Source organism: Mirounga angustirostris, unplaced genomic scaffold, assembly GCF_029215605.1.
Source record: "Mirounga angustirostris isolate CCGP_5_RB_7025 unplaced genomic scaffold, mMirAng1.0.hap1 SCAF_10, whole genome shotgun sequence".
NCBI lineage: Eukaryota > Metazoa > Chordata > Mammalia > Carnivora > Phocidae > Mirounga > Mirounga angustirostris.
This window is the reverse complement of record NW_026991718.1, coordinates 130080683-130135161: the sequence shown is the minus strand read 5'-3', so window position 1 is coordinate 130135161 and position 54479 is coordinate 130080683. Positions and strand designations below refer to the sequence as shown.

The window sequence follows — 54479 nt, the reverse complement described above, 5'->3', positions numbered from 1 at the left end:
GCTTTTCTTTCTCTTATTAAAACTGCACTGCAATATGCATAGAGTGTCTGCTGCATTTAAAAATTGCAGGGAGGCGGTGCCTGGGTGGCTCAGTGGGTTCAGCGTCTGCCTTCAGTTCAGGTCATGATCCCAGGGTCCTGGCATCGAGCCCCCAACGGGCTGCCTGCTCAGTGGGGAGTCTGCTTCTCCGGCTCCCTCTGCCCCTCCCTCTGCTCATGCTCTCTAGCTCTCTCTCTCAAATAAATAAAAATGTGTGTGTGTCTTTAAAATTGAGTCCTTTTCTCACTTTCTCTTTAGAAGGAGGAAGAGATAGATCATGAGAACAGGACTGATATTAGGAATTTGGCCCAAGAAAAGAAGTTTCCAGGGACAGTCATGATGTCCATGTAGGTACAATTTGACTTAATATTCTTTTTATTTCATCGTGGATGGTTATTCATTACAGAATGAGGACCCCGAAAAATTGTGAATTATCCAAGAAAAATGATATATTTTTTTCTACTTGTGGTTTAGTTTATTGACATCCAAACCTGCTTTATAAAAGATGACATATTTACCACATTACACATTTAAAGATTAAAGAGTATTTCTGGGGCACCTGGCTGGCTCAGTCGGTGGAGCATATTACTCTTGATCTCGGGATTGTGGGTTCAAGGCCCACGTTGGGTGGAGAGATTACTTAAAAATAAAATCTTAAAAATCAAATAAACAAACAAACAAACAAATAAATAATATTTCTTGTATATTTCAAAATGTGCAAGAGATTCATGTATACATATAAATATATTTTAAAATACATAATTATAATATATAAAAGATGAAACAGAACTTTTATTTGTGGACATCTGAGTAACTAGAAAATATAATTAAGCAAAATATATATTCTCTTAAGCATTATGGCTAGATCTTATTTGTTGTTTGTTAGCCTGGTTGTGCAGTCCCCCCCCCTTTTTTTTGGTTTCTAGTTTGCTTATTGATTGTTGTTTTTTAAGATAGTAACTATGAGTCCTTCAGCTAGTGAATAAAATCCGCCAAGTTTTAACATTTTCCGATTTAAGTTTTACAAGTATTTAAAATGGATTGAAATCAATCTGCCTGTCCAGAGCTAAGCCATCAAGGACTTACTCTTAGACATAAGCCATGTTTACCTAACTGGGGAAGCACTAGGTGGTTGTGTTGCAACAACCGACTTGGCTCAGAGATTTAAAGGAAATATTAGTGGGTAGACATAAAGCTTTGTCCTAGATCAAGGTCACATGCCTTCTCGTCCTCAGTGGGTTCTGGCTCACCATTCAATACAAGTCTCTGAAGTGAGACACCCTGATTTTCACCCACACTTTGGTGAAAGTAGAAAAAAATTTGGCCTCTGGGACAGAGGTCAGCGAGCTAACTCACTTCATTGAAGGTTTGCAGGCTGCAGTAATCCCTGGAGGCAGCAAAGAGTAATGGATTGGAGCGCGGCGCTTAGCTGTGTGATCTTGGGTAGGTTGGTCAACATTTCTGTGCCTCGGTTTCTTCCTCTGTAAAACAGCATCTGCCCTGTACAGCTGGAGGAAGGATTCACTGAACTAATCCATAGAAAAAGCACACAACAGTGCCCGAGACGCGGTGAACAGCATGTAAAGAAGGCTTGCCGGGCGCCTGGGTGGCTCAGTTGGTTGAGCGACTGCCTTCGGCTCAGGTCATGATCCTGGAGTCCCGGGATCGAGTCCTGCATCGGGCTCCCTGCTCGGCGGGGGGTCTGCTTCTCCCTCTGACCCTCCCCTCTCGTGCTCTCTGTCTCTCATTCTCTCTCTCTCAAATAAATAAATAAAATCTTTAAAAAAAAAAGAAGGCTTGCCATCATTGCAAAGTGAGTTGGGGACAACTCCCTCTCACCCAAAGGCTACGGCTCACAAGTAAGAGGGAGGTGGTCTCTGCCCACTGTGGGGGAAGTCATTTACTGAAAGAACAGAGTTTTCTTTCACGTGTTTCGAAAATGGAATCGTTAGCAGGAAGGGAGAGAAAATGCTGACTTCTCCCAGCCTCCCAGCCTCCCAGCCTCCCTACCTCCCAGCCCACAGCGCCCGGGAGGAGGGGCTTTGAGAGCCCAAGGGACTTTTAGCTGAGTAATAAAGCAATATTCCTGGTGAACACCACCTTCCCGTCCTTCTCTCCGTGATTGTAAAACTGTAATAGAATGTTCAAGGTCTCCAAGGTGTTTTACAAAAATCACTTGAAAAGATTGCCCAGGAATCATCAATTTTTAACCCATGCTTACCGGGCATATTTGAAATAAGTGAGGCCTATCAAGTGTCTGATGTTTTGCCATGAAACTCTGCAATGTTTTTTCTCCGGGTGTTAGTAATAACCACCCATTGTATGAATTACACCATGTGAGTTATGTTAAAAGTGGTGATAGTTTTTAAAAATATTTTTTTCCTCCGAAATGACCAGAGAAAGAAAATCACTGTGGGGGAATTAAAAAAAACACAAAACGTGAAAAAGAAACACACACAGAGGAAATTTTAAAATCACTGGTGACTATTAGTAACATCTTAGTGGATGAGAAAGAGTTTTTTGAAAAGTCCCTCGTGTGTGGTGCGGAATCTGGATTTTTTTTTAGATGTTGGGATAAAATTGATACCACAATAAACACAAGGAGAAAAAGAGGAAGTCATTCGACACTGATACCAGAATCTAGACCACTTCCTTTTCAAATAGGTGCATCCCCCATTGGGAAAAAGGACCAGAATCTTCAAGGTAGGGAGTAGAAACAAGAATTGAATATCCCTTGGGCATCCTAAGAATTGAAAAGTATAGGCTGAATGTAAAATCAACAGGTCTAGGAGAGCATAGAGTCTGGATACAGAGGAGAACATTCAGACCCTGGGTATAAGGGACAGGCCGTGTAGGGGAAGGACCAGTACTCCCCCAGGAGTCCTAGACTGAAGTTTGGGCTCTGCCATAAGTCTGTGACCTTAAAAAGGTCACGGTCTCTCTGAGCCACGGTTTCCTAATCTGTACAATGGGCAAGTGTGCTTCCCTCTCCTCCTTGCAGAGCCATCTGAAAATAATGTATCGTAAAATCCTTTTTAACAGTACAGGGCAAACACAATGTGTTGTGTTAAAGAGACACAATTCCAAGCTTTTCCTGTATTGTTTGGACCAAAACATGTTTCCTTGTCTACATTATTTATCTACAAGGCCTTATAGTTGTTTGTAAAGATGAAATAGGCTGTTTCCACAGTGCCTGTTCAGAAAGTTTGGTGGTTTAACTCTTAGTTAAAGGGCTCTTATCTAACAGTCATGTTTTTAAAAACGAGGACCCGGAAACCCTCTTCCACAACCAGAAAGAGAGGGGATGACGCTGTCCTGGGGTTAGAACCACCTCACTCACAGTTTATTCCTGCACACGCCCCCGCGTGTGTTGACTGTCTCTGGACACAATTTAATGGCCTCAACATAAACACACTTGATAAACGGATCAAGACGGTGGTATTTCCTCGCCGAACGCATTCTCCTCTGGATCCCAGCTCTGGCCCCATTCTGTAGGTCTCGGGCCATAAATATGTAATGCCTCCTTGGAACATGGGCCTGCCTATCTGTGGGCCCACGCCCACTTGTTGTTGCACATGAAACTTGGAGGCGGGCCAGGGGTATGGGCAAATTGCTGGGCCAGAACTGGTTAATCACAGCCCCCCCCCACCCCCCACCCCCCACCCCCAGGGACAGAGGCCCCTCCGCTGCTCTGGACTTGGGCAGGCACTTTCTCAGAAGCCTGCCCTTCTGGTGAGGCAGTCACCCTTTGAGGCATCAGGAGTCTTTGTTAAATTACTCCCTTCTTCAGCTCATTTGGCAGGCTCCCTGGATTCAGGCCACGGTTACTGGCTGGCTTTTCTGAGCCTGCTTTTGGCACAGGTAGGAAAGGAGGAGAAAAAAAAAAAATGGTGTAAGCAAGTTTCGAAATCTTAGATCATTTCATGAATGACTCAGTGTTTCCTTTTGGAAAAGTGCAATAATTGGCTTTCATTAATAACTTAGCTTTGGGGGAAAAAAAAAGGTTCTAAATATTGAGAAGCTTTTTGTACTACCTGAACAGAGCTACGTTCCAATTTTCATTTTTATAGCTTCCAGAGGGATTTCATTCACTTGATAATGTGGGCTCGTTGAAAAATAAACTGTCACATACTTCCTCCTTCAGGCTTCCTGTTCTTTCTGAGAAAAGCATTGGGGTTGTCTCTCTCTGTCTTTCCTTTTTTTTTTTTTTCCATTTGAGAAGTATTTCAAAATATAATGTATCAAATCAACAGGTTGTACACCTTCCACTTACACAATGTTGTGTGTCAATTATGTCTCAGGAGAGCTGGGGTGGGGAGGGAATATTTAAAGTATAAAGCTATTCCTCTTTTTGGAGAGACTAGTTAGAGTCAGCTCGGGAGGAGCAGTCTGCCATTTCTCTCTTCATAGAATGAGATTCTCATTCCTACAGAGTAGTTCTGAATGTAAGAAGAATGTAACTAAATATATTTCTAAAATTATCTTTAATTCATTCGAGCACATTTCAATCTTTGAATTAAGCAAACGAAGGAGCAAAACAAAAACAAAACAAAACAAAACCTCTCTTCCTTTCTGTCTCTCTCCACACGTAAACAATCCTGAGGTTTTAATACAGAAGATATCCATTCTTCCGGCATTCATGCTGTTGAATCCAAGCTATAAACCCAGAAGATGTCTCAAATGACTCATTACTGGAATAAATGTTTCTAATGTTAAAGGTATGCAAATAGAGCATAATGGGTGAAGGAAGGCTCTGTGATATGATAAATAAAGCTGAGAATAGGACTGTGGTCACTGTGGACTCTATTTGCATACAGGCTTATCTTGTTTTTAAGGCAGGAGGGGGGACAAAGAGGAGGAAGAGAAAAATCCCGACTTTCACCACAAGGCTCTCAAAATACAACTTCATAATAAGGCACAACACTCCAAGCCATGTTAAGGAGCAAAAAAGTGCTTAGTGTGGAAGAATCCCAAACCAAAAACGTTTTCTAGAATACAGAAAGCAAACACGGGACTAGCCTCAGGTCATCTTACTGAGAAAATTGCACAATCAGACTTTTTGTCGCTCATGTCGGCTGTGTTAGGTCAGGACTGATTTTGTTACGACTCAGGTTTCTGGAGTCTGCCCTGCTTAGGTTGTTGGGCTCGTCGCTACCTGGGTCCCTGGCTAGTTCTCCAAGCCAGACGGACCGTCCGATTAGAAGAGAGAAAGACAAAAAAAGAGAGACGCCCCACAGTGGATTCTCTAGCTATATATCAAATTACAAATCTTGCAACGTTTACTACAAGCCAGAAGCACCTGTCGTCATTTGGGAAGGGAAGCTCCAGTTGTACTTTTTTTTTTTTTTTTTTTAACATCTCTGTAAACACATAGTATCAGCATCCATGGTGTGCTCTGGAGGAAACCATTGCTCACCCCTGTAAGGTGGAAATATTTCAAGGAAATAGGATGAGCAAAGTCCATACTGACTCAGGAGGAGAATGGGTTTAAATAAATACCTCAGAAAATGTCTACATTAATCCCATGAGGTGGAGGGGGGGAGGAGTGGAGGAAGTACATCAGGAGGCAGGTGCCCTGAAGAAGACCTCGTGCAGGTGCTCACCCGCGCATCGCCTCTCACTCTGGGTTGCAGCAAATAGGGACATCGGGTCCACTTCCAGTGGCCCATCCACCGTCTTCGGGGGCGGGCATGTCAGGCTGCAAATAGACCAGGTACAAATGCTGTGAAGATTCATCTCAGAAATAGCTTTAGATGTCTCCATTTTATATGGTTCGATAATCAACTTGGAGGGGCGCTGTCAAGGCCTCTCTGACAATTTACTTACTCAGGGGCAAAATGGAGAAGGTGTCCTATTTTGAGTGAAGTTGGATTCTGGAGTGGAAAACGAGAGGAGGCGGAGGAGGTCAGGAACCTCAGGTCCTGGGAGGCAGAGGGGGAATGTGTCTTATGTAACGAGCTTGGTCCCTGAAGACTGCAATTCGGACATATGTGCTCCTGGACTTATAACATCTACATGTGTGTTTTTTAAAGAAGGGAGTACCCTCTTCTGGTATTAAATTCAGGAAGCAGAAAGGATACAGAGAGAAACACCAGTCTCCCTCCCACTGTAGTTATCCAACCTCCCAGGGCCCTCCCTCAAAGTCACCATGACTCGACTCAGAGCTAAGATTTTTTTTAAAGGAGATAAGTGCCCTCTCAATTTGGTTTTCCTTTACAGTGTGAATATCCTTTCTATGGTCTTTATTCCTGGTTAATAGGCTCTGAAATATCTTAAGATACAGAGGGAGTAAGAGAGTTTCCTGGTATGAAAGTCTTTACCTGTTAGGGTTTGAATTCAACTGTCAGTGAAACTTTTTTTTTTCTCTGTTTCACTTTTCAGAGATATTCTGCACCATCCTGCCTGACCAGGAGTTGTGTGTGTGTGTTTGGGGGGGGGAGGGGTTGTGAGTAGGTGAGCAGGATGGGGGTACAGCATTCTTATTTTGTAGATGTTAAAAGAGAAAGAAAACAAGACATGATTTAAGAATCTGACATTATTTTTAATACCTCAGAAAAATCATTACTATGAATGATCAAATGAAGAAAAGCAGGATACTACCAAGTACTGGGCCATTTTTAAAAAACTGCAGGGAAACACATCAACATAGGAACCATGACTGTTAAGTGTTATGTGTTAACTTTAGGGGTGTTTTCTGCAGTTTTTAGAATTTTCTACAAAGAACATGGGTGGCTTAGTTGGTTGGGCTTCTAACTCTTGATTTGGGCTCAGGTCATGATCTTAGGGTCATGAGATCAAGCCCCGAGTTAGGTTCCACGCTCAGCGCAGAAACGCTTAAGATTTTCTCTCTCTAAAAAAAAAAAAAAAATTTCTACAGTGAAGAGTAAGACTTGTAATCATAAAAATAAAGAAGTATTTTTAAAGACTTGTCCACAACATACTAGAGTGTACCCTGTAATCTTTCCTAAGCGATATTGTAAAGTTTGAGTGCACTTGTATTATAAAATAAGGCAGGTAACTAGACCTAATGATATTCTTTTAGCTCATTGTGGAGTTATCCTGAATAATTCTGATTCATCTACTGTGGCTTCTACTATATTCTAATTACATGTGTTCAACACACATTTATATATAGTTTAATCATAGATCTCATTTTCATATCTATCCCCACAGTTTGGAAGATGGTATTTTTAACACCATGCAGGACATTCTGTATCAGGTCAATAAATATAAATTTGAATATTGAGGAACTGATCAGTTTTTCTTTTCTTTTTTTAAGATTTTTATTTTATTCATTTGAGAGAGAGAGCGTGCACAAGCAGGGGGAGAGGCAGAGGGAGAGGGAGAAGCAGACTCCCCGCTGAGGCAGCCAGGAGCCCAATGTGGGACTCAATCCCAGGACCTGGAGATCATGACCTGAACCAAAGGCAGATGCTTAACCTTCTGAGCCACCCAGGTGCCCCCTGATCAGTTTTTTCTTAAAGGGCTGCTCCTGACCCCTCCGATAAACCTGAGCATAGATGATAGACATTCTACCTATTATTCTATAAAGACCCCTGGCAGTAGCTTCCTGGCTGGATCAACTTAATGATTCATTTATACTTGTAATGTTATTTTTCAGTTGTATGCTTCTGTGTGCTTAAAGTAAAAAGGACAAAAATAAGTCTGAGGGGGAAAAAAAACCCATTTTAATTGCTTTCAAATGTTCCAATAAACTCAAACCCTTATATTCTTGCTCAAGAATTTCCTTGCCAGATTATTACACACTTGCTTGCCAACTCTCTAGCTTTCTCTTATTTTCCTAATCTTTGGAACTATAGAAGATAGTAAGTGTTGCTAGTTGGTTGGAAAATGTAAATATTTTCAAAAGACTTAAACGTTCAAATGTCATAGGAGAGATTAAAAAAAAAATCAGATCTCTGCTCTTAAAAAGAACTAAAAGTTTAAGAATCAGAAAATAACAAAACAACCTTCAGCCCCCAAGAAGAAAGAGGTGTTGTTGTTTTGTTTTTCACATTCATGTTTAAATAACCATTCTGTTATCTTCAACTGTAGTTCCTACTGAGAACGTCCCAACAAACGGCCAGTCTCTATGACTAAGGAAATACTCCAACTAATGATCTACTGATAGGCCAAGAAATATCAACAAGTCCAGGAGGCCTTGAAGGTCACGATCTAACAGACGGTGGCACCAGCTAGATGATGAGGTAGGCAGTGACTGTACCCAAACCATCGCACAGTTTCCTAAGATTATTTCAGTCCATCGACCAACTCCCGGTGGCACATTCACCTGGGTTCTCTGTAAACAGAATACGGTGGGATATCCTGTGAGTGGTGGGTGTCTGTATTCAAAGTAGAAGCTTTGAATTATTACCAGTTAAAATTCCAGCATTTCTTTGATATATTTACAGTGTTTTGCTGCATACTTGGAAAGTAAGAAAGACATAAAATCTTTAATAACTTGGAAAAGTAAAGAGGAGGGTGGAAATGGTTTTCTTTCTTTTTTTTTTTTTAAAGATTTTATTTATTTGACAGACAGAGAGAGAGCACAAGTAGGCAGAGCAGCAGGCAGAGAGAGAGGGAGAAGCAGGCTCTCCCCTGAGGAGGGAGCCAGACATGGGGCTCGATCCCAGGATGCTGGGATCATGACCTGAGCCGAAGGCAGCGGCTTAACCGACTGAGCCACCCAGGCGCCCCTGGAAATGGTTTTCTAATGTACAGAAATGGAAGGAGAAAATATGTTTTCGAGTGAGTTCAGATATCTTTTTTTTTTTCACAAGCAAAATTCTGACTTAGATACGAATACTATCCTCCAAATATTTATAAAAACAATTTTATTTCAATCTTGATTTCTTTGGAAGTGAAAGAAGACTCAGCTTCTTGGATTCATGATCATGTTTTACAATGTTCTGTTTTTATAAACTTTTTTTTTTTTAAGATTTTATTTTTAAGTAATGTCCACCCAATATGGGGTTCGAACTCACAACTCCAAGATCAAGAGTCAATTTCTCCTTTGATCGAGTCAGCCAGGTGCCCCTATAAACTTTCTTTTCTTTTTAATTTCTTAAAAAGATTTTATTAATTTATTGTAAAGAGAGAGAGAGAGTGAGCAAGCAAACAGGGGGAGGGAGAGGTCATGATCCCACGACCCGATATTATGACACAGACCCAAAATCAAGAGTAGGATGCTCAACTGACTGGCTACCCAGTCGCCCCTATAAACTTTATTTTCAAGAAAAAATATATATGACATCTTCAGGTCTCCAAAGACAATATAATCGTCATGGAGCAGTTTTTATGTCCCTCATAGTGTCTTGTGATATAAGGAGGGAGTAGAGAAACTGAGTCAGGGATGAGGTCAAACCGAGCTTTTTACATGACCCAAGAACACCAAAAGGCTATAAGTCAATTTAATTTAAGCCAGCGCCCTTGGCTCTGGATTCGACTTGACATATTTGTTAAAGGACACTAATTTTAAAATATATTTTTCATCATAATTATCATGTAAGTGTTAAAAAAAAGTCATTACTCTCTGGGGCCAGAAGGAAAGGATTTTGTTCTTAAAAGAACCCGTCAATGGTTGGTCTACCCCACTAAACAACATCAGGTGTTCCCAAATGCCAAAAGATGTCTTCAGAAGAAATAGAATTCCTAAGTGGGACTTCTTTGCTCCCTCTTAGACCCCTGAGAAGGCAGGTTTGCCATTGAGGCAAACACATGCTTTCTCTTGGGGTGTAAGACTATGGGCTTTTCTTATCTATTCCCTTACTTACAGTTAAGGTCCTTAATTAAAAAGCAAATATAAATCTCTCAACCTGGTGGTCAAAGAAGAGAAGCCTTCTTTGAAAAGACATAGCTTAAGGAAGAGAAGACTGAAAGGAAAAAAATGGAATGATGCCGCATCGAACAGATTTTTAGGATCGCTCAAAGGGACAAAAACCATGTTTTCCAAATAGTATTTTTTTAAGTATCTGTCAAATCTGTCATTCACCTGCTTAGGATTATTTTACATTTCTTCAAAACCTCTGAAGTTCAAAGTAAATAATAGTTACAACAGTTAAAACCAATGTTTACAAGGAGAATGTTCCCCAGGAATTTGACATTTCAATTAAGATTGCCATAGTGTTGCCCCTGCCTTTTCAAAGATGATCAAATATATCACATTGGAAAACCGTGTAATCTTGTTTGGAAATCTTCCTCATGCTCTTGCATCCTGTATGAGTTCTGCCAGAGAACTTTAATACAAATCAGAAACTTAATTTAAGTCATTGGTACTAAAAAAGAAACTTCTGGCCCAGTACTTTGAAACTTTTGACTATTAATAACCAAGCGAATTGTATTTTCAAGTTGGTGAAGTGTTCATTTATTCTGCTTCCAACTGTGATCTCTGCATACACAGGGTGTCCGTGAAGTCTGGAGGCAAAGAAGAATATGCATGTTACCATGGACATCTTCAATCTGCAAAAACTAGAATACAATAGAATAGAGTATGATAGAATAAAATAGAACGAAACAGAACAAAGGAAATTGTTAAAGTACATATTAAATAAATAACATTGTCTCTGTTTCCAGACTTTATGGAATTCCTCTGTGAGAACCTGTGGGGGGGTGTGGAGCCAATGAGTAGCTGGATGAAATGGGAAACTCCACTGCAGGAAGAGCTGCTTTTCTGATGCTGCTAATTAAGGCATGTGGAACCCTTCCTTCTGAGTCAGCTTGGAGGTATGTGGAACTCTGTGCTGCTTGCTGCTTACATGATTATTGCATGAAACTTTGGAAGTAAAAGCAGAGTATCTTGCCACTTAACATTTAAGAGGCAAGAGGTGGTTGAGGTGTGTGTGTGTGTGTGTGTGTGTGTGTGTTTAAATGGTTCCTAATCTTGAAAATGGTCTGTGGCAGCTTGGGCTTTTTATCAGCCGATCGTATTTACAGCATAGTCTCAGATGGCAGGGTGCTATCCCAGGGAGAGGATTTGGACCATTTATGAGCTCACGTTAAGGTTCACAGGCTTATCACAGCGTTCTGGGGATTCACTACTATTACACAGCAATAAAAACATCTCTGTGGACTGTCAACTCTTCTTATTTTTAATGTCTTGTTGGTAAAATAAATGTTCATTTGTTTTATTTCAAGGGTAATTCAAGCATATTATAGAAAATAATCCAAGAAAAACGGGAGGTAGAAAAAAGGTCATACATATCCCATTATCAAAAAACAACCATTTAAATTTTTTTAATTTAAAAATTTTTAATAAACACTTTGCAATGTAAAATGACACCCCCCATACCCAACACGCAGTTTTGCAATTTCTAGTTAACATTGCTTCAATTCTCCCGTTTTTAAAATTTGCTTAAGTATTATGAATTCTAACATGTCATTCTCCTCCTCTATGTTTCAGGATCTATCTCTAAAAATATATCCATTTTTGTCAAATGCCCCACAGTGCCTTTATCACAGCTAGGGAATTAACAGTAAGTTCCTGGTATCACGTAATACCCAGTCCATACTAAAATGTCCCTTGATAAGAAAAGCAATTTAAAAATTTTACATATACCTCTATTTTCCCTTTTTGCTTACTAATAAAAGGATTTCTAGTTTATTAAACATGTGATTTTGTATCTTGATTTTTCCATTTGCTATCATAACTATTTCCCAAAGGCATATTTTCAAAACTTTAAAATTTCGAAACGGGCCATGTGTGCAAGAGCAGGAGATCTCTTGGAAGATTAACCATTTCTTTATTTGTGCATTTCCCCATATACATGGAGAGAGTATGTGTGTGTTTTTCTTCCCCTTTATAGTAAATCCCGTGCCCTGAATATCTTTGTTCACAATACCTTTTCCTTTACTAGGTCTATTTCCTTAGGACCGATTCCAGGAGCATTCCTGCGGCACCCAAATGTATGAACATTTGTAAGGCCCTTGACTTGTCTCACTGAGTTGTTTACAAAAGGACTGTACCAATTTACACTTCCACTTACAAAGGATGAGAGAGCCTCTATTAAAATGCTTAAAGGCAGCGCTTTTCCGAGCTCTTATAAATCACTGGCTAAGGCTGGCTTGTGTTTGTCATATGGTTACAGCGGATCACAAAATAAATAAATACACATTTTCTATAGCTGTAAAAACATGGCATGCGCAGACTGCCAAACAACCACAGACTAACTTTGATTAAACGAGGAAACCAGTCTACTTGTTGAAAATGTGGTAATGAGATAGTTTCCACCCAGACGGGAAGCCCGGTGCTGGCGGGGGAGGGGCGCCTGCTTTTCTTCTGGTCTCTGTCTGCCCACCAGGAAGGTAGAAATGATCAGGTCAGCATGCTCTTCGTTTACTTTACCTTCTTCTTCTTCTTTATCTCCTTCATTTTTTTTTTTTTTTTTTTTTTTTTTTATAAGCTGAGTATCTTATTCGTTTCTATACGGCTGAGTTGATGATGCAGAAATACTGTTGAAAACTAGCAGAAACTTCTGGTGGCAGGCGCTTCCTGTCAGGGCAGCCCTGCAGCCCTGGGGACCCGGGGATTAGGGGCAGAGCCATTTTAGCTTGGTCCAAATTCTACTTTGTTTCCTTGGGGACACGTTGTTCTTATTTGTTGACTTCCAATAAAACGGCTTCAGAAAGGGTTCATTTCTGTTCATAGCATTCTTAGTTTCTTGAGAGAATAGAGCATGTCAGTTGCAAATCCTTGTAGAAAATTCAATTGTATTGGTTTGGAGACATGTATGTGTATATGTGACAGGTTTTTTTTTTTTTTTTTTTTGAGGCAGGGAGAAAGAAAAACTATCTCATTACTGTCGTGTTTATGGGGGGGGGGCATAAAACGAGAAGGAAACTTGATAAGAAAATACTTAGCAAGATGGTCCTTAAAAGCCCAGAATCTGAATCTTTAAGTCTCGCTCTCTTTTTTTTTTTTGAAAAAGTTCAGGAAAAAGGTTTTATTATCCTCGTTTGCTTCTCACTGTTTTCATCCCACTCGGAGACGCTGAAGTAGTTCCTCAAAGTGAATGGGAACAAAATATGATCTCTTAAAATATTTTTAAGAGGACATGCAAGCTTGGTATTTGTAAAAATATGTCAACAAAATGTGCTAACCACTTTTTTTTTTTTTTTTAAGTTGTCAAAGAAGCCAAAGGGATTAGTTAAGCTGAAGGGCTGTTTTAGAACAAGGGGGCACTGGGGGAGAATAATGACTCAGGTCATTTTGGCTGGTGTTTACTGAGTGATCGCCGTGTGCCAGGCACCGATTTGAGGTTTGGTTGTGATTAGCTCATGTGACCCTCCAAAGTGCCCGATGCGGTGGGTGGCACTGTTATTCCCATTGTACAGGTGAGGCAGGCAGCTCAAGTCAGGAGGCTGAGGGTTCCCAGCAGCTGAGCCATGGAGCTGGGGTTTGGGTCCACGCAGGCTCTAAAGACCGTGTTCGATTCAGGTCCGGTTTCTGAGAAAACGTGCGCGTTCTTTTTGGGAGCTGCTGAGTGGCAGCCCATCAGCTGAAAGTAACGTGGTGAGGTAGCTGGTTTTGGATCCACTGTACCACTGAGCACCAGAGCAGCGTCTGATCTTCAGTATAGACTCAGGATTTCTTGGTCACTCTACACCTCTCAGGAGTGTGACCTTAAATCTCCTCTCCAGCATTTTCCCCAAATCCCAGCATCTTGTGGGAGGGTGTGGCTGGAGAGGGTACACCTAGAGTCAGGAAGACAGGAGCTCACCCCCCCCCCAACATCCTTCCCTGTAGCCACTCACCTCTGACTCTCTCCTTCAGGCGCCTCTCTGGGCTTGCTTGACCTCCAGTTTGGAGAAGATGCTCAAGGAACCCCGAAAGGCAGGTATCTCCCAGCTTCCGTGAGGATCGCTCCGATCGAGGTATCTTTCTTCAAAGAGTTCCTCTTGCTTTGTCCACATTGGGTGCTCTTGCTGATGATCGAGAGCTGCTCGGGTTCTGGAGTGGACAGACCCGGGTCCAGCTCTAACGGGCTCTCTCACTTTATATAAACATTCTCGCTCTCTTCTCCAACCCAGAATACGTACCCTGGCAGGGCCCTGCAGTGGTTGAGAACAGACCTGATTCTGAGTGCTGGTGAGCTTCTGTGGCCGTGGGCAGTGGTCTTTATGAGACTAGCGTGTCCTGATTGAATGCTTACTATGTGCCAAATTCTCCCCAAAGCATTTTACTAGTGAGGACTGCTTTATTCCTCTAAATACACCTGTTCAGTGAGTATACTTACCTCCCTCTGTACAAGGGGTGTGGGGGCAAGAGAGCTCCAGTAGGTGGCAAAGGCAATAGCTGGATAGCCCAGGGTCTTGGTTTGAACCTGGAAACCAGTCTCAAGAGCTTAGCCCTTTACTCACGACTCTTGTTAACCACTGGGAGATGCAGCTTTTAATCTGGGCGACAGGGGTGGGGGGTGGGGTACCGACTCTGCCTGGTATCCAGAAAGAGTGCAAACAATGTACTCGGCCCGTCATAAGTACTTAATCGATGATCACTATTATTATTTTCTGTTCTCCTGAGGCCAGAGTCAACCACTTAGTACAAAAAAAGAATGGCATGAGTCAGCATGGGCTTTGGAATTCGTTCCGGCTAGAATTCCACTTCGTTCTTGTTGTAGAATCTCAAGTAAGTTAAAGAAGTTAGTAAGTCAGAAAGTGAGTTAACCTCTGACGGCTATGGTGTGTCCTCGTCTGCCGGATGAATTTAAATGTACAGGTTATCAGGACAACGAGATAACACCATGATTCGATAAGTCAGGTGTGGAGTTAAGACTCTGGCACGTAACGGGCTCAATAAATTGTTTTCTTTTCCCCTTTTTGTTACTCTTTTTCCTACCTTCTTACTGGTACTAGTCTCATTGTGGTTGTCATGTTGTTGTGCTGAAAATATGGACACAAATATCTGAGTGATTTCAGCAAGGGAGACTATCTGGGTTATTATTTTAGGCGGACTCTTGGTTTTATCAATTTATCAGTTTGTTATCAAGACTCTTAATACCTCGGTCAGGTCATTATTCCTCTGCTCATACTATTCACCAGCTCTCAGGTTCATTCAGAGTAATATCCAGTCTTTACAATGCCCGAAATGGTGTGTACCTCCTCCATCCTAATTTTCTGACTTGTGTCCTCTTATTACTCCATGCCAGCCACAGCATTGCGCTGGCTTCCTTGCTGTTCCTTGAACCACGGGGCACATGGCTTCAGGTCTTTATGTGCCAGTCCCTCAGCCGGGAATGCTCTCTCCCTAGAACTCCACATGGCTCTCACTGTCACCCCTTCAGATCTTTACCTGGATGTCTCCACCTGGGATTCTCCCGGCCTAGCCTGTTGAACATCACCCCCGGCGACTCCCTCTAATCCCTGGCCCCTTTGCCCCACCCCCCATTTTTTCTCCATAGCACTTAACGTTTAATTTTGTTTTTAAAGATTTTATTTATTCATTTGAGAGAGAGAGACAGAGACAGAAAGAGCACAAGCAGGGGGAGAGGCAGAGGGAGAGAGAGAAGCAGACTCCCTGCTGAGTAGGGATCCCAAAGCGGGGCTCGATCTCAGGACCCTGAGATCATGACCCGAGCTGAAGGTAGATGCTTAACCATCTGAGCCACCCAGGTGCCCCAACGTTTAATTAAAAAAATATATATATATTTTATTTTTTTATTTTTAAGTAATCTCTACACCCAATGTGGGGCTCGAACCTTCAACCCTGAGATCAAGAGTCACATGCTCCACCTACGGAGCCAGCCAGCCAGGCGCCCCATAGCACTTATCATTTAAAACACTACAATATTAAGGGTTAACTCCACAAGGATAGGCATTTTGATGGTTTGCTTTCCTGTGGTATTCCGGAGCACCTAGAACAGTGCCTGGTATACAGTAGGTGCTTAATAAATATTTGTTGAGTGAGAGAGTAAATGAATGATTGAATGGAGGAACGCAGGGAGCATATTTACTCAATTCAATAGAACAGCTAAATATTGGGATACTTTCTTGGGTGCGAGCCACTGTGCCCTGACATGGAGGAACCTGGCCTTACCTTTCTTTGAGGAGCCTGCTGGCCATTCAGACAAGCACACACAGCCAAGGCTAGGCATAAGCCAGTAAATGTCACAAAGGAGGCGCTGAACAAAGAGAGTGACTGAACAAAGAGCATGGTGGGCATTTGGGTGGACCATGGGGGATGGGTAGGATGGCTATGGATTGATTTTTGGACATATGTGGCATGTGGGTTTGGAGAGGTTCAAAATGAAGGTGAGACAGGCATTGGGCACAGAGCAAGGAGATGGGTAAATAGAGAATAGTTCATTAAAAAGCAGTATATGAAAATACTAAGTATTTTATTCCCCATTTTAAAAAAAAAATTTCTCAGGGTTTTTAATATAGTTTGGAATTCTATGTTAATAGGCAGCCTATTTTTAGTTATACAGGTCAAATATGCTTATGTTTTACAGGTTAAAAGATTAAAATATTTAGCTACCAATAAAGGGTCCTGGATCCTTGCCCACATTTGAGAATTAACCAGCTTTTATTCATGTATTTGCATACATATTTCTTATTTATTTATTGAGATACAATTGACCTATAACATTTTAGCTTCAGGTGTACAATATAATCATTCAATATTTATATATATTGTGGAATGAACAGCCTTATGGTCTGTGTGTAGTTTAAACATGTGTGTGTGTGTGTATTACATATACATATATACACATACATTTATATTATGTCCATGTACATATATTTCTTTTAGAAAGTGTATTATCGTGTATGTGTGTTTAAACAAGAATGGCACACCTTTTGTGGCTTTATTTATTTACTCCACAATGTCTTGGTGATCTGGCTATGTGAGCACATGATATTACTTCATTCTTTCCAACTGCTGTCTGCATTCTGACATTTCGATATCATAGTTTATGTGGCCATTTTCCTCTTGATGAACATGTAGGTTGTGGCTTATTTTTCACTCTTATAAACAATGCTACAATGAATATCCTTGTGTATGCTTCTTTGAGCCCCTGAGTGATTATTTCTTAAGGGTGGTTACTATAATTATATGCTTATCTATTTTTTCTTAGGTTTTAATTTGTTTAATGTCTGTTTCTCCTGTGAAAATGTAAACTCCACGAGGGCAGGAATCCAATGTGTTTTGTACCTCACTCTTTAATTACTACCTAGCCAGTGCCTGAGACAAAGGAGTGGTCAATAAATATTTATGGAATGAATCTGGCTGAAAGTTTGGCTGGGGCCAAGGGGGAGTTTTGCATCCCCAGAGAGGGAGCTATGATTTATTTTAGTCAATGGGAGATTTTTGTACAGGAAGTAGTATTAGGAGGATTATTTGTTGGGTTTAGGAAAAAGTCTTTTAGGCTAAGAAGAAGACAGGTACTGGGGCCCAGTTATGAGATCATTACACAGGTCAGAAGGAAACGAGAAACGGGATGGATGGTAGGAATCGAAAGGAGAGGGTGCTTTTGAGAGCTACTGGGTGATAGGATCTGTAAGATTGACTAGCTGATTAGCTCAGAGGGGCTGTGTAAAGAAAAGCATGGAAAGTGGAGACCCAGTCTAGGACATATTCATTTCACAAATGTTTATTACATCCCAGCTCTGGGCAAAAAAGCACTCTTTGCTAATTGCTGTTGGGACATAAATTTGCAGGACCTCTCTTCCCTACCTTCAAAGGAGATTTGGAGTCCACTGGGGACCATGGAGGACAAGCAAGCAGGTACACCAAGAATGCCAGGGAGTGACTGAGGTGGGAGGGACCTGCCCCAGGGCAACCAAGTGAAATATTGTTGTTCCAGACTGGGGGTGGGGGGGTGGGAGGAGGAGAATGCCGGGCGAGGATGTTTCAACCCTGCCCCAGAGACACACAGGGCTGACTGGTAGACATTCAGGAAATAGGATGTCGAGAAATGTGCATCAGTGTAGCTTTTTAGAAGTGAGGAAATTTAGATTGGTGACAGAGCTGGGCTTTGACATAGGCTTCAAATGGCCCACGGGCCTCAGTGTAGTCTGGAAGGTGGGGAAACAAGACTGTTAGCTGTGTGACCTCGGGCGGGCTACTTAACCATCCTGAGCCTCGGTTGCCTCTTTTTAAAGAAAAGGCAGTAATAAGGGGTGAAGACGGGTATGGTTACGGCTAATCCCGTGCCAGGCGGGCTTATCAGTGACAACTCTGACTCTCTGATCTTGCCCTCCACACGGGACAGGAAGTAGAGGACCGCAGTGGCCTCCCATTTGCCATGTCTCCTTTGTTTAACCAGGATGCGATCTTGCAGGAGATAATCCCTCGAGGAAGAAACACTTACTAGAAGCTCAGTGGGTCCATTTCACTTGCATTTCATTTCCATTCCAGTGGCATCCCAGTGTTCCGTGGGATAAAAAAATCCAAAGTCGTTGCACCGCCCCCCGCTCCCCCAAATCCTGCCTGCCACATTATCAGGGATTTTTGTTTTTATTCTAAGAGACATGGGGAGTTGTAGGCAGGATCCTGATGTAATCAGATTTGACTTTTGAAAAGATCAGTGTGAGTTTTGAGAAGATCGATGTGACAGAGATGGGATTGTCTGCATTTCTGCTGGAATGGTAGCTCTATAAACTTAAGAGTCCCCCTTTCCTTCCAGTTGGGTCCCAGGCCTGTGGCAAACAATGCGGGCACCTGCCATTGGTTGGATGCATAGCTGGCCTCTCTGCATTTAAAGCAAGACTAAAAATAGCCATTGTGTTACTAGGAGGCTATCATGAGATAATGGGTGTAAAGTCCCTGGCACACAGTCTCTATTTACTCATTTCTCATCCACTCTTTAATGAGCATCTACTATATGCCAGGCATGGCTCAAGGTCCTGGGGATGCACCGGTGAGGTGTGGGGGTGAGGCGGGCCAGGTCTGCGTGGTGAAGGAGGCTTTTGCCTGCTGCCTGCTGCCTGGGGGCCTTGGGAGAGCTACTTAATCCGTCCCTGCTCAGGTTCTTCCTCCAACAAATGGAAAGATATAAACCCTACCTCATGGGGTCATTAGGGGGATTAAGTGAGCTATAAAGTGAAAAGGCACACATTGAGAACTCAATAAATGTTAGCGCTTATCAGCTAGCCTCTCGGCATGCTGGTCCTGCGTTGGGCATGGGATCTTTCTGAACTATCTGGTCCACGTGACCCTTCCCCAGGCAGAGAAATGCGGGAGGCATTGCTGGGTGTGGGTTTGGACAAGTCCCTGCTCTTCATGGAATGAACAGTCTGATTCAGACCAAAAAAATAAAAGAAAATGACATTTTTAACCAGCTACACAGACAACTCACTGGACCATTTCTCTCATTCAGGAGGGAGACATGGAAGGAAAAGGAGGGAAGTGAGGACATAGACTCTGTGTGCTCTTCCCAGAGAGCCTGAACCTCGGGTTTCAGGACCCGTGTAAATGTTGTCGGGGGAGCTGAGGCTAAGTTACCAGGTAGATTCCAAGACAGTCCTACATAAAAGTAGAGCCCTTTGTGGAGTTGCTACTCCATATGCATGGGAAGGGTCATCATAAAAACCACCCTTTGCTGTTGAACAACACCGGGCTCGCCTGTGGTTTGACATGGGCAACCCGACCATCTAATGAGGCAGACCAAGCAGAGGTTATAATCCCTATTTTACAGATGAGGAAACTGAGTCAAGAGCCCAGTGACTGGCCTCAAAACCCAAATCTCAGTTCCCTTCCCGTCGGACCTCTCTGTGGCCGAGCTCAGTGTTTCACTGTTCACTTCTTTTTTTTTTTTTTTTTTTTTTAAAGATTTTTATTTATTTGACAGAGAGAGACACAGCGAGAGAGGGAACACAAGCAGGGGGAGTGCGAGAGGGAGAAGCAGGCTTCCCGTGGAGCAGGGAGCCCGATGCGGGGCTCGATCCCAGGACCCTGGGATCATGACCTGAGCCGAAGGCAGACGCTTAACGACTGAGCCACCCAGGCGCCCCTCACTGTTCACTTCTATATGCCTTTGTTGTGAGCACATCTTCTGATCACGGCCGTGGGCGGCCATCTAAGAGGAGATGGTGCAGGCAGTTGGAAATGCGTTTTAAGAGCTGAGGGGAGAGGTCTGGGTGGAAGATAGATGTTTAGGAGCCCTAAACATCTAGATGGCATTTTGAGCCGCTGGACTGGATGAACTCATCTAGGGAATGACCGGGAAAGAGAAGACAAGGTGTCATCACTGGGCCTTGGGTACTTCAAATTCTGGAGGTCAGGGAGAGGAGAAAGACCCACGGAGGGGACTGAGAAGGAGCGTCCAGTGAGGATGCGGGTGGGGAGGTGGAAATCAGTAGAACGCGGGGTCCAAAGCAAGGGAAACAGTGTCTCAAGAATGAGGAAGGGGTCAGCCCTGTGAAGCGCGGCAGATGCGGTGAATAACATGGGGACATGGAACGGGCCATTCGACATGTTGTCACAACCGGAGCCAACACCAGCCCTTGCCACTGTCTTTATGGGGCCCTGCCTTATTTCCTGACTCCCCTGTCTCCACTCGCTGGAGCCAAGGCACACTGGCCTCCTTATAGTTCTTTCCCCAAGCCAGCCTTTCTCCTGCTCTGAGCCTCTCCCCTTCTCCTGCACCCCCCCCCCCCCCCCGCGCCCTGCTGTGTTAGTATGCTTTGTCACCTAACATCGTGGGTGTCTCTGCTCCTCAGGGAGACCTGATCTACAACCGCATTCCTCTTCCCCTCTCCAGGGACCCTTATGTTGCAGATACACTATCTGTGTATTGTCTGTCTTCCCCTAACGGGGCAAAGACTTTGTTTGTTTTGCTTATGCAAGCTTGTCTCTTATGCTTCGGACAGTGCCAGGCCTCACCGCCGCCCCCCCCCCCCCACCGCCCCGCCTGCAAAACTCTGGGTTTACAGCTCTACAGTGTGTCTCATTGAATTCTCCAGAGTCTTACAGAAAAGATATTATTCCCGTAAATAATAATGATAGATACTCCTTTTTCCAGTTTTATTGAGATATAGTTGACATATGACACTAAGTGTTGAACATACAACATAATGATCTGATATATGTCTATATTGCAAAATGATTATGGGAAGTTTAGTTGACATCCATCACCCTGTATAGTTATAACTTTTTTTCCTTGTGATGAGAACTTTTGAGGTCTTCCTCCTCCTCCTCTTCATCATCATCACCCCATTTTGTGGATGAGAAAACTGAAACCCAGAGAGATTAAATAATATTCTGAGGCTGATGCAGCTTTCAGAACGTGGAACTATAGTCCTTGAGCCAGGACAATTGGAAAGAAGACATTACCACACATTTTCAGAGGGAATCCACCCTCTCTCCCCTCGGAGGCACAGAGTTTAAACCAATTTCAGGAGGAACAGAAGCTGACATTTGAAAGAATGGGAAGGGGGAGCCACAGGTCTGAAGGCTCGAGGTCAGAGGGAAGGCCTAATGGCTGAAGCTTAGAATCCCAGGGAAGGGCTTGCCAAAACTTGAGGCTGCAGAGTTAGGCAGGGGCCAGATCTACAAAACTGGGGAGGCAAGCTCTGGAGTTTCTTCTTTTTTTCCCCTGGGGCCATAGGAAGCCATTAAGCTGGGCGGTGACAGGATCTGATTTACTCTGTAAAAAGATCTCCTGGACTTTTGGGTGGAGCATGTGTTAAGGCAAACCTAGAAAGGAAGAAGCTGGAAGAAAGCTTACACACTCCATATATTTGGAGGAGAGAGTGAGAGGTCATGGTGCTGTGTTAGAGATAGAGGTAAGTGGACAAAGTTGAGATATATTAAGCTAGAAATTATAGGCCTTGGTGGATTAAAGGTGCAGGTGGGGGAGGTGAAGATGAAATATAGTTTGACTTCTGGGTTTTGGCTTGAGTAAGTGGGTGGATGGTAGATGGATCCATTTATTGAGATGAGAATGGGAGTCAGATTTCAATGAACGTTAGTTACCTTCTCCTTCCCCTACCTCCCTTCTCCCAAAGCTCCCCATCTGGAGTATCAGATGAGTGCAAAAAGCTTTCCAGAGGTGCTCTGAAAGTTATGTGACACATGTGGTTTTTAAAGAAAGTTTACATTTGCAACGTGAGTGAAGTCAACCTTGGAAAACCAGCCAGAATATTGGCGGAAGACAAAAGTTGTCCTCCAAGATGGTGGGGGGGGGGGGGGGGGGGGGAGGATGCCCGTCAAACTTGCCCATGGGACATAGACAGTTAAAAATAAACTACGCTCTTTGCACATTATCAGGGTTGATTAATCAAGTTGTGATTGTACCTACACCTCGATTTAAATTGAGCCTTATACTTGGCCCCTCCCTTTTCAGTTTGCTTGTAAAAACCAGCAATCTCATCTGTTTACAGTACTGTTCTGAGCCAGGTGGACTGGCAAACTCCAAGGGAGAGTCTCAAGGCTCCAGACCTGGCCTCCGCTTCGGAAAGGTGACTTCTGCAATTTATTTTTATCATATAGCATGATGATGTTTTACAGAGGGCTTAAAATTTCAAGATGACTCGAGTGGGATCAAGAAACTTAATAGAAAAGAGAGGAGTGTAGCGTTCCCTGGAGTTGTCGGTGATCCCTACTTAATTTAGTGCATTCAGTCGTGTTAAAAGGGCTGTCCCGGTTTCCTTCTCAAATGTCCTTCATAGTTTACAAGGGCTGGCAGGTTTGCCTAACTTTCTCATTTTCTTTTCCTGCTGACTCCTCACTGCAGTTTTTCGGGTTTTCCTGTTCTGAACACGGAATTCTTTTTGTTTTTTTTTAAATTTTATTTTATTATGTTACGGAACACTGAATTCTTTTAAGTCGAGTATCTATGTTGGCTCCATTTCAGCTCCAGGGATTAACGTGCAGTTTCCAAATTGTTTTTCTGTAATAGTTCCACAGTTAAATAAATACTTGTGAAATGGGAAGATCATATCGTATTGTTCTTCTAATTAAGGCTAAGTCTCCAAAGATGATGCCAATAAATGCTAAATGTAGCAAATTAGAAGGGTTTTTTGTTTTGTTATTAGATCGGAGAAGGCTGCGGCAGGCAGCATCTGGAGAGAAAACCAGAAGTTAGCGAACGAAGAGGTCTCATATCACGAGAATTAAATCAGAGATAATGGTGCGATTTTTCTAAGTGTACACTGGGAAATGTATCTTAAGGAGGGCCGATCTGTTTGGATAATTGTGAAAAACGAGGTGTAGCTGATGTGTTTGTCGCATTAAGGAGAGGTGAAGTGGGGCTTTTTCCGCCCTTTCTCCGAGTAACATGTGCACAGCATCAGCTTCCATTTGAAGGGACATTTCGGGTTCTCTTCTTTGTTTGTTGCCAGCGTCTCTGCAGCACCTGACTCCTTTAGAGATAGTCTAGCTGGTGATGGCAAAACAGGATTACTCGGGGGTGGAGCTAAGTATATGTGGACTATAATGCTTTGTTTTCAATTTTCATTTCATAGAATAATAAGGAGTTCTGAGCTTTTCCTACAGAACTACACGTTCCTAGTGTTCTCCTTTACTTTTGGAGTTTGCATTTTTAATTGTTTTAACTGTGCATGCTTCCCAGATCTTAAGTATGAGTCTTCACATTCTAAGGGGAGAGTGTGGGTCTCAGGGATGCCCTTAACAGCAAATTAAGATCACTGTATATCCATTTAAAAACACAGTATGTGTTTGCAACCCAGCACTCAGTCACTGGCAGAATTTTCTGCAACGATTTCCCAGTTTTATTGGCACGTCTCCAGGAATAAGGTTCTTTGTAATTCTTTGCTCAAACATAAGGATCACATATAAAACTCCAAGCAGATAGATCAGTTAATACAATTATCTTTCAATTTTAAAAGGTACAACATAATAAGGTTTTTCTTGGGAGGGGGGAGGAGAGAGAAACAGTAACTAACAAACCATAGGATGCTATTATGCTAACAAAGTGGTAGCTTTGTAAGAGCATAGAGAAAAGCACAACCGTTTTTGCTCAGAAAATAATTCAGTAGCAACAAGGTCTGAGAGCCAGAAGCCTCACTGTTCTTAGTGAAACGATTATTTGTCAAAACATTTGATTGTTTCCCTATCCCCACTGAAAAGTTTGGACTTTTCTTTTTGCCCAATTTTGACACTAGAATTTTTAACTATCAGTGCTATTGTGTTTACAGCATTCAAGGTTTCAGAGTTCAAAGGTTATCCATTAACATGTAGAGCGAGGCTACACTTAATGTTGCGACTCAGCCTGGTTCCACTGGCACATAGCTTGTTTTGTAGCAATGCTCCGAGTCATTTGTTTTGATAAGTTAAATCAAGTTTCTTGTTTATGAAGAGTGTCTTTGGATTGCGTTTTCGGATGTGACTATTTATAAGGGTTTAAAAAATATTTTAAAGAAAGATATTATCTTCCCTGAGAAAAGGAACCCTAATACTAGAAATAGAAATGATCAACATCAGTGTATTTGAGTAAAAAAAAAAAAAAAAAAAAAAGAGTTCTGGCCAAAGAATTTACTTCTGGCACTGCTAATTAATTGTAAGTAATTGGTTCACTTCCTTTTTAAAAAAGACTAACCAGACCATATGTGGGGTTAGTAGTTTTATATAAAATGACAGCAAAACATCACACTTGGCAAATTCTTCCCCTCTGCTAAGAAGCTCTCAAATTCCATTTTCTATTAACTGCACTGCTCACCAGCAGAGCATTTTTATATAGCCCCCACCCCTTTTATTAAACATATACTTTAAGCGCCTTTTTTGATAGGTTTTAAGTTTTTCCATTTTGGATACACCCATATTCCATAAAAAAACCCGCTTGGCTGTTTGGTTTGTGGTGAGTTGCGTAGCTCTGTTTACATTTGCATGCGTTTGCATTTTGGGGCAGAAAACTTAGTGGCTGTGATTGTTGCTACTATGGTTCCTCCTGGGGCGTACCTAAAATGAGGGAACACAGGCCTTCAGGATCAACCCCCTCCTTTCTTTTTGTGAACAAGCAAGAATAGGAAAGGCTCTAAATACGTTGGTTGTGGCAAGGGGAGCGGGGGCAAGGCTAGTTTGGTTCCCCCCTCCCCCCCAGTTTCAGCCTGGTTTTATCCACGTGGATTTCTATCAAAGCCAAGTGGATTCTTGGAACCTAGGCCAAGTTCAGAAATCTCAAGTTATAATAGCGGCGCAATCGGGCCCTTTTAGAAAAACAACAATTACAGGATAGCTTTATGAAGATGCTAATTAAGCCATTTTAATCATGTCATCTCCTCGACCTTGCTCACACTTGACGAAAATCTGAGAAAAACTGCACTGCCGCCTTCTAACCTACTCAAACGGGTGTAGCAGCTTTTTTGCGGGTCATTCGTGACGACCCGGGAGTTCGGCTACCGGCCCCTCCCTCGCCTGGGCACACCTTGCAAGGGAAGGGGAGGCGGCGAGGCCGAGGCGTGCATCTGCGCCTGCGCGCTGCCCCCGTGGCCCCCTCCTCGCGTACCTGTCACTGGAACCGCCGGAGCGCGCGCGGGCTACGTTTAGCCGGATGGCGGGAGGCGGGGGGGGGCGCGGTGAAAGGCGCGCGCGTGCGCGGGAATCGCAGGCGAGAACGGGAGGGCGCGCGCTCGTCCGCTCGCTCGCGTCCCGGAGGCGGAGTCCGCGGCGGTGGGCGGGGCAGGGGCGCGCCTGCGCGGACCACGTGGCCTGGGGGCGGGGCCTGGGGCGGGGCCGCGCGGCCGGTGAAGGCAGGAGGCGGGGCGTCTCAGAGCGGCGGGGCCGAGGGAGGGCGCAACAGCTGCTCCCTGAGCACTTTCTGACCCAACAGTCCCCCTGCGCCGGACGCGCCGCGCCCCGGCGGCTCTAGGGACCCCCCGCGCCTGCACTGTCCCCGCGCGGACGAGTAGGGGGCGCCCGCGCCTTTGCCCCCCGTGCGCACCCCCGCCCCGCTCACCTTAGCCCCGCGCCCGAGGTGAGCCCGGCCCCCAAATCCCCCGGGCGGGGGTGGGGTGGGGGCGGGGGGCGCTCCCTTTGGGGGAGGGTCTTCAAGGCGCGGGGTCCCGAGGCGCCCTGGGAGATGGCTTCGCCCCGCGCCCAGTGGCCCCCGTCTCTTTTGGGGGGCCGGTGCGGGCGCGGAAGCCGGGAGGTGTCCGCACAAAAGGCCGAGAGAAACTCCCCGTCGCCTCCCCTCCCTCCTGCCTTCCCCGCCCCCTCCCCTCCTCGCCTGCTCCCTCCTCATTCAAACCTCGGCTCGCTCGTGTGGTGTCAGTTCAGTCCCGGCCGCCGCCGAGCGAGGAAATGGCCGAGGAGCCGGAGCCGCAGGTAAAGGGGGCGCGCCCCCCCGCCCGCGCCGGGCCCAGGGGCGCCTCGCCTCGCCCTCTGGAGTCCCCCCGAGCCGCCCTCGAGTCTCCCGTGCTCGTTAGCTCGCCCCCCTCCCCGGACGACCCCCGCCCCGCCCGGCCCCCGCTCCTCCTGTTCCGCTCCTCTAGGGCGCCCCCTCCCCACCCGGCTTCGGAGCGATTCCAGCAGCGAGGAGGTGCCGGGCGAGCCCCCGGTGTGTACAGTGTTTTACCGTCACACGCACTCTTGGGGATGGTCAGGATGGCTTGCGGGCGGGGGAGTCCCCCTTCTCCGGCCGGGACCGAGGGGCCGGCCGGAGGGAGCCGGGGGCTGCGTGCGTGCGTGGGTGGGTGGGGGGCTGTTCCGGAAAAGTTGGGTGGCTCCGCCGGGCGGCTCTCCGGGTTTGCCGGCTGGGCCGTGGGGGGCGGGCGGGCGGAGGGGAGGGGGCCGGCGCGGGGTCCCCCGCGATGGCCCGGGAGGGGCCGGGGCAACTTGGGAACGGCCAAAACAATGCGTCCTAACAGGCGTCCCCCGCAAACAATGGCCGGGACCGTCCACACGGGCCGGGCGGAGGGCGCGTCTACAGGGGCCGAGGGAGGGGCTTGGCGTCGCCGCGGACCCCGACGCGCACCCCAGCAAGCTCCCCGGCGCCCCCAAATGCGTCCCCGGGAGTCCCGGTCTCCTGCCCATCCCTGAGCAGGCGGTGCACGGGCTGCGTTTCCTGGATGTGTGTGATAAGGTGGTTTTTTTTTCCCCTTTAATTTTAAAGATTTTTTGAAACTTTTTAAATAGCCCTTAAACGCTTAAAGAATATCTTCATAACTCTCACTTCTAGTTGGACTCCCAAAGCCAGCTGGAAGCAGAACTAGTAACTTAAAGGGCAGGAAGGATCGAAGTGTTCGCCTATAAGTGTTTCTTTCTTTCTTTCTTTCTTTTTTTTAAAAGGGAAGTTTCTGCCAGGAGGCGCTGAGTGGCGAAACCGCGCAGTTTCAGATGGAGAGCCCTCTTCTCTCTTGCTTTGGCCCCAAAATGCGAGCGGCACGGGATGGGGAGGGGAGAGGAGGGCGCTGCTGGGGGCCCCTGGGGGCCGGATTTGGGGCGGCCTGGGCGGTTCTGCCCCGGTGGGGGCAAGACCTGGCCTGTGGGGTGCGCAGGCCGGTACCTGCGCCCAGGATCGGGACAGACGTTCAGGTCCTGGATTGGAACCCACAGTTTTTGGGATTCAGGGAGGGGCCACCGAGGACGGGAAGCCGCATTCTTGGGCGGGTGGGATGGGGGTGGGGTGGGGTGGGGTGGGGTGGGCAGGCGGGGACTTTTCCTAAAGGTTTAGTTACAGGAACAGGAAAGAGCCACCAGTGGCCACTTCTGGGACCCCGGTAGCCTGCTTACACTTGGAGGAGTAGAAACTTTTTTTTCTCTCTCTTTTTTTTCCCCCAAGAAAAGAATAGTCACTTTAGAGTTTAAGGCTCTGGTGTATTCCTCTTTGAAATTCCTTGAGCCTCAGTTTATCTTTCTGAATCAGCCTATAGGGCTTGAAGCATTGGCATGAACATTCCTAAACGTGTATTAAACGCAGGGCTGTTGCAGTGGTCCTTTGGCCAGTTTGGGGTCGTGTAGTATTGACCACTACATGCTACATACTGGCTGGTTTCCTAGCTTTCTAGATCGTTTGGAACCATTAAGCTGTATGTTTTAAGAAGCCTAGGCCTGATTTAGTTCAGGTTGATTCAATTATGTCTTCATCGCTTTTGAGTTGGTTGAATGAGTTGACATGAGATTAAGCTCAACAAAAGAAAAGGCAGGGTAACGACAGCTGCCGGCCAGGCCTGGCGACTAGGTAGGGGTCTTGGGAGGCCTTGCACCTTCTCTTTTGTATGTGTTAAAGAAGTACATTTAAAAAATGTTCTTTTACTGTACTCTCCCCTCCCCCACGGATGGATGCCTTTATAGATATCAAATAAGACTTAAAATGCTAAATTCTATAATACTTTGAGAATGAATGATCTAGAGTTTCTAAAAAGCCTTCAGTGTCTCCAGTGACAAGTGCACAGTAATAATCTAATTGCTTTTTGTCTGAAAAATACAGCAGTCAAACCACTAGTTTGTGCTTGCTTAGTTAATGTGTGCTAAGAACTTTTAAGGTGTGTCCTTAATGGTGGATGACTTTTTCTGAGAAGTCATGTTTATTTTAGATACTGTTTTTGTTCAGTATCCCAAAGACTCTAGTAGTATGTGTGTTTTTAATCCTGGTGTTTTAGTGAAGTCAAACCCCTCCCACCCCAAATTGCTGCCATTTTTTTTTTCATCAGTTATATAAGTATTAAATTCAAAGAGGCAGAGTGACTTATTTAAAAATCCTGTTGTCAGTAGCTACAACACAAATTTACAATTTATTTGGCTTATTGGAATAGGGTTAATAATCTGATTGTTTGGAATTTTAATTATTTGGTGTGAAGAGGAAGGCTGCTGCTTTAGACTCCACCTTGGTTTACATGCTGGAGGAGGAAGTGGGGGAGGATTGTGACTTTTCCAGGTGAAGGACACAGACTTTTCTTCAGTGTCCACCTTCATTCAGTCCTTTTATCTTCACAGCACCTTCTAACACTTTGCAGTTTGACCTTTGCTGTTTTTAATAACTTGTAAGATCGAAGTTTAGCAGTTGTCTTGGGTTCATATTATTCCCTTTCACTTCTAATGAAAAAAAGGAACTAATAACACCACTTCGATAAAATTTGTAGAAAATATTTCCCCTTCACCCTGAAGAATCCATTTAGATAACAGCTTGATTCCTCCCCCCCCCCCCCCCCCACCAGGTAGTACAGGGGAAGAGGAGGGAGGAGAGTAGGGTTTGACTTTGCCTTTACTTTTAAGGTGGAGGTAGATTTGCATTCTCTTTGTAAGCCTCCATTTTTGGCAGAGGAACTTCTGGGAGGAATAGCAGCCCCTGGTTCCCTTCCAGTGGACCTTTAAAGAGGAAATCAGAAAATAAGACTTAATCATCAAGTCACTTACAAACTGATGAAATCATTAAGGAATATAATGGCCTGGCAACGAAGGAGTCCCTCTCTCCTCATTTCAGATAATCACTTTTCTCTCTTTTAACAACATTTATGATGAAATGGCCTGTTTTTGCCACAGCAGGGCTGCCTTTTCTCAACCCTGGAGCACTCTTAATTCTGAGACGCTTGATTAGAGCCTCAGGGGTCCCAAAAGCTGTGCTGTTTTCCCACTTTATAAAATTACATGCTTTTCTCACAGTTGTGATAAATATGATATTGGTGGCTAAGAACTTTGGGGTAGTTTTAATGACTCTTCACTGTCTACTATCTACTACTTGAAAAAAAAAGATACTTTTATCTGACTCTTTGAGGACTGTAAATTGGACCTTTTTTATGTTTCACGTGAAGCTTTGTTTCCATTTGCTCAGAGACAAGTTCAGTTGAGAATGTTCCATCTCAACGTATGCCAAGTATGTCCTGTATGTTAGGGTTTTTGAGGTTGCTGGGGATGACTTATTTTAAATGGTTCATTGCTAATTTCCTATTTGAGTTTAACCCCGTAGCAGTATGTTTAGTAAATGAATTGGAAAGTTGAAGCCAAAGTTCTGAACAATGGCTATATATTTTCAAGCTTCAGAATTGTACAGTAGGAACGAGAAATCTGAGACTGTTGTATAAGCTGAGGAGTATTCCACTAGAATAAAATCAGTGTAATGAGATTTTAATTGAAACCGCTACATTTGGAATATACAGAACTGTTTTTCAAGTTACTGAGGTGTTAGAAATAAAAACCTGGAAGGTGTTTACAGAACAGCTACTGAGCAGAAATCAAAGAAATCCCAGTCACATTAAATGCTCTAAATAGTGAAAGGTTTAGTTACAGCATGTAAACTAAACTTGAGGCTGTGGGGGAGTCTCGATTTGTACATCCCATCTCCAGATTGGGGGGGGAGGGGTGCTAACCAGTTTAAATGCACGTGGAAGAAAGAAGGAATTACACACAAAGACAGCAGGAAATTTCTGAAATTCGGGAGAGGGAAGCTTGATCATTATAGCCGAACGGCCTTCTCTTGGGGGGCGGTGGAAAAACTCTCAAGTGTTGGCTTTTAGGAAAAAGGTGACCGGGATTATTTTTCTCCAACCAAGAATGGAGTTAGGCAAATTTATAGTGGCCTGCGGGGCACAGGATTTTGAATTGAGACCACGAGGGCAGATAGAAATCTGATTTTGAGGAAGTGGTACAGGGACCATCCTTTCCCAAAATCTGCTGTTCATGATGAGCAAGCTCAATTCTTCCAAATAAATAGTGGGCCGGCTGCCACCACAAACTGCCCTTTTATGCTTAACATTGGAATGCTCATTAACGACTTTACATTTGAACATTTGTTGACTGACTGTTCTTAACGTCCCCATTACTTCCTGCCCAGGGTAACTACATAACAGAGTTACTGGAAATTAGGGGCCAGTTTGGTAATTTTATGATAAAGTTGAGAAATAAAATTACTAAACCTGAAAAGACAGCTGGGTAAGTTAAATTGAGGGAATTAGTTTAAATTCCTCAGCTTTTGTTCTTTAAGCTTTACCTGTGTTGTTTTTGACCTCCACATTCCTTCACTTCGTACGGAGGAGCTACGACCCTGGAGTCAGATGCCAGTTTTGTAATGGCTTCGTTAGGGTTTTGTGTTTTGTTGTTCATTAGTTTCTAGCGTGTCAGGAAACCTCTTGGATTTAAAATGCAGTTCTGTGGACTGGAGATTGAGAGTCTAGATCTCTTTTGTTCTTGTATCAGCATTAGGAGAACTACATGTTTTTATTTTTCCTACCTGTGTCAAATCAGGATAACCTCAAAACAGGTCAGTTAGACCAGAAGAAGTGTTTTTGGGGTTTTTAAAATCTGCGGATAAGCTTTGTTTTCAGTTGAGTACATAAGTCTCCTCAACAGTGGTTATATGGATGAATTGAAAGGAGAGTTTTTCCCCTTAATTTTGAAAGCAAACAGGTGACTTAAGAGAGCCAGACATACAACTTGAATATTTACTCAACAGAGATAGGGAGGGGAATATTTAAATGTTGCTAAAGAAAGAGCTCATGCCTTAAAAGGCAGTGCCCATGTTTATATTTAATCTGGTTAGTTAAATGGGGTATAATTAAGAACACTCACCACTGGGCCGTGTGGAAAAAGAGTTGTGGGTGTGTAGGATAGTGGTGTAGTAGGATGGTTATAGGTTATAGGTATTTATCTATATCCACAGTTACCTGTGTGCGTGTGTGCACGCGCACGCACACACAGGGTGTTTTCCTTGTGGAGAGCAAAAGAATACAGGTAAAGATAGAAGAGTTTGCTGTTTTAGTTGGTTGGAATCCCTCTTTTTGGTGCAGTTAGTCCTGTCTGAAATCTTTTTAGAGTATTAAAGGTAGTACTGGGTAAGTAGCAGTAACCTCACAGATAGCCAGGCTTACGCTTGCTTAATGAAAATTCTTTTTTTATTCATTTCCCTTAGAGTTCTCTTTTTCCGGTCAGGATGGAATTTTTAAAAGCCAGTTTACAGACCACAGTATCTGTTAATATTGATAATACCGAAACTAAAACTAGTATGTGGTGCTTCAGGTTCACATTAAGGTCCTTTAACTGACCTTAACTGATTTGGCAGGAATCAGGCAGAGTTTTTAATCATGACACTCAAATATACTAATATGATTACTCTTTTTTTTTTTTTTTTTTTTTAACAGTACTTTGGTCTCTAATCGTATTTAGGACTGAGCTCTAAGTTTCCAGAAAACGAGACTGTGCTCTAGGATCTCTCCCCAAGCTTTGCCTTTCAACAGTCATTTGCTTTTGGATAGTTTAGATTGTGACGTTGAATGTAAACTTCTGAATATTTTAATCTTTTTCTTTCACTTTTCAACATCTTTCCGCAGCTATATTAGGAAAGTTGGGTTGACCATTTAGCTCATGGGTGTGACCTTGGTGATTTCCTTGAAATAGGGTTGAAGGATTTAAAGTTACAGGTTTGGATTGCACTGTGGCTTTCTATGTGCAGTTCTCTTCACTTGTTGGATTAAGACAAAAAAAAAAACAACAAAAAACCCAAACCGGTATGTGTGACCTACAGAAGGAACATTTATAGAAAAACTGTAAGTTTCCTGACCAGATCTTGGAGATAATTTTGCTGTTTAAAGGGTACAAATGAATTGGCTAGAGACCAGCAGTTTGTGTGGGTTAAATATTTTAATGATCATTGATTTGGACACTTAAGTGATTCGGAGGGAAAAAGTAGATTTGTAGGAATACAGCAAATGACTTGGTTATAAGTGGAATTTTTATGTGTTTTTGACAGTTTTTGAGGACTTTGAATTCCTTTTACTCCATGATAGGGTAATAAATACTCCGTATCAAAACATGTGAGCTAACCTGTCCAGCTGAAGTAGAGTCTGTGCTGTCTCAAAGGTTAACAGCGTGAGTACATTTGGACGTAAAGAACTGTTCCCAAGTGACAGCAGTTATCAGCAAGGTGGCATTTACTTCTAATTTGTTGTACTTAAACACAAATTATTGTGGTTTTCATTAAGGATTGTATAATGTGTAATATTTGCTAATTTCAGAATTTACAGGTAGTGGCAGAAGCCTTACTCACAAACAAGTATCTTCTTTAAAGTAACAACAACAACAACAGGAGACGTGGCCTAAAGAACGTTAAGACTTCTCTTTCAGGCAGTGATAGCAATATAGTTCCTACTTTCTTTTCAAAGATCATCTTGTTGTAAATTTTCTTTTTTTTAAAGCGTCCATTTAAGTGATCACGATATCAAGTCAGCCCTAGTATTCTTTCAGAATATGAGGTTACACTGGATATTGCCTCAGGTGCCTTGAGTAAAGGTTTAGGAGCATTTTTTTTAAATACTGAAAACCATTTTTGCCACCTGCCTTTCAGTAGGGTGTTCCGAAGGCTCACTTTTCGGCAGACTAAAAGCATTTAGATTGTAGGGGTTGGATTATGATCTCCCCCCTCCTTCCTCCTCCAGGTCTTCGTGAAGACAGACAACTTCCTCTGCTAGCAGTGTCTTGCGGAGATGCTGAAGGTTCAGGGAAGGCTGTGTGGGTGCTCGCGCCCCGCGCCTGCAGTGGTTGCTATTAACACTAATTAGATTAGAATGTCTATTTTTTTTTTTTTTTGGTAAGTTTTGTTAGTATTAAAGTCTTTGTTATTGCAGTCACTCTAAAAGATTTTAGATTTTGTTAGCAGATTGGTTTTAAGTGATGTAGATAATTGGTTTATAGGTTAAGGAAGTGTTCAGTCTGCATTCAGTTTCTAAGTCAAGAGTTGAAGGCATTTGCTGTCAGAGATTTCCCCAGCTTGTCCTGCATTTCTGTTCTGGTGGGTCTGTAAGGGGAGTAGTTTTAAATCCAAATGATACAGTTTTGCTTGTGCTGGTCAACTTCATGGAGTGATTAAATATGATTCATTATTTTATTTTTTTTAAAGATTTTATTTATTTATTTGAGAGAGAGAATGAGATAGAGAGAGCATGAGACGGGGGAGGGTCAGAGGGAGAAGCAGACTCCCTGCTGAGCAGGGAGCCTGATGTGGGACTCCATCCTGGGACTCCAGGATCATGACCTGAGCCGAAGGCAGTCGCTTAACCAACTGAGCCACCCAGGCGCCCCTGATTCGTTATTTTTTATTACACCCTTGAAACTGTAGAGAATGGTATAGTAGATGGCAGCCGTAGGGAGCCGTGCAGAAGGTCTGATGAACCTTCGAGTTAATATCAGATGAGTTATGGTTGGTGACTGTGACCAGAGATGTTCAGTATTGACTCTGTACCTGCGCTGATGACGGAGTGCTTGTTCATTCAGCCACTAGGTGTTAATTGAGGGCCTGCCCCTGTGCCAGAGACCCCTTCTACGTGGGAGGGGATAGCAGCGGACAAGGGTCTCTCCTCCTAGGATCTTACTTCAAAGGAGTGGCCCAGGGTCTTCCTCTCTTGAGTGAGTAGTAAGGATGGCTATGACCCAACGTAGTCTAGTGCTCAGGACAGCTGGGCACAGTTAATGACTATCAGGACCTGTGCCAGAAGCTTCCCTTGAGGGAGAAGTGCTTCAGTTTTGCCTGGGAGGGTCTTCTTCCCCATCTCACCATACAAGGAGACTCGCTGGCCCAGGACCTCCTCCTAGTCTCCAGGCCTCCATCCTTCACCAAAACTGAAGCGCAAAACTGAAGCTCTTCTTGCTATGATTTTTTTTTTTTTTTTTGCACTGTACCTCCTTTACTAATCCTTCAGGTCTTGTGTTAGAAGCTGATGATGACTTCCCCTTAACCCATATATTTGAACATTTCAGAGATAAAAATTGAAACTGAACTGTTTCTTGAAGTCAGGCATTTCCAGTTATATGCCATTACCCTGGGTGGGAAATAAACAACAGGGATGTACCCACATCATGTTTCTAAATCAGAGACTGAGTTTACGATTGGTGTCTTTTTGGGAAAGATTATCTGTAGAAAACTGGAGTTCCCCCAAATTTAAAATATCATAGAGTAGTAAAATTTCTTTAAAAAAAGAAAAAGATAATGTTGATATCTGACATGGAGGACTAACTTTGATTTTGGCAAATTAGGGCATTAAAAAAAAAAAAACTTTACTGCTCCCTAATGCCACTCTTTCATTTTTTAAAAAGCTGTTTTGCAACCAAAAAATAGAAAGGGCCTCAAACAGAGGACAGCCTTTATTCAAATTGAAATTTATCTGTGTACACGGTGGAGAACTCAATGAGCTGTTTCTGTTTTTCATATAGCTGTCAGCCGGTGAAAATGTGCTGGTCAACTTCGTGGTGTTTTCAAATATCATTTATATCTTGATTTAAGATAGCATTAAAAATTCTTTTGAATAAGTCTATCCATAAATGTAGACCTACCCCCCAGAACCACAGAAATTTGGAACTCTTGAGGATGATCCTGTCATTTAACCATCTACACCAAGTAGATGAAGATGGGGTATGTGGTGGTGACAGCTTGAAGGTTGTGACTTAGCCAGAACTAGAACTCAGGTCTCTGGGGTGTTCTGTTATTTCCCACCAAGCTGGTAGCCAGCCCCAGTGTTTTATCCTCCATTGTGATTACAACAAAAGACTTAGAAATTTAGATAAAGCACGTTAGTACGTTCTTTCTTTACCCTAATCTTTGATCTGCAGTCTTATTAGAAAAGCTTGATGTTAAAGATCTGGTTTATTCAAAACTAAAGATAGCAAGGGGCATGAGAATTTTCTTTTATTATGAGTGTAAAGAAGGGGAAGAAATGCTTCCTTGTCTTCTCGGAGCCTAGAGGCCCTTGCTCTTTGAGGAAGTGGAGAGAAGAAAGTAAAGCTGAAGGTGGTGGGAGTAGTTTGCAAGTCTTTTTGTCTTGTTGGGGAGAATGAACAGACCTCAGTTAAAGTAGTTGAGACTATTGAAAACCAATTCTGTGCTTGCCAGAAAGGTGGGGGCTATTGGGTTTTTGGAGCTTAATTCCCCTTCAAGAATGAAAATTAGCTTCCAAATCTGAGCCTGCAGAGCTAAATAAAGTAATAGTCCATTTTTCACCTGGCCAATGCATGATGTGAAAGGTGGGTTAAAAAAGTGGGAGGACCCATTTTCTGATTGAAGACTGAGCCATGTTGAACTGGTTGTGTGGAGGATTTTAAAGTGTATATTCACAAAGTAGCTCTGTATATATGTATTTCCTTGTTTATTGTGTGGAAAAGGAAGCCCAACCCTGAGGCTTGTTGAAGCAGAAAGTTGTTACAAGCGAACTGGGATTTGGGCAGTGGGTTGAGTGAGGGTTAGACTATCCTGTGAGCCAAAATGATGAAGGTTTCTCTTGGCCAAGATGAGCATCATTCTGAAGTGTTCTGTAGTTTTTGAATGTGGATTTTATGAAAGGTTCCTGTTTTTTGTGTGTGTAGGTTGTTGGCCAATGCGTGTGTAAAGCTTCAAGGGTGCATTTAGGCATTTGTGTTTCTCAACTGTATATAAGACAGTTTGAAGTTCTGGCTTTTAAATTTTTACTTAAAGTGCTGTAATTGTCATTTTTCACAGTTGGTATAGTCTCTAGATTTGTAGAGGCTGTTGATAAGGATACACATGTGCATTGTAGTGTTGGCGTTTAAAATGCATTCCGCTGAATTGAACAGTTTCTGCCCTGAATCTTTACATTTTAGATTTAAATCATTAAAGGACCGCGTGTTACGTTTCTTAACTGGATGAAAATCTAGCGATTTGATAAGTGTACTGATTGGATAAAATGCTAATGATTTAATTAACGAGCATGTTGAACAGGATGCCCTGTGTTAGTTAAGGGAGGAGCAGATGACCTAGGCTACGGGCAGACCAGCTGTGAGTCGTCCACACCAGGCTTCTTTTTTCCCTGGCTGCAGCTAACCATTTCTATGTTTTGTTTTGTTTTGTTTTCCCCCCCTCTAGGTTTTGGAAATCCCTTGTCTCCAGGTTGCTGGGATTGACTTCTTGCTCAATTGAATCACTCACTCAATGGAGACAAAGAGAATTAATGCTTTGTGCTGACTCATATTTGAATCAAAGCGTTGGGGAGTCTGTCTGCCTTGTTTGTGGAAAGAACCAGTGAGAAGCTCTGTCACCGAGCTTCCTACAACTTCGGAAGATAAGAAGCTCCAGGAATATATACTTTCTTTTGAACTTTTATAACAAATATTTGTTCTAGTTTTAAGTGCAGGGCTCCTGGGGGTGTGAGTGACAAGTCTTACAAGTGGCCTTATCCCAATTCCAGAAATTCCTCCACCGGATTCTTATTTTATATACAATCCTAAAGTGCCAGGAAACATGCCAACTCAATCCCTGTTGGTGTATATGGATGGACCAGAAGTTATTGGCAATCCCCTTGGCACCCAGATGGAGCTAGATGATGCCATGTCAATAAAAGGGACCACCGCTGTTCCTTTCAGAGCAACGCAAGAGAAAAACATCATCCAAATAGAAGGATATATGCCCTTGGACTGCATGTTTTGCAATCAGACCTTCACACATTCAGAAGACCTTAATAAACATGTCCTAATGCAACATCGGCCTATCCTCTGTGAGCCAGCAGTTTTGCGCGTTGAAGCGGAGTATCTTAGTCCTCTTGATAAAAGTCAAGTGAGAACAGAGCCTCCAAAGGACAAGAATTGCAAGGAAAATGAAGAATTTAGCTGTGAAGTATGTGGGCAGACATTCAGAGTGGCTTTCGACGTCGAGATCCACATGAAGAAACATAAGGACTCTTTCACCTATGGGTGTAACGTGTGCGGAAGAAGATTCAAGGAGCCCTGGTTTCTTAAAAATCACATGCGGACGCACACTGGCAAATCCGGGGCCAAGAGCAAACTGCAGCAAGGCTCGGAGAGCCCGGCAACAATCAACGAGGTGGTACAGGAGCACGCAGCTGAGAGCATCTCCTCTCCTTACAAAATCTGCATGGTTTGTGGCTTCCTCTTTCCTAATAAGGAAAGTCTCATCGATCACAGGAAGATGCACACCAAAGAATCTGCTTCCGGCTCCAGTAGTACACAAACAGACTCTCAGCAGGGGGGGATGCCATCTCCGGGGGACGAGTTCCTGCAGTTTTTAAACTTGAGACCCACCTCTCACCCCGAAACCGGCAAGAAGCCCACAAAATGGATACCTCAGCTCGACCCATTCACCACCTACCAGGCTTGGCAGCTGGCTACCAAAGGAAAAGTCGCCGTGTGCCGAGAAGTGAAGGAACAGCCGGGCCAAGAAGGAAGTACCGACAATGATGATTCGTGTTCAGAAAAAGAGGAGCTTGTCGAAATCTGGAACGCGAGTAAGAGCCATTCCGAAGGTTCTGGAAAGTCCAAGACAAGTAAAAGCAGTTGCGCAGGCCTCGCACAAGATAAAGAGAAGCCCAGACCCTCCAGTGGTGAAGTGCCTTCCGTGGAAGCGGACCCAAAGTTGTCCAGCAACAAAGAGAAGCCGACGCATTGCTCGGAATGCGGCAAAGCCTTCCGCACCTACCACCAGCTGGTCCTGCACTCGCGAGTGCACAAGAAGGACCGGAGGGCCGATGCCGAGTCGCCGACCATGTCAGTTGATGGAAGGCAGCCTAGGACGTGTTCTCCAGACCTCACCGCCACCCTGGATGAGAACGGAGCCGTAGATCGCGAAGCTGGTTCTGAGGATGGATCTGAGGACGGACTTGCGGAAGGGCTCCAGCTGGGTAAGCCTCTCCTCCATGGGCGCTGTCCTGCCTCCGTCCCCGTCCCAGAAATGAGGGTTGGAGAGCTGGGGCGGAGGCCAGGCTCTTGGGGCGCCAACCTGTCGTAAGTCACTTCACCTCTCAGGGCCTTGGTTCTGCCCAAGGGCTTCTTCCAGTTCTGAAAATTCTGTTGCTGTATCTTTTGCTCACGGAGGACACACATCATCTTCACTTGCGCATCAGTCTGAGGCGGTGGTTCTGACCTGGGGCGGTTTTGCCCCCCCGTGGAATCTGGTAGTGTCTAGAGATATTTTGGGGCGTCACAGCCGTGTTGGTGTGCGGCTGGCACCCAGCGGGGGGAGGCCAGGGATGCTGCTGAACATCCCACTTGCCGTGCGCAGGGCGGCCCCGCAGCCGGTGATTATGTGGCCCAGTGTCAGTGGTGTCAGGGTTGAGAGACGCTGGGCTTCGCTTCAGGGCTTCTGGCATACCTGAGCTGCTCTCTAAAAACAGGTTGTCCTTACGTGCAGCCGACTTCCCTGTCCTCTGAGACCGAGCTCTCATGCACTTCCTCCAGCTGGTGGTCTAGTCACAAAAGGTACTGGGAATGATTATCGGCCAGAGCAAGGGTATCTTTAGAGAAACTGGTGCTACCTGGTACCCACCCAGTCCTCTATGTCTGGTGGGCTAGTATTCATTAACAGTTAGCTCAGGGACCAAGACCATTTGTGTGTAAAATAAAGGGAATGTGAACACACCAAAGATGATTTAACGGAATCCCAAATGCTCAGATTTTTCTTGAACCTAATGGCTTTTTAGAGGAAACGGGAGTCACCGCTCAAGGTTCAGGGAACCTCTTATTTCTGGAAGCCCAATGGACATTATCCAAGGCAGAGGATCCCACCTGTGGTTCAGGTCTTGCCCATTTATACTTAAACCAGAGCTGCTTCTGTCTGTTTAATGATGTTTTGTTTGAGTAAAGGATTCTGCTGCTTGAAATTCAACAGTTAAAAGAACCAGCTGAATGGTGGGAACTTGAATTAGTCTTAGAGGGACGTTATCATTCACAAAAGAAGGTCTGCTACCTTCTTTGACTGTAACTTGATGGTATGTGGCTGGCTTGTGAGAACTCGTGTGTGAGACCAAGATGAATTTGACCGGATGATACACTGGATGCTTCATGCTCCAAACCAGTGTCAGGTTCTTTTTGCCATCACAAGATGGATTGAGAACAGTAGTGTTCATACTGAGGATTTAGGATGTTTTGAGTTTCAGGGGACACAGGAAACCTAGCATCTAGGATACTACAGTCTTCAGAAATCTAGAAAACACCATTATGGTGTCTTCATGACATAAAAAAGGCCTTGAACACAGAGACCTGTCTTCACAGTGGTTCCTAGTAGTGTCAGTCCGGTTCAGGGGCATGTAGTAATGGGGAGATGGTTGGGTCCCCTTGCTGCCCCCTTGCCATGAAAGAAATGAGATGGCCGGTCGCATTCTGCCAGTAGGTGGTGTGGGCAAAAGAACCTGGTGGAAATCTTGGTCGTCAGGTGGATAGAATGCCTGATGGTAACTGGGAGCGCCAGGACTTGCCTTTAGTCTGGTTCTGCCACTGCATTATTCTGTGGCTGATTATGTGTTGCTTAACCTTTCTTTGCCCTGATTTCTCTGTTTGCAAAATTGGTTCGTCCACCCTTGTCTTCCACCTCCCAAGGATAATTTCAACAGCCTTTTGATAAAAAGTTGGCAGTCCTTTCAGAAACTATAAAATCAGAGGTGATGCCAAAGGAGCAGGAACCAGGTACATGTGGACATTTCACGTCCTTTGTGTTAAAACAGACCCATTTCATAACTTTTTGGATATGATGCAACATACCATAAATCCTGACACATACTTGGGAGTAGGAAATTGCAGTAAGGTTCAAACTCAGCTCATTGGGTGTGATTGTAAGACAAAGCTGGGCCTTCTGTATTTAGAGAATTGATTTTCCTAAGTTTATATTATGTGGTGGTCTAGATTTATCTTCCTGTTATTTACTATCAACCTGGCTTTCTTGAGATTGACTTTTAAGATCAGAAGGCAAAGTAAATATTTTTTGTGTTTGTTCAACTTTATAGTATGTTTAATAGTGGTTTTTCATGTGATTGTGTTTTTAAGTCTTCACGGTCAGTGGTGGTCTCTGCTGTTCTACTGTTGAGAGGTGCTCAGCGGTGCATACCTTTTCCCCAGGGGAATTGAGGGGCCAGGGGATCATGCAGTCCTGTCCTGGTTGTCCTGGAGGCTGCCCACAGTTGGCTCATAAGCTGCTTTTTAAAATCTGTAAACTAGATCTATATAATCTAAAATACAAAATTGGGAAGGAGCAGGGAAAAGAGGCCTTTTTAGTTGGAGTTATCGGTTTTCAAGGCAAAAGAGCCAGTTTAGTTATGCTCAGTTTTAAGAGGTGACCCCACCTCCTTGTCCTCACTGCAGTGCACGGAGTACAGTATTTGGGTAAGAGGAGGTTTATCTAGAACTTTAGCACTCATTTTTATGGGTGTTAATTTTTTTTTTTTTTTTTGGCATGGGGGGGCGGGTATCTTAACTGTAGCAGTGTACTTGTCTTTGTGTTTAGGTGTTTAGGTATAATCATCCTTTAATTAGTGGCAGCAGTGGGCCTTTACTGTGTTGCAGCCAGATACACTGTCCTGGTCGTTGCAGAGATTGAAGTATATGGTTTAGCCCATTGTCATTTGGGGACAGATTTTGATTGATCTCAGCTATATTTTTGGCCACGTGAGTGCTTGTGAATGATACAGTTTGCTTTCCAGAATGTGCTGAATTTTGACAAACTTTCTTAGGCGTTTGACCCAATGCTGAAACCTTTTATTTTCTTTAAAGATTAAGTTGTGCTTGCTACCCTCTAGTGGTAGCTGGCCCAATCTTAAGATAGACTTCTTTTCCCTGGTGGTTGGGGAAGCTGGCAATTTCTAGTGGCTCCGTTTTCTAAATCAGTTATTCTGAAGAAGCTGGTTATTCCAGCCAGTGTCTGTAGGTCCAGCTTCAGTCTGCCAGATCCTGCTTGTTGCAGACATGTTGGGAGAACAGAAAGTTGCCCATGCATGTCAGTATCTTAAATGATCTTTCCTGTGATTGAGGCAAAGGAAGAACTGAATCCAGGACACCAAATTCTGCTGTACTCAGAAAACAAAAACAAAACCAAGAAACAGACACGCATGTTATAAAAAGCTTCCAAAACTTCAGACAGTCTCAAATAGCATTTGGTGTGTTCCTGTCCTTTCTGGTATACCCCAACACTTAATATAAAAATTATTTTATGCTTTCCAAAAAAAAAAAAACGAAACACCGTCTCCATCAAGAATACTTAGCTTGTCTTAACTCGTGTACCTGAGCTGTCTTCTTACAGAAATATTTTTTGATTCTGCTTTAAGATAAAAATGATGATGGAGGAAAAATAAAGCATCTTACGTCCTCAAGAGAATGTAGTTATTGTGGGAAGTTTTTCCGTTCAAATTATTACCTCAATATTCATCTCAGAACGCATACAGGTAAGGAACTTCCTAGATTTTTAAAATTCTTATTAGCTCAAAGAATTACGATGGAGCTTTGTGTCCTGACTTCTTTTATATTGTTGTTCAAATATTCTGTTAGGCCCTTGCAATAGTTGAAGAGTAAGTGTGTAGTGTGTTGATGGTAGCTGTCATTTTAGGTCTGTTAATGTCCTTGTAACTTGAACTGTTCGTGTTTCGAAGTTTGTTTCTTGTTTAGTTTCTGACTACTCTTTCATCTTACTAAAACCTCTTTAATGTTTTTTCACGCCACAGCTTTTTTTGTATTAACTGTTATGATTTAGAAGGCAACAAGAATATATTTAGTATTTTCTTTAGACTGTAGAAGCAGCTGTGACATAATAATGGTTCAGGAGGCTGGGTGGACTTGAACTGCCTCTCTTCCGCTCACTAGCTGTGCGTGCAGCCTTGGGCAAGTCATTATGCCTTTCTGTGCCCCCGTGTTCCTAGCTGTAAAAGCAGGATAATGATACTCTTCTGTTCCATAGGGCTATTGTGAAGGTTAGATAAGTTTAAAATGTGCTATTTTTTTTTAATTAAAGACATGTATTCACATTTTCCAATAGTATAGTAAGGGTGATAAAGTGAGCAACTTGAGAAAAATCCTGGATATGCAGATTCGTAGAGAGAGAAGGGAAAAGGAAAGACCCTGTATTCTGTCCTGGCAGATAATTTTAGCTTCCAGAGATCTATTTTGATGTTCTTCATGAACGTGGGTGACACAGTGACATTTCTCGTTTTAGGTGAAAAACCATACAAATGTGAATTCTGCGACTACGCCGCGGCCCAGAAGACATCTCTTCGCTATCATCTGGAGAGGCATCACAAGGACAAGCAGATCGATATTGCCGCCGAAGTCAAGACCGATGGGAAAAACCAGGAGACCGAAGATGCACTACTAGCCGCCGACGGTGCGCAAACCAAAAATCTGAAAAGATGTTTTGACGGTGCCAAAGATGTTAAAGGCAGCCCACCTTCAAAGCCACTTAAGGGGATGGCCTCTACCTTTCAGAATGTTCTGGGCAGCACTGTCCAGTCAGCAGGACACAGAGATACTCAGGATTTCGATAAAAGTGCAGCTGATGCCGGTACTGACAAAATGGGCAGAGCTCCCGCCCCCGCGGGTTTGGACGTGTTCCCGAGGAGAGCGCCAGCGCCGGGTGACCCTCAGCCCCCCGAGCCCGCGCGTAGGCCGGAGGCGGGGGTCCCTGCGCGCGCGGACGGCAGCGCGGCCCCCGGGGCTGACGGCGGCCCCCGGGAGGAGCAGGTGGGCCCGGCGGCCGCCGGCAAGCGCAGGGCCGGCGGGGACTGTCAGGAGAAACCGCTGAACCTGTCCGTCGGGGCGCTTCACGGCTGCCCCGCCATTTCTCTGAGCAAGAGTTCAATCCCAGGGATCACCTGCCCGTTTTGTACCTTCAAGACCTTTTATCCGGAGGTTCTGATGATGCACCAGAGACTGGAGCATAAGTACAACCCCGACATCCACAAAAACTGCAGAAGCAAGTCGGCGCTGCGCGGCCGGCGCACCGGCTGCCCGCCCGCGCTGCTGGGGAAGGACGTGCCCCCGCTGGCGCACTTCCCCCGGCCCCGCGCCAGGCCCGCGCCCGCGCCCGCGCCGCCCGCCAAGGCCGCGCCCGCCGAGCGCGGGAAGCCGGGCCCCGCCGCGCCCGCCAGGCCCCCGCCGCCCCCGGGGCTCGACCCCAGCACTTTAGCGCCCAGCAACCTGAAGGCGCCGCGGGCGCCGCACCAGCACCAGCCGCCGCCGCCGCCGCAGCTCGGGGGCGCGCAGGGGGCCGCCCGGCCGCCGCCGGCCGAGCCCGCCAACCCCGCCAACCCGGAGCGCGGCCGGAGGCCCGAGGCCAAGCCCCGGCTGCCCGCCGCCCCCGCCCCCGCCCCCGCCCCGCCCGGCGCCGCCAACGGCTGTGCCGAGCGCCCCTGGGCGCCGCGGGGCCGCGACCCCCCGAGCGGCCGCCCCGCCGAGCCCGGAGAGCCGCTGCCCAAGCGGCCGCGCCCCGACGCCGAGCCGCCGGCGCCCGCCTTCCGCCGGGCCTTGGAGCTGCCCCAGTACCACGTGGTGCGCGGCCTGCAGTCGCTGCTGCCCGCCGAGTGCGTGTGCCCGCCGCCCGCCGCGCTGCCGCCCAAGCCCCGCGCCGCGCCCGCGCCGCTCTTCGCCTGCGGGCCCGCCGCCGACGGTGAGGCCCGGGAGGGGGGCACAGAGCGGGGGCGGGGGGCGGCGGGCCCTGCGGGGCCTGCGGGCCGGCCCTCCGCCGCCCCGAGCGCCGTGCCTCGCTCGCTGCGCGCGGCCCGCGCACGTCCGGCCTGGGGTCCCCGCTCCCCGCGCTCAAGTCCCTCGGAGCCGCCCCGTGGCCGTGTGCGCGGCTGGCGGTGTCCCCGCGGGCAGGTGGCGCCTCGCAGTGCACACCTCCCCACACACGCCCCCCCGAGCACGGGCCCCCACCCAGCGGGAACAGCAAGTGTAGGAACCCCAGTGAACAAGAGTCTTTTGAACAAGCCAAGTCGATGCTAGGCTTCCGGACCCACCGGCCCAGTTTTTAGCCTCGTTAAACGTTAAGTGCATTTTAAAAGGGACGCCCTTTCCCCCAAATGGACGGATTGTTAAAGTCGTAGCTTTACTTCGGAGTTCTCCCCGTGGAAGTGTTTTCAAAACCCTGCTTCCTCCTGCCCGCGTTCCCTTAGAGGTGTGTGGGGCCCACCTGTGCGTGTAGAGAGGTAGGTCAGAGTGTCCTGGAGACCTGTCCCACTTGGCAGACTCGATTAAGCCACTTGCTTTGTCGGATAGAAGTCCTGCTGGTTTGTGCAGGTCCGAAGAGAAAGCCGTTTGAAACCTCTCAGTTTGTGTTAACTTCAAGAAATTAAGGGTTCTGTGTGGTGACAGTACTCTTACCCAGGATAGCTGGATGCCGTTTCATCTGGTATGGATAGCAAATTAAGAAAACAATTTTTTTTCACACACTCCAGTGAATTTCATGAAAATTGTGATGAAATATTAATTTTTGCAGACTTTTGATCTTTCTCCCTATAAGCTCTTAAAATGGACAGGAGTCAAAACTTTGCCTTAACTTGAAGAGTCCGGGCTCTGTATAGCAAGCACAATCCTTTTCTATTTTTTTAATTTTTATTTTTTAAAGATTTTATTTTTAAGTAATCTCTGCACCCAACGTGGTGCTCAGACTCGCAGCCCCGAGATTGAGAGTTGCACACTCCACCAACTGAGCCAGCCAGGCACCCCCCATAAAATCCTTTTTTTGAATCAGTATTTTTTTTCTCCTTCCCCACAGTTTTGGTTTCTGATGCATATAAGTTTAAAATATTTTATGCTACCATTTTTGGGGCTTTTTGTTTTTTTCCTCTGCCTAAACCCTGGATCTTGACTTTTTAGTTCTTACTAAGAGTACTTAGATCTATTTTAGCTTTAATGACTTGAAATTTTGTACTGACAAATATCCTCAGGGCACTTAAAAACGTTTCAGTTATAACTGCAACGTGCATGCAGCTGGTGTATTCTGATCCCATTACCAGTCAGGAATGGTGTGAAAATTGACCTCTGACAACCCACATACACCTTCCCAATTGTTGAACTTAATTCTAAACACCTTTTCACATTTTTTTCCAAACAGGAAAAAGGCCAGTGTCGTACCAACACTTGTCCAGCAGCATGCTACAAAAGAGAAACTATGAGAATTTTATTGGAAATGCACATTATCGACCAAATGACAAAAAAACTTGATTTCCTATTTTGTCTAAGAAAGGTGAGCATATACGGTGTATTGATTTTGCTTAATTGAAAATAAACCATCTAACTTATCCTGTAGAATATTAAAGTAAAATTACTTTATTTATTTACAAGATTTATTAGAGCACGAGAGCACAGCGGGGCGGGGGGGGGGGGGGCGGTTGTGCAGAGGGAGAGGGAGAGAGAATCTCAGCGGAGCCCCGACGCAGGGCTCCATCTCAAGACTCTGAGTTCACAGCCTGATCTGAAACCAAGAGTCGGGATGCTTAACGGGCTGTACCGCTCAGGTGCCCTTAATTTTAAAGTGTTTTAAAACTGAGTTCTCAGGGTCTGTGGATATCAGTGATGATGATAATAGTATAATAGTAATAGCAATTGGAATTTACTAAGCATTTATTTTGTGCTCTGCCTTGAAGTGTTTTATAATCATGACCTCACTTAATCCTTCCCACAGCAGGGGGCATCAGGCCAGGGATTAGCAAACTGCCCTCCACCTGTTCTTGTCTATAAAGTTTTCCTGGCACACAGCCATGTCCATTCCTTTCTGTATTGTTGATGGCTTCTTCTGTGCCACATTAGCAGAGCTGGGTGGTTGTGACAGGGAGTGCAGGGCCTGCAAAGCTGAAAATATTTACACTCTGGCCCTTTATAGAAAATGTTTGCTGACCCCTGGGTTAGGAGGCCCTGGGCGTGCTTTACAGATGAGGGTACCAAGACTTGGAGTGTGTAACTTGCCCAGTGCTTAACTCTGGTTCTGTCCTAGGTCTGCAGGAACCAAAGTCTGTGCCCTCCTCCCCCCAGCCCTCCTGTTTATAAGAGCTTGTTCAAAGCCTCTGTGCATCCTTACCTGGGGAGGGGAGTGGGCCAGGAGCAAGTAGTTGTGTTTGGTCTTGGTGGTTCCCATGGCAGATGTATATAACTGTAGATACCCAGAAACTGCGTATCATCATAGTTGTGCGCATAGTAATTTAGTTAATTCCAAGTTTGGCCAGAGTTACGTAAGAGTTACTCTAGGCCTCGTTTACCAGTACATTGAATGAAAAGATTGGGGCTTGTGGACAGATTTGCGTTCTCTCTCGCAGAAGCCCTTGTCCTGTCACGTGACCGCCATCTAGACTCCCGGTCCAGGGCGGGGTTTCTCCCTCCTGTTTTCAGGGGGACACGCGTGGGACCCATCAGCCTCATGCGGGTCTGCGGGTCTGCGCTCCTCTTTCCCCTCAGATAGTGAAAGTAGAATGAGAGTAAAGTGCCGTTGTCACAGGAATGGGGTTAAGTCCACTCTCCATTAAAACAAAAATGAATAATGTATGGATTACAAGGAACGGATCCTTTGTCACCGATTTCCCGTACTCGATGGCACAGTCCGTCAGTGACAGCAAATGCGCACCGCCCCGTTGGCCAGGCCTGGCCTCTCTCTGACCTCTGAGCTTCTCTGCTTGCACTTCCCTCTGCCCGGAACATCCGTCCTGCATCTTCTGTGCCAGATCGCCTCTCCCTGAGACTCCAGGACCAGCTCACACATCAATTCTGTAGAATGTCTGCCGGGAACTGGGGACTTCCCCCTTGTGCTCCCTGTGCAGGTGTGATTCATGCCCATCACCCTCCCGCCCCCCTTACCTGTGTGGCCAACTTCACTGTGAGCTGCGCTTGAGAGGAGACTCCTGTGTTCCGTTGCGTAGCCCACTGCTGGGAATATCCCTGATCCGACTTGTTAAATGTTGGCTGAGCAAATAGTGTTAGAAACTTTCAGTTTCTCGTCAGTGACAGTTGCCTTTGGCAGACTCCGTGGAACTGGTAGGAATTCGGAATCTCAGTAAAATCATCTTCACTAAATCACTGTTCAGTGTATAGTGCGGTGTCTCTGAGTTGTTAGAGTCCAGTGTTGTTTTTAAGTAAATATTTTATTTTTAAGTAACCTCTACACGTGGGCTCCACCCGCTGAGCCAGCCAGGCGCCCCTTCGTTGCAACATCTGAGCTAAGTGGAACTCACTACAGTTCTAGATCCCCTTAGTTCTGTTGGTTGCACTTTTCTCTTACAGATTTTCTGAGCTGTTTTCAGTTTTATCTTCATGGCTCCTCGAACCTTTGTTTCCGTAGGTCTTGATGGCTGTGTGTACTGTCCGTGAATCGAGTTCGTCCATCCTTTGAGAAAGCAGACGGTGGAAGCCCGTGAAATATAAGCTGTGACCGTGCCGTGCATGTAACACACCAGGAACACTACGGTTTTGTGACGTTGTTCTGTTAACTTTTGTACCAAATAGCAATAAAAACTATAGTTGCAACAGTTGGGTTATACACAAATGGAGACTGGAAATCTCTATCTTGTCCCTGAATTATATTTTTTTTAGAATCGACCAAATACGAAGAGTCTTTCGCCTACTTGAGCGCTGCTGGAAAGAAACCATCTGGGTTGGGGAGGGTGGGGTGGGGAGAAAGTCTATGATGCTTGCACCTCAGGTAACTCTGTACATAATTGTAAGTTCTAACCCTGCTTGTTTGGATACTGTGCGTTACTCTTTTTCTCTAATGTAGCTCATCACTTTGAGCGGTTTCCTGCTATTTGTGCTCTTTCGTTTAAAATGTATGTTTTTTTTAAAAAAAATTCTCAATGATTTTGTATTATGTTAAATCCTCCTCAGTCTATTATCTTAACAAAATTGTTAACGGAAGTATTGACCCTCTATGACTATGTGCTGCATATACTGAGGTCAGCCATTCTGAATTCGGTGCCCTTTTATTGCAAATTTCATTTTGTCAACCGAGGGAGTGTCCAGATCCGTGATCCCTTCCCGGAAACAGTGCTGTGGATTGTGGGGTTTTTAAGTGTGTGTGTTTACAGAAAGCCTGTCCTCTGTGGAGCCAGCCACATGTCCAGTAAACATACCAGATCGTAGGTGCGGTCCCTTGCATTTACTTTCTATCAAATTAATCATTTTTGTTGGAAAATTCACTGAAATTAGTAGGTAAAAAAACAGAAATGCTAAATTATACATGTGAATGACACATATTGGAAGGAATTTTAAAAAGGACATGAACGTTTTTGGGTAAATTTTAGGTTTGTATCTGGAAGTCTTGGTGTGCCTGGCATTTGGGTTAATTGTGGACATACTCCGAGTTAATTATAGACACGTTGATTCTGAGTAAGGAACTGCAGGCTGAGCCTTCTGGTTATGGGGAAGATGGGATCTTTTCTCGACCTCCGTTATCTTCCCATTTTTGGTTGTTTGAGCAGCAACGTTTTTCTCCGTGCATATGCAGGTTGGGTTTTAAAGAGAGGATCGCCACCATCTGGCTTACTAGGTGTTTTAAACTTTGGTTCCCTTGATACGCTCTCCGTGGCCGAGTTTCTTCAGCAGTACATTGGTTTAGCAACCACAAAATATTTTATTAAGAAAACTGTTTCAAAAATAAATTTGCACTGTTAAGTTGTCCTGCCCTGCCCTTCTGCGTTAGAGCAGGAGTAAAGTCCTAAAAGAATCCTGATTTTTTGTTTTGTTTTCATTATGCAACATGAAACGTACTTGACAGAAGTCTTAACTCCCGTGTTAAAGGGAGAGCTGATTAGAGATCCGTCTGCTGGTATTGCAATGAAGTGCTTTGTATCAGGAAAGTGTACACTATTGACCTTGTTTCCTGTTCACAAGCTGAGCCATATGTACATAATCTAGATTTTTTGTTTTCATAGTTTTGCACTTTTATAGCCTATTTTTGAAGATTAACACATTTTTGCAAGATGATTGACTTGATCTTTGCCTAATCCAATGAGTGTTGCAGAAAAGCTTGCTGTGACTATAAATGTAAATCTTAAAAGGGGATACAAGATAATAGAGGGCTGAAATTTAAACCTGTATTTAAAAAAAAAAAAAAATCACCAAATCTATTTGAAAACAAGTCAATTCATGTCATGCTGAAATTTGGGGGGCTTTCAGATTTCTCCTTTCTTCACCACATTTCTGAATTTCTGAATGCATAAAAATGTCCTTTTTTTTCACAGCCCTTGTACTCCAAAAATTTTGTTTGTTCGTTTGTTGTTTTTGGTCCATCAGTATTAACTATTGGGATACTACTGGTTTTGTATGTTTTTTTTTTTTTTTTTTCCTTTGAGACAACAGTACATATAATAGAGGTACAATCCGTTGGATTTTTGTTTATGTATTTATTTCATTCCAGTTTGATTTATTTTAATTGTTGATACTTGTCAAACAGTAGACATTACTTGTTTTATTTATGATATATTTCAGCTTAAAGTTATGTTATTATATGTGGATGTAAATATAGATTTGGTGTTTTGCAGTCTTGCGTTTTGGTCTTTATTGTGTCCCTGGTTTCTGTTTTTGTTTTATTTAACTTTTTATAAGTACAATTTTAAGCCTACAGGGTAGAAGAGAGGTCAGTTGTTCTGAATCCTCGATGCTCGCCCGCAGTATTTTGCCCCTCCTCCCTCTTCTCCCCTGAGTACTTTAAAGCAAATCTCAGATGTGTAAGGGCTTTCATGATTACGTGGAGCTAAATGGACAGTGATTCCTCATAACCAGCCTCCATGACCACATTGCCTTGTCTTTTTAAAAGTGGCTTCTCATAGTTGGTAAGTTGTGACCAGGGCCCAAACAAGATTCACTTCATTGGTTTAGAAGATTGTTTTTTTTGTTGTTGTTGTTCTTTGTTTTTTAAGATTTATTTACTTTTAGAGAGAGAGAGAGAGAGAGCGGTGGGGGCAGGGGCAGAGGGAGAGAGAATTTTAAGCAGGCTCCACACTAAGTGGGGAGCCTCACGTGGGGCTCAATCCCACGACCCTGATATCAGGACCTGAGCTGAAACCAAAAGTCAGACACTTATGGACTGGGCCACCCAGGCACCCCTAGAAGATCATTTTTTTAAGTCGATTTTAATCTACGTCCCTCTCCATACACACATTTTATTTATTGAAGAGGCTGGGAAATTGGTCCTGTAGAAGTTTGCACATTCTTTGGGTTTATTGCACATTTGAGGTTTCATCTCACCCGTTTTCTCCAGTCTCTGTCCTATGAACGGGTGAAGTTTTGAAGTAGATTTGAGCTCAGTTTTGGGGAGGAGGGGCCTCTGTGCTCCCAACTGCATCATCTCTGGACACCTACAATACTTGGTTTTTGAACCTGTACTCAAGTTGGATCAGTGGGTTCAGATGTCAGACTGTCCAGCTGTAATAAAGTTCTCCGTCAGCCTCTCTCCTTTGGGTTTTAGCGGCCATTGATGAGCATTAAGAATATTGCAAAAGGTGATTTAAAGTTCTGTCATTTCCTCTGCATTTAATATTGGGCAGAAGACCTCACTGGTGATTATTTGATTGCACTGAATACAGCTTGAACAAGAAAGGATAGATAAAACTTGATTCTCCCCCTTGATTACCCAGCTTTGAGAATAAAGTCTGGTGCCCAGTATCCTGTCTGGTCCTAGACATGGCTGGTGAATACACTTGAGAGTTTTTTTGTTGGGAACTCTATACATTTGATGAGTTTTAAGCAATTGCAGGCATCGTTTTGATGCTTAGAGTCTCCTGTCTTTGGCCAATGGGCTCCTTCAAGTTGGCTCAGTGTGTTTTGGGCAACAGTCTGAAGGCTTCTTAGCTTTTTGCCTAAGATGTTCTGAACTCATCCATTTCCTGACCAAGACCTGGAGAGTTCTCCGAGGATCCTGGGTTCCTTTTACCGGAAATGGTAATTATAAGTGGTAACTTGGGGATAAGGATGCTCATCACTCCTGGTTTGCTTCAACCCCCGGGGCTTCTTAACCTAGAGAACAAGGATACACTTTTTTAAGAAAAAAAAAAATACCTCAGGAGCACCTGGGTGGCTCAGTCGTTGGGCGTCTGCCTTCGGCTCAGGTCATGATCCCAGGGTCCTGGGATCGAGCCCCGCATCGGGCTCCCTGCTCCGCTGGAAGCCTGCTTCTCCCTCTCCCACTCCCCCTGCTTGTGTTCCCTCTCTCACTGTCAAATAAATAAAATCTTAAAAAAAAAAAGTCAATGAATTTTATATATATATATATTTTTTAACTCGAACGTGGGGCTCAAACTCAACCCCGAGATCAAGAGTCACATACTCTACTGACTGAGCCAGCCAGGCACCCCTGTATTGCTGTTTCTAACTCAAATTTAAAATAAGGTTTTTATTTCTTTGATTTTATATTTGATTCTCTGAAAACTTGGGTTCCTGCTATCAACATAACTTGCTTTATCCTACTGCAGGTAGCAATTAAGTCATGATGCCAATATTACCAACATTCTAAGTGGAGACTTCAGATTTTTTAATAGTTCCTCTTGTTTATAACTGGTTTTCAACTTGTCCTGGACTAGCAAAATCATCATCATTGGGAAATTGCTAGAAATGCAAACCATCAGGTTCACCTTAAAGCTGCTGAATCAGAAACTTTGGGGGGTGGGGCGGGGGAGTGGGTATCTAGAAGTCTCTACTGGAGACGCTCTACCGAGTAAATTCCACTCAACGAAAACAGCATGGGTTAGGGAGCCTGAAATTCCTTGTTTGTAGATTTGAGTTTGTAAAAAGTTGTATCAAAGAAGAAAAAAAAAAATGACCTTTTTTTTTTTTTTATTGCCCTTTACCCTTACCCAGTGAGATTTCATCATCACTTTTGTTCACACATCAAACGCCTGAATTTCCATGGCTGCTGTAGACGGTAACCCTCAGAACCGCATTGCCAAGCCCGGACCGCCTTCCCCCTCCTCCCGATTCTGTCCGTTGGGTCTGGAGGAGGGCTGAGACCCGGCGTGCCTAACAGGCACCCCACGAAATTTTTCTTACTCCAGAGTGAGAAATTACCTTAAACTTCCCTAGATTTTTGATTTGGAATTCTAAGTGACCTATAAAATAGCTTCAAATTGGCAACTGTAATCTCATTACAATGATAATGAAAATGTTCTTGAATTAAGTGCCTGACAGGCATCCTCTTGGTTTGTCAACGGACTGTGCCACCCTCATCCCCTCCGGGGAATTTTCCTTTTAACCCCCCAGCAGCCCCGGGTAGGGACTTTAGGAACTGATGGATCCTTGGCAAGTCAGGGCCCTAGGGTTCAGAGCTCGGTGGGCGTTTGTCCCACGTCAGGACTGCCCCCAGCCCTGCCCTGGAGCCCGGCTGTGTTGCAGGCCACCAAAACCTGTGCATAGAATAAAACCCCAAATCCTTGCCGTGGCTTGCTTGCAAGGCCTGATCCCTGGCCTCGCGGATCCTTGTTGCCTCATTTTTTGTGCCAGCCACAGAGGCCTTGGTTTTCCTTCTAGAAACTTCTGGGCACCTTTTTCTGCAGTGGTACTCTTGTTGTTTCAAGGCCTGGTTACACTTTTTTTAAAGATTTTATTGATTTATTTGACAGAGACACAGCGAGAGAGGGAACACAAGCAGGGGGAGCGGGAGAGGGAGAAGCAGGCTTCCCGCCAAGCAGGGAGCCCGATGTGGGGCTCAATCCCAGGACCCTGGGATCATGACCTGAGCCGAAGGCAGACGCTTAACGACTGAGCCACCCAGGCGCCCCATGGCCTGATTACACTCTTATCCCAGGTAGTCTGTCCCCCGCCCTGACTTCACCTAAATGCTCTTACGTCACCTGCCCTGAAGCCTTTCCAGCCTCCCCACATCTGTATCTGGTATTATTTTTCCTCATAAAACTCAGTACCACCTGCCATTATGGTGTGTACTTGCTTGCTGGTCTTGCCCACTTGAAGGTGGGCTCCCCGGGGGAAGAAGTTTATTTTATCAATGTTTCCCGTGGGCATAGCCCAGAGTTTGGCTCTCCTTCAATATCTGTTGGTAGGATGGATGGACGGATGGATGAATATACATGATTTATTCCAGCCCAGCAATTCTTTAATGACAGAGAGATGGTCTCCTAGAATTATCTCAATAACCTCCTACCTATGAGATTATCTACTGAGTCACACTGCACGTAAGCGTTTCCATCAACTCGTGGCAATAAGCTAATACTCAACTCTTGTTAGTTTATTATCCCTTATATATCCTTATACCAAGTGAAAGGAGTTTCACAGGCTGCTGCATGGGTGGGCAGGTATTTCAGAAGAATAAAAGGTAATGAGGATCGGGCGCCTGGGTGGCTCAGTTGGTTAAGTGACTGCCTTCGGCTCAGGTCATGATCCTGAAGTCCCGGCATCGAGTCCCGCATTGGGCCGCCTGCTCGGCGGGGAGTCTGCTTCTCCCTCTGACCCTCCCCCTTCTCATGCTCTATCTCATTCTCTCTCTCAAATAAATAAATAAAATCTTTAAAAAAAAAAGGTAATGAGGATCAAGAGAGTTTTGGTCTGGAGTCTTTGAATGGTTTTCTGGGTGTGTGTGGGTAGAGTGGTGAGGATGGGCAGAGTAGATAATCGGATTATAGGAGATTGGAAGCCTGGAGACAAGTGTTATTCACATTTGAGACGTTTACACACTGACAGGTCACGTACATAGAGAAAAACTGCCCGTGGTCCACACCAACACAAGCACCATTCATCAGAGGAAAGGTTAACATGATGTGGTCGTTCTTAAAACTTTTGGCTTCAGAATCGTTTTACACTCTTAGAAACTATTCGGGGTCCTCAAAAGTTTTTGCTTCTGTGGCTCATGCTTATTGATAATTACCATAGTAGAGTTTAAAGCAATGAAAACACTTAATAATTCAAGAGGAAAAAT

The 54479-nt window shown here is 44.6% G+C and overlaps 1 protein-coding gene across 7 annotated transcripts; it reads left to right on the top strand.

The window, feature by feature from the left end:
• The first annotated feature begins 13888 nt into the window (after positions 1-13888).
• ZNF217 (zinc finger protein 217) lies at positions 13889-50094 on the top strand. 7 transcript variants are annotated; one of them, XM_064573374.1, is made up of 6 exons: positions 13889-13908; positions 36732-38499; positions 41911-42027; positions 42792-44240; positions 45687-45818; positions 47901-50094. In XM_064573374.1, the coding sequence occupies exons 2-5, from the start codon at positions 37107-37109 to the stop codon at positions 45794-45796; spliced, it is 3069 nt and encodes a 1022-aa protein (XP_064429444.1). In that variant the 5' UTR covers positions 13889-13908; positions 36732-37106; the 3' UTR covers positions 45797-45818; positions 47901-50094. The 7 variants fall into 7 exon arrangements, with proteins under 7 accessions (XP_064429444.1, XP_064429441.1, XP_064429439.1 ...); XM_064573371.1 differs by lacking the exon at positions 13889-13908 and adding an exon at positions 22357-22434; XM_064573369.1 differs by lacking the exon at positions 13889-13908 and adding an exon at positions 25765-25907.
• The last annotated feature ends 4385 nt before the right edge of the window (positions 50095-54479 follow it).

Coding starts and splice junctions, on each gene's coding strand:
- ZNF217 (XM_064573374.1), top strand. CDS start 37,107: ATGCCAACTCAATCCCTGTTGGTGTATATGGATGGACCAGAAGTTATT. Junction 38,500..41,910: donor TGCGGAAGGGCTCCAGCTGG/GTAAGCCTCTCC, acceptor TTCTGCTTTAAG/ATAAAAATGATGATGGAGGA. Junction 42,028..42,791: donor TCATCTCAGAACGCATACAG/GTAAGGAACTTC, acceptor TTCTCGTTTTAG/GTGAAAAACCATACAAATGT.